The sequence below is a fragment of the Camelina sativa genome, chromosome 1 (genome assembly GCF_000633955.1).
Source record: "Camelina sativa cultivar DH55 chromosome 1, Cs, whole genome shotgun sequence".
Lineage (NCBI taxonomy): Eukaryota > Viridiplantae > Streptophyta > Magnoliopsida > Brassicales > Brassicaceae > Camelina > Camelina sativa.
The window spans coordinates 16,380,571-16,452,659 of NC_025685.1; the positions used below are offsets into that span (position 1 = coordinate 16,380,571).

Genomic DNA, 72,089 nt, shown 5'->3' on the forward strand with positions numbered 1-72,089 from the left:
AAATTTTATTTTATACAAAATTTTTATATATTATATTTTAAAATAAAATTTTAATATGTTGTATTTAATTTATGTATGTGAAGTTATTTCAACAATTAATATTCTACATCATGAATTGAATGTTATTATAAAATTATAAAATTCAACAATAAAACATGGAATTTAATATAAGTATTCAAATTTTGACATGTTACTCAGTAAATTTTTTAATTCAATAGATATTATTTTTAAAGAATAATATTACTAAACATTGAATATTTTATAGATTGAACAATTTATATTTGTTTTTAAACAATTAACTTATGGTATATCAGAAAATAAAACTATTTTCTAATTATAATAAATAATATTGTAATTTATTTGTTTCACAAAGTAGATTCATATATAAAAATGAGAGGTGAAGTATATAATGATAATTAACAAATTAATATGTTAAGTTAGATATCAAAAGATTTTATTTAATTAATAATTTAATAAAAGAAATTAATATGGTAAGTTAGATGATATAAAATGATTCTTTAAAATATTCTCTTTAATATTTTTGGAAACAACGTGATCTAGTAATAAAATCTTTCGAAAATAAATTAAGGTTGTACATACTATTTAACTTTTAACCAATTAATCTATAATCTATTTGTAATCAACTTATTAAAATTATATAGTATACAAAACAATATTGTGTACTTCCGTTTGATTATAATGGGGATAACTACAAAGACGAAAGAGAGAATAACAACTTTTGTTTTTGATAAACTCTATCGTAGGAAAATGTTATAAAGTGGCCTTTCTCTTCGTAAGATCATCAATACTGTCTAGTAATTCGTTTAATCATGGTTCATAAACCATTAAAAGAACTCTAAAATTATAGAAATTAATTATTTATTGGCTGATATATTTTTCAAATTATGACTTATCGAGTTATAGATTTTTTATTTAGATCATACTTATATTTTCAATTATTACAAGACAGAAGCTTATATTTTCATTGAGAAATACTCTCTTTTCCTATTACCTTGAGTATAGATATTATTAAATAAGTTGAAATAAAAAATTTCAAATTTAAACGCTTAAATTATTTCAAGACTCCACATCTTAGTTAAACGAAAAAATTGTGTTAAAAGCAAGAAAACTTATGTATGATTCTGAATCTCCAAAAATGATTATTGTGATTATTATGTTGTAGCCTACTCTTCCAGCTTCATAGTTGTTACTTTTCATATTATTATTTGTTTCAACCACAAGTATTTTTTTTGTTCATTCCATATTAAATTAATTTACTCAATCATATAAGGAAAACTTAATTAGGGTGAACTAAAAAGAAAACTTAATTCAAAGACAAATAATATGAAATAGAATCAATGAATAAAAGGGAACCAGTATTTTAAAATGAATATCTCAATATTTTGCCAATCATAACTAGAATATCTGGTTTTAATAAAATAACTATGGAATGGTTATCACCCAACCTATATCAAATTGTACAAGTATAAATTTATTTTACTTATAGCGGTACCTCCTATAATTAAGGGGAAATTCTATAATAAATGTGAAAAGAAATACTCTAATAGTTTTAACCCTTTCGAAAAACCCTAAAGAAATACTCTATTATACTCTTTTCGCCTTGTTAAAAAAAAAAACCCTCTCGAAAAGGCGATTGCCAAAACCCTTTCCTTCTAAGCCGCCGTTGCCGGTCTCGGCGGCGGCAATCCCCTCGCCTCTAATGACCAAGAAAAACGCTTCCCACGGAAATCCTCCTCATCCACTTCCTCAACACCCGTCCCTCCAAAACCAGCCACCGCTCCTCCCCCTGAAATCGCCCCTTCCCATGCCCCATCGTAGATCCGGTCGCTATTCAGGGGGTCACCCCAGCTTCAACTAAGGATCCCATCCTGGAAGGTCCTCAGTCGGCCAGATCTGTAAGCCCTGCGACCTCAAGTGGTTAGAGAACCCAAAATCCGGACCCTCTGCTCGCTCCAGCCAAGGATACCATCACCAGCCCAGCGTTAGCTAACTGGAAAGCAATGCTCGTTGGATCGTCAAGTAAAATGGAAAGAAAAGGGACCCCTTTCACTTTGGAGACAAGGGAGCTATGTGTTAAGATCCCTAATGAAGTAATCAAGAGGAATCAGAATAGATGGAAGGAATTCATTATTAGGCAGTTCCACGGCAATCTCCCGTCCAAAGGAGCCCTATACGCCATATTAAATGGTATTTGGAGCCGGAAAAAATGGGATATCACGATTTTCAAGCAAGGACCTAAATCAGTTCTTATCCGAATACCGTGTGAAGAAACTCGCCGTAGGGTGCTTTCTCGGAGAGTTTGGCACATTGAGGGGCAGAGTATGTTTGTTGCTGACTGGGAACCTGGTCTCTCTCCTACTATGCCTGAGCTTACTGAAGCTCCTGTCTGGATTGAACTTAGAGGAGTCCCTCCTCAATTCTTCTCCGAAGAAGCTCTCGAACATGTTGCAGGAATGGTGGGCCACCCAGTTTTCTGCCACCCTGCTACGCTCAATCTCACTGACCTGGAAGTTGCTAAGGTATTCACGATAGTGGATATTACTAAGCCACTCCCAGAGGCGGTCAACGTTCAATTTGAGTCAGGAGAAACTTGTAGGATTGAAGTGTCAAGCCCTTGGCTCCCTCCCACTTGTGAATACTGTCTAGAGGTGGGTCATTCCATCAAAAGATGCCCGACAGCACCTATTATGTGTACCCGTTGCAACTCAACTACTCATCCAACTGAAGACTGTCCCCAGAGGAAGAAGATCAATAATCCTTCTGCTGAATCTATAACTCGCCCAAAGCGAAAGAATCCCTCCAGGAGGCGTAAAGAGCAAGCTAAGAAGGAAACGGACGAACTGTCGAGCCGCAAACAGGGACCTAGCTCTCAACAAGGTGGTGTCCTGGAACTGGATATTGGGCGCGACAGCACAAAGAAGAATCCCACAAACAAGAAACGGGCTCCCAAAAGTGTAACCACCTCTTCTGCTCCTTCCTCTTCGGATTATGAACCGTTAGAGGAATCCTCTCCTTTTGATGCCCCGTCGGAAGAAGATGATAATCCGGAAGACAACGCACTTTTCATCAAGGTGATGTCCAAGCAAGAAAAACGCAAAAAGAAAGCTTCCACAAGGAAGGGTCCACCTCTTAAATCATCTCGCTAATGGTAAAAGTAGATATTTTTTGTTGGAACGTTAGAGGTTTTAATCATAGTATAAAGCGGAGAAGTTTTAAAAAATGGCTACGGCAGTATAAGCCGGTTTTTGGTAGTTTACTAGAGATGCGTGTTAGGCAGCACAAGTCTCAGAAGTATTTTCACTCTACTTTTGCTGGTTGGCAGTTTGAGACTAACTATGAGTTTGCAGAGCTTAGCAGAATTTGGGTTGTATGACATCAATCAGTGAGAGTTACTATTCATTCCAAATCTAATCAAATGGTGACCTGTATTGTATCACTCCCTCACGAGGATGCATAAATAGTGGTGTCTTTTGTCTACGCGGTCAACTGTAGATACGGGAGACAACAACTTTGGGAGGAGATGTGTTCCCTCTCTAGGGATACCTTGATTAACACTAGACCTTGGGCAGTTATGGGTGATTTCAACCAAACATTGAGTCCAACAGAACACTCTTCTAGAGGAACTAGAGTTCGAAAAGGTATGGAGGAGTTTTGGGATTGTCTTCATTATGCAAGCTTATGGGATCTTACTATCCGAGGGAACAAGTTCACTTGGTGGAACAATCAAGATCAGAATCCAATAGCAAAAAATTTGGACAGAGTTCTTATAAATGATGAATGGTTGGATAAATTCTCCATCTCCTACGCTCACTTTGCTGAACCGGACTTTTCAGACCACAGTCCTGCAATTATAGATCTTGGAAAAAGGCAGAGGGGTCGAAGGCATTTCATGATCAACCACTACCTGCTGCATCATGCAGATTTTATCCCAAGACTTCTTTCGTTTTGGCATACTCTTCAGATTCAGGGATCAAGACAGTACTCTTTTGCTAAGAAACTGAAGGCCCTGAAAAGAGAATTAAGGGATCTTAATCGTGAGCACTTCTCTGATCTGGAAAAATGACTACTCCCCTCTACTCGATAATATTCGAGCTCGTTTCAACTCTTGGGCCTCCAAAGCCCTCTCCTTTGCTGGTAGACTTCAACTGATAACTGCGGTAATCTACAGTTCAGTGAACTTTTGGTCTGCTGCTTTTACACTGCCTCAAGGATGTTTGAGAGCTATTGAATCGATGTGCAATGCTTATCTTTGGTCTGGCGATGTCCATAAGCGGACCTCAGCTAAAGTTGCTTGGAAAACGGTCTGTCTACCTAAGAAGGAGGGGGGCTCAGGCTTAGAAACTTCAGGATTTGGAATGTCACGCTAAATCTCAAGTTGATCTGGCTTCTTTTCACGAATAGTGGATCCATGTGGGTAGCTTGGATGAAGGCACATATGGTAAAGAGTGGTAACTATTGGACCACAGAGATTGGTCAGGGTGCTTCTTGGATGTGGAAATCTCTTATCTCCTTGAAGCCTCAGGTAAAAGCTCTTCTTGGATGCAAAGTGGGACATGGGACAACAGTAAGCTACTGGTTTGATAACTGGAGTCAGCTAGGTCCTTTGATTGACTTTGTCGGCGAGGATGGACCGAGACTAATGGGTATCCCTAGAGATGCTACTGTAGCTCAAGGTACTGGTTCTTTTGGTTGGAGACTTCCGTCTGCCAGGACCAGACACCATCTGCTTCATACAGTCAGAACTGTTCTCTCTTCGATGGAACCTCCTTCTGCTGCGTCAGGCCCGGACTTATACTCTTGGGGACCAGTAGGAAGCAGCAAGGATTCCTTTAACACGAAGATCACATGGGAAGCTCTTAGTCCCTCGGCTCTAATCAAAGCCTGGTATAAAGCGGTTTGGTTTAAGCGTGGAATACCCAAACACAGCTTCACGTTCTGGGTTGCTAACCTGAACAGGCTCCCTGTTAAATCGCGAATGACCAGGTGGGGAACCAATATTGATCCAGTTTGTAATCTTTGCTCTGATGGAGTAGAGACTCAGACTATCTGTTTCTCCACTGTAGTTATTCTCTACAGGTCTGGCATTTGGTTATGCCCAGACTGGGACTTACGCAGCTCATGTTTGTGGACTGGCAAACGATGATCCACTGGCTCCTCGTTCACTCCAAAGCCCTCCCTTCTACGCTGAAGAAGTTAGTCACCCAAGCTACGGTCTATCTGATTTGGAAAGAAAGAAACTCTCGCTGCCACGGAGGCCCTATCACCTCCCCTGCTGTCTTATTTCGGGTCCTCGACAGAACAATTTGGGACATACTGCTTGCTCACCAGCACTCTAAACATTGCAAGGGACTGCTATCCAAATGGCTCTCCCATGCTTTACCACGAATTTGATCCGGCTAGTAGTTCGATCTAATTATGTAACTTGTAACCTATAGCTTTTTATTTTTTTTGGGCTATAGTTTCTAATTAAACTCTTGTAAACCTCAAGTTCCATTTTGGTAATATAATTAACAGTTATCAAAAAAAAAAAAAAAAGTTTTAAGAAACTAAGGACTAAAATTTAAGAAAATCTAAACCATGCATAAAAGATAGAAGTTAGTTTCTATAACTTTCTAATTTCTATTAAGAAATCAACTATCACACTGTTCAACTAAAGAAATAATCCACTTTATACATAATATAAGGCATGTATTTATGAGGTGGTTTTCTTATTTTACCTTTCCCACTTGGCGATCTTAATAGAAATATCTTTACACAAAAACACAAAAAAATCGAATGTCAAAGCAAACACATGAGATAATATAGTGGTCGTTAACTGAAGTGTTATCGTGTCTGAAGGGGAAACAATGGTTCAACGTCTGACCACAATGAAGATGATGATGCATCGTTGGATTGATACGTTGGAGCAGTAACAGCTAAGGCTACATTGTTCCACGGTTGTACCTCTATATTAACTTGCACGACTTCTTCCTCTTTTTCTTCCTCATTTTCGCTAACATACTCATGTGACTGCATATCTCCAGAAGACGAGCGAATATTCTCTAACTCCATGGACACTTCTCTCATGCTTGGTCGCTTTCTCCCCTTCAGATTCAAACATTTCCTTGCAATTTTTGCAGCTGCAGTCACTTGATTCAACTTGCAGCCATCTCTGATTCGTGGGTCGATGATGTCAAAGAGTGTATTATGTTTCATTGCATGAATGAAATAAGTTGCAAGTGTCCTGTTTTCTTGAGATCGCAGAAACGAAACTGATTTTTCACCCGTAATGAGCTCCACGAGCACCACTCCAAAGCTATAGACATCACTTTTATCTGTGAATTGGCTAGACTGAAAGTACTCTGGATCCATATATCCCACTGTACCTGAAACTACCGTCGTCAAGTGGGTGTGATCCACCGTTACTGATCTTGAAGTTCCAAAATCAGATACCTTGGCTCGATATTTTTCATCCAACATTATGTTTGTAGACTTGACGTCTCTGTGATAGATTGGCGACGATGCAGCCGAGTGCAAGTATGAAAGAGCTCCTGCTATATCTACAGCAATGCGGAGGCGCACTTCCCAAGTAGTCATCGTGTAATCCTCCAATTCATCATGAAGATGTTCAAAAAGGTTACCATTGGGAATAAACTCGTAGACGAGAACAGGGACATCTGTCTCAAGACAACACCCTAAAAGTTTCACAATGTTTCTGTGGTTGATCTGCGAAAGAATGACAACCTCGTTGATGAACTCTTCCAACTTATCTTCGTCCACGACTTTGGACTTCTTCACTGCTACAATTCTACCATCGACAAGCATCCCTTTGTACACAGTACCTTGACCACCCTGTCCAAGTATTCTGTTTAAGCTAAAATTTTCGGTAGCTTTTTCTAACTCTCTTGAGCTGAATACTTTTGTCTTCTCGAGGTTACCTTCTGTTGCAGTCAATTGTTGTTGCAACAATAGACCCCCATTACGCTTGAAGAACTTCTTCTTTTGTTTTAACCTCTTCTGCTTTCTAATAAATTTGTACAACCAGTATATTCCAACAATAAAAAGTAATGAACCAAAACTCGAACCAATCCCTGCAAAACAAAAAAAATGAAAACCAACTTCTGGTACTGTTTGGACGATAGATAATAATATATATGTCGATCATCACTATTGTAGAAAAAAATACTCTAAAATAGTACTAAAACAAGATTTATAAACAATTATATATTCTATAAATTTTCAAAAATAATATTATTTTAATATATTATAATATTTAAAATTAATTTTTAGAATTTTTTTTTTAGGTTTGAATTTTCAATTTTACATTTAGGATTTAGTTTTTTTAATTTAATATTTAGTTTAAAAAAAATAATTTTGAAATATAATGCTATTTTTGAAATTTTATATATGTTGTATTAAATTTGGAACAAAACTTATTTTGGTGCTATTTTTGAGAATGTGTATTGGAGATAGAAATTTGCACCATTACCTACAGCAAGTGGGCGTTGATTTTTGTACACACAGGTATAGTGTCCAGGCAAATTGACACACGTTCCACTCGTACAGTATTTGTAAGTTACATCATCGTTTTTTAGCAGACATTCATTAATATCTGATATTCAATATGTAAATAAATTAGAATCAGACGATGATACAGAGACTTGAATGAAGAAAAAAAAATGAAATAAATGCAATTTCTTACCTTTGCATCCGCCTCCACCTGGAAGGAATGGGTTGCCTTCATAATCTCTATTGCATGAGCATCTTGCATAGCTTAGAGAAGCATTGTTGTAAGCATTGTAGTGGCAAACACAACTTATTGGGTAAGTACTTGCATATGATTGTTCCGATAAATTGTTGTACATTTCAAAACTTTGGCATCCTAAAGAGTCTACATACGAACGATTGGACGTATTGATGAACCATCCTAGCTCAAGTGTTGTTGTTCCATTAGCATGAAGTAGTTTTGGATCAGATCCACTTGACAAAGAATATGCCTCGTCTGTTAAGAAGGCAACTTTGCACCCTCCCGTTGTTGTCGTGGTGCTATCAATTCTCACGCCCACAATTTGTTGTTCATATAGAGCAGGGATGTCTGCCTGGCAGCATAGAAACCCGTTGCAGTTTTTTTCATTGATAATGCTTTCTGCATTACAGATTGAGCCTCCATATTTATTACATCTGCTGAGTGCCGTAAGATAATCTTTTGAGGCTGTACGGTTGGCTGGGACGCAGCTAGACTTGCATCCCACAATGTTTGACTCGATATTTGTCAATGATGCCGTGTTGTTGCAACCAGACGCTATCAATATATTACTGGAGGTAACATAAAAAGGGGTACCCGTCAAATTTAAAGGTGATACAAGCTCTTCTTCGTGGCTTGAACACCCCTTTGAAGTTACTTGGTTTTTTATGCGAACTGACCCTTGTCCAATGGAAATATACGTTGTGTATGTCGGTGGAAGAGAGATATTCACAACTTCCTTGCCAATTATAGAAAGAAAAGGAACGTGCTTCCCTGGAATAGAGGAAGAATTAACACACTCAATTTCGTACCATTTCTCAAGATAGCAACCCACTCCGATTCCAAATGGGTAAGGGATGTTGATTCCTCCACATTCCTTAATACTACAAGAGCTGGAGGCGGTGAGATCTGCAGAATCAAGGATCAATAAAAGTAGCAGAGAGAGGAGAACCAAGAGAGAACGACTACTATTAGAGCTCATTTTTATGATCTGCATGCTCAAGAAATTATTTTCATGTGTTTTTTCTTTGGTAAACGCAAACGGCCAAGGTATATGTAAGGAAACGTTGCGTTTACTTAGAATCAGCAACTTGTCTTCGCCTTTGAACTTTCTTATGTTCCTTCTCTTATATCCTTCTCGGTCATATACTTTTCTAACGTATAAATCTATCGATCCAGCATAATTTTCTTGAGAAACATGTCAGCATCCGTATCTTTGAATTTTCTCTTACAAGAAGGTTCTAACTGCTATCGTCAATTTAACCACAAGAATATTGTATTGATTTAGTTTTTATTTTAAATAGAAATTAGAAATAAAAAATAAATATTTAAAGATTTGTCTATGTATCTATACTATTAATTGGAGAGTACACTTACAGCTTAAAAAAAAGAAAATATAATATATATTCATGTTGCCAAACAGACCCATTTGCCTACAAAATAAAAAAAATAAAAAAGAGTTAAACTTCCCTAAAACAATGGTAACAACTATTAAAGAAATAAATGATTGACTTTTTTTATAATTGGTTATAGATTTCATATATATATTTTGATATGGATATAAATCATAAATAATTAATTTTGAATATATTAAGTTTTCCAAATATTTTTCTAAATTAAATATTAAACTAATGATTTTCTCCTTATATTTAACTAGAACATACCCTCACTATAAAAAAAAATAAAGCCAACAAGATTACAAAATGAAATTTAAATATTATAATAAAAATGAAATTATTTCTATTAATAATTCCTTGAATTTATATAATTATTAAAACTTTATAAAATAATTAGAGATTTCCGCAATTAATAGCATACTAAAAATGTAACTTATTATTTAACAAGATTTCCATAACAGATGAATCTAATTAATTTCGAATAGTATTTATGAAAATAAATTAACTTAAATTTAAATAGATGATTTATTTTAAGAAATCTTGAGATAAAATCAGTAATTATTTACCAAATTTCTAAAATTTAGGGATTACTTCTAAAACTAACCTTATATATTTACTCTCATCGGTTTAATAGGAAAATCTAGACAATTAATTCAAAATCCAAATCTAATTATCCATATAGATTCAAACATATTGTATATGCATTAACTGAAAACTAAATCAGATTTTAAAAGATTTTATATAGATTTTTTAGTTTTAAACGTAAAGATAAAAATGCTTACTCTTTCGAACTTATAAATAGAGTAATCGACCTAACATTCACATATCATATACACAACTCTAGCACTATTTTTGTTTGTATCTCTTTGTTTCTGCAAAAAAAAAAAAAAAGGGTCTCTGTATTAAGTTTATGATTTATGATTTTATGTCCATTTTATAATTTATAATTCTTATGATTTGTTAAATTTATAATTTTCTGTTGTGTATATAAAAATATACAAATCAAGATCTTTTTCCAAAGCATACATTTTTCTACCTAGAGTGTATATAAGGGATGAATGTGGTATGAACGGGTGTTCATCCAATTGACATAGCATCTGCAAAACAAGAATATTACATTTTATTGCTTAAAAAAGTCCACATTTTTTATATGAACCCGGTAAGTCACAAAATACTATATTAGCTTTTGTTTTCTTCAGTTTTTCAATAGATTTATTTAAGAAACCTCTGTAGGAAATTCTTATTAGAGTATGTAGTTGAGCTTTGCATTAACAGTAATTAACGTTTGAAACGAGCAAGGGGTATGTATACATAAACTATATAAGTACAATTAATCTCCCATGACTATATTGTAATCATCTGTATGTATTAAATTATATGATTTTCTTATATTTCCAAATATATGATGTTAACAGTCTTTATTAAATGGAACTATAACTTAGGATGTATATGGAAAAGAAAACAAAAAACACACATGACAGTAAAATTTTATAACATGAGCATCTTGAAATTATTTATAGTCTTTTAAGTCATTGTTACCTTGAATTTCTAACGAAATTTTCAAGGTAACGATGACTCATAGTATAAAAATTTCTAATCCAAATCTTAAAGTACTGATTAACACTCAAACACCCAAATATTCATATACTAAATAAATAATTCTTACTATTTTCAATTGAACTAGCATAAGTTTAAAATAAAATAAAAATAAAAAATACATAAAATATGTTCTGTAACAGTTAAAAATATTAAAAAATAATAATCTATATAAGTGAAACATATATAATATAATAAGAATAAAGAAGTCAATTAATTTTGTAATATTTTTATTAAAACATATGAGATATAGATATACTAAGAATTATATTTATGTTTATTTCATACGGGAGTTTGAGAATTTATGTATTTGTCCGGTCCCCTCCCGTTTCCAATCGGAAATTTGTCTCATATCCGGAATGTCCCATATTGGAAATGCTTTCTGTTATGCAACAAAAATTTGAGAACGGGTGTAGGACATAATGGAACATGATAAAACGAAAAGAGAGTTACGGCCATTCCTAAATATATGTATACGTTTCAAACGGGTTTTCATCGCTGTTAGCGGTTATATATCAAATTTGATAGTTCACAAATTTAATAGAATCTAACCAATCATTTATTTGATTTAGTTTGTTACCAGTCCAACCGTTATATTGTTCCAAATTTTAAGATACTAGTGAAAACATTATTATTTTAAATTTTCAAACATTAATAAACCAAATCAAATATCAAACTAAAATCTCAATTAGTATAAGTTTAATTATATACAAATTAGTTTTGTTTATAAACATAACCCCGCACATACGTGCGGGTCCAAACCTAGTATAAATATTGGCCTATTTATAGAATTATATTTTCTTGCTTATTGTAATTTAGATATTCATATATATATATGTTGATATGTTATTTTATTAACTTTTAATAAATTATTTACGTCCTTCGGAAAAGTCTATTGGAGACTTTTTAGTGCTTATTGGAATCTTACACATTGAAGTTGAAATTCCAAAAAGACTTCCTTCACAAAATAGATTTCCTAACTTTTCAATAAGACAATAGTCGATCTCCAAACTTTTCAAAAACGACTAGTCAATCTCCAAACTTTTCAATAAGATAATAGTCGATCTCTAAACTTTTCAAAAACGAATAGTCAATCTCCAAACTTTTCAGTGAGAGAATAGTCAATCTCCAAAATTTGCAATGAAATAATGATGTACAAGCCTTGAGTAGTATTTTTTTCTGTTTTGAAAATTAATTGGAATTTATATATAAATATCTTTGTTTAAGAAAAAAGAAAATTTGATTTTTTTTCATGAAATAGGATAAGATTATTTTTATAAACTGATTGTTTTTTTTTGTTTTTTGTTTATTTACTTCCCACTTTTTTTTTAAGACGTACTACAATTTGATGATAAAACATGTAACGCTTTAAGAGTATCTCCAATGGTCCTCTATTTTCACCTGTAAACTCTATTATAGAGTAGTTTTGCTCCAATGGATCTCTATTTTCACCTCTATAATAGAGATTGCTATTTTTTTCTCTATTTTTAGAGGAACTCTATTTTTTTCTCTATAAATAGAGGTTAACTATTTTATTTACAAAGTAGTACTCTTAATCTTTAACTTCTTTTATTTATGACCAAAATAAATAAAATAAATATTTTTAAGAACTAATAATACAAATTTAATAAAATAAGTATTTTTAAAAACTAATAATAGAAATTTAACTATAAATATTTAGTCTAAAATATTGAGACTACCATTTGGAAAAGATAATTTATATAAATAATAAAATTTATTTTTCATTCAATCCATAATAATTATTTTAATACAACAAAAACTAATAACTTAATAATCTGGTAAATTACTTTGGGATCCACCAATATCGCTAAAATATTGTCCAAACAAACCAAATGATGTAGACGGAGGAGGAGCTTGTTGGTTTTGTTGTTGATTATTCCGCTTTTGTATAATCCGTGCTTGTTCAGCCTCAAAATATCCACGAACATTTGGATGTAGAGTATCCAAGTCACAAAATAAAATTTTGTTTTCTTCTTTTAGCTCTTTCAAAGCATAATTTTTACTTTGAATGTCCAACTGTTGTTGTCTTTGTTTAAATATAACAATAAATATTTAATTTAAATAAAAATAATAATTTTATGAAAGTGTTACAAATTTAAAGTAAAATGGGTTAGTTTGCAATTTTTATAAATAAAAGGAGTTAATTGTAAAATAAAAAAGAATCTATTTGGAATATTCTTTTTTAGAGGAAAAATAGAGAAAACCATTGGAGCAAAACTCTTCTCTATTATAGAGATCTTCTATTATAGAGGAAAAAATAGGAAAAACCATTGGAGAAGATCTAACCGACACATTTTTTAGTGGGCCTATGTACACTCCCCGTCTATGAACCTACCTATCTTAATGAGCTTCACGTCTACTCATTAGGCCTGTGAGTCCATCCATATCCGATGATCGGTTTGCTACGTCTGGAAGGCTTTAAAGACTTGTTTACCGTCCCTACAAATCACCACATGATCTTTACCTGTGTTTTGTCCTCACTCGCACAATTCCGACAATCACTTTCTGGAAGATTACCCATCCTGAAACTACTCCAGCTCGAGCACGCTTAACTATGGAGTTCTCTCAAGACTCTTTGTGACAACCCGTCCCGCAGACCCCATTAGCCTACCGCTAGCTGCCCCAACGGACCCGTCCGTGGATCCTGCTAGCCCACCGCTAGTCGCCCAAACGGACTTTAAGCTGGCTCTGCAGGGCATCGATAATAACCGATCACTGTGGATATATCAATCCACCAATAGGTTATTGGTGCGCTAGAAACCCTGGTCCCCACCCTTTAACAACCTTATTGGCAGATCCTAATCCTACATGATAAGTTAGCGAGAGGCTAGTAGGATCCACAGAACAAATTGTCACAAAAATATTTGAGGTTAAAACTAAACGTTGTTTGTCAAACTGATTCTAAAATACTTTACGTCATACATTATTACGAAAATGATGTTATTTGGTTTAAGCTGGTCTAGTATCAACATTTATGGTCGATAACAATCAACGTCTACCTACATGTTTTTTGTAGTGGACATAAACAAAAAATTTAATTATATTAACCATATATTTACAATTAATGGTTATGGTTTTTAACAATTTTATATAGTTACAGTCTGGTTAGAGCATTCCCATTCCACATTTTCATTTGAGTGTCACTAAATTTTAATAATATTAAAAATAATATTAATCTAAGTTTACATCCTTACACCTATGTTTTTATATTTTTCTCTCCCATTAGTCATCTCTTAGTGTCTTATTATTTTTATTAAAAATTGTGTTTTAAAAATACACAAGTGCATAAAGGGAGAACAAAGGCAAGAAGCAGATACAAAAAACTTCATACAGATGCTACATATATACATCTATTTAGCATCTACATACAGCTTCTCCGTAGAAGAAAAGATCGTCTGGTGTGTTCTCCACCATCTTTATCTCTATGCTTGGGTTTATAAGCTGTGTTTCATATAAACAAAACGTTAAGGAACGAAAACATGAATCAAATGCAAGATTTATCATATCGTTTAGAGTAAACCGACTCATACCTCCTTAACTGTCTCAGGTAGTTCCACCATTGTAAATTCACATGAGAAACAGAGAGATTTAGACAGAAGCAGTTGCTAAAGTTTGTAAGCAACCTAACATCAAAACAACAAGAGTCAGCAAAATTGAGTAAGCAAAAACTGGAATACAAAACTTATAACTTCTAGAGAAGTACCTCCCATTAGTCATCTAGGCTTGTTTATACAATCGTGACGTCTCTAGCTTATTTCTCACCTACATATCCCAAAAAAAAACAGAACAAACAGTCAGACTCAATCATCAAAAATCTTGGGTTGAAGATTTGCATCGCTAGTGTTGCCAAAGATTCCAAAATCCATCAAACAATGCTCTCAAATCCAATAAATCCAATAAATATCAGAAAGCAAATCCAATGAATCTAAAGATCTCGATAACATCTCAGGAAGAAGAAGACGACGAGGCCAGATCATTGTTTCTGGAAAACGATCAAAGGTTCGATGGTTTTGATTTCGTCGTGTTTCTTCATCCTTTCGATTGTATCGAAAAAGAGAGAGAAGCGAAGGAAAGGAAGAAATGATTAAAAAAAAACAAAAACAAAACGTAACCAATAAACTAATGACACGTGTCGTGTTTCTGAGGATCTAAAATTATATGGGGGAGATCTGTGTCTCAGATATATTAATTAAGATTAAAACTTTATTTTTTTGATTATATTAGTAAACAAATAAAAAAACATTCCCATAGGTTGTGCGATGGGAATGCTCTTACGATTTTGATACGGTCTGGTTATGGTCCAAATACAGTTACGGTTTAATTTTGGTCATATCTAGATGGACGTACTATCACATAAGATTTCAGATCATGCAATATTCTAGAACAGTAAATTCACGAATCATCAAATAAATATATAGTTAAGCGTATGTCGCGCATTTGTCACATGAGAGAGAGAGAGCTGTAATTTGAGGCCACTTTGAGGGTACGTACGCTTTGCCACGTTAGCAAATAACATTCACTTTATACTAATTAGACCATAAGCAATTAAGTAGTGTAGAGTATTAAATCACGTGATTGAATGTTTGATAAATGTTATTGACAAAATCATGTAACTTAAATTCGGGCTACTAGACAAGTTCGGCGAAAAGAGATACGGTAGGGTACCCAAATTGGGAGAGCTCTCTAGTAGAGAAAGTTCTCCTATTAGTTAGGCCCATAAGGAGTGTGGCACATTAAATCATGTATAATTCATATAGACGAACTTATTTTAATGTATCTTACAATTATTGGTTACAATCGACCTACATAAGTTTGGCAAAAGGAGAAACCGTAGCCCGTAGGATACGTACATAAGTTTGGAGGACTCTCGAGTGGACTATTTATAGGTTGAACTTGGCAGATTTTTTTTTTTTGGGTAAAAGATAGGAGACAAAGTCTCCAAATTAAACAGAGAAAAGGAAAAAATTATAACCAGACCGCCCGAGTATGTGTACGACCGACAACGTCCTCTAACTCCACTAAGTGAACACACGTCCTCTAACTCCACTAAGTGAACACACTCCAGGCTAACAGAAAGTGAATGAAAACCTAAAAAAGCTTAAAAGCATACTTTGCTAACCCATAAGCAAGGCAGTTAGCCTCCTTATATGTTTACCAATTCGAACTATCTAGTCTTTCGATAAAAAGCCATAGTACAAACGTACTAGAAAAGAGAGCGGATTCGAATCATTGATCCATGTCGTTAGAAAACCCACCACTAATTAAGGGTCAACCTCCAACTCCAACTGTTTATAACCCTCTCCCATGCTATACATAATCCATAATAAACACCTTAAAGCTCGGCCAACGGTGAAGAACATATACCCATATTTAGAGCAAAGCCTCCCAACCACTTTTCCTCTCCATCTGGCAGCATCCCCCTGTTGTTGCCTTCCCCGGGTTACCACATGAAGCACAATCCGTGTTGAGTTTAACCTAACCCACAACCAGCGGTGTCCAAGCAATCTGGCGGATCCCTCTCGCCACCAAAGTCAGTTCTCCTAAAGCCGCTGAATGTGCATCAAAAAACTCCTTCGCCGAGCTCTTGAGAAAATGTACACGGCCCCTGCACTTTTCCAATCCACCAAAAATGTCAGCACATCTCCACTTCCAGCCCAACACACAACAACCACAAAGAGAGTAGCCCATGAGTAACCATCTCTCTCTCCACTATCACACAAACCATTCCAACAAGGAGGTGCTGAAAAACTAAACAGATTTTTGCCGAGGCACTAGCCGCTTCCAAACCCTAGCCATCGCGGGGAAATCACAGAACACATGGAGGGTTGTTTCATCCCCACCTCTACACACCGTACACAAACCAGAATCACTAGGTGCCGTCAGAAGCGTTCCATATTAGTCATAATTCTCTGAAGAGAGACCAGCCAAAGGAAGCAACACACCCTCTCTATAGCTTTCACTTTCCAAACACAAGTAGAGAAATTTTCCATAAACTATCGTGGCCTATCATTCCTGGTGACTAGAGCGTAGGCCGAGCTAACGGTAACCAACCATCTGCAGCCTCTCCCCATGATAATATATTTGGGGCTCCTGTTACATTATCCAGTACCACCACTCTCAGATTAAGTTGTGTTGTCTCTGAAAGATATGGCATAAGAGAAATCCATTCCCACCCCATACCATGCTGCCAAACATCCCTTACTAGCACATTTTCATAACCTACAGGTAAACCGCCAATCACCACCTCAACCAACAACTTATTCAACAACCATCTATCTTCCCAAAGCCGAATATCATTACCGTTACCAAGAACCCATCTAAGCCCCAAAAATACAACCTCTCTTAACCCCATACCGGCACTATGCCATGTTGATGAACATGTGCTCTTTACTACCAACCATGACTTATCATGAACATCCCCCACAAGATATTTGGGTCGTAGCATTCTTGCCCAAAGACTTTCCTTATCATGCACCAAATGATAACCTACCTTCCCAAGCATAGCCTTATTCATCGCCAGAGAAGAACAAATGCCCAACCCGCCTTCCTGTTTTGGCAAGCAGACTACATCCCACGAGACAAGATGTTGCTTTCGCTTCTCATATGTAATTTTCCATAGGAAAGACCTCGACATTTTATCCAAACTCGGCAGTGTTGATTTCGATAGTGAGATTGTGCTCATCGAGTGAACCGGAATAGATGATAAGACAGCTTTCAGATGATAAGACAGCTTTCGTGAGCGACAATCTTCTTTCAAAGCTCAAAAACCTCCCCTTCTATCCTGAAAATCGAGTAGAGACCTTCTCAAGGACTTCCCAAAAGATTTTTTTTGGTAGATGAGTGTGTTTTTTATAGGTGGTTGTAAACTTTAGGAAATATCCCTTAAATACATGCTGATCCATATATATATATAAATCTCTTGATTAATTTATTGATGAAAAAAATCAATGTTGGTCCTTTATAACATTTTCACAATGTTTTTAAAATCGGATCAGAAGGTGAATCAGAAGTCCTTGGGTCAACCGGTCGAACATATACTTTATAAATAACAATATTTATTTTTAATTTGATTTGAGTTTGAAGTTTGATAAAATTAAAATATTTTAATTTGAGATCGATCCGGAGGTCCGACTGACCGGTTCAACCACCGGTTTACCAGTTTTTAGTGGGTTTTTTCGATTCTTTGCGGGTTTTTATTTATCCGGTTTTAGAGGTAACCTGGACCGGAATGTCTACCGGATCGCGGTTGGACCAGTTCGACCGGGCATTCCGGTCCAGGTTTAAAAACATTGCATTTTCAACTAAATTAACAATAGAAGATCTTGAAAGTAAATATGTAATCACAAAATAAACTTTATGTTTATATTCAAAATCCTAAACGGCTGCCACTAAATCGATAATTTGCATTTTGCTTTGAAAACGTAATGTTGTCGATCGGTAATTCGAAATGATTAATTAATATAATTAAGACCTCCACTGTTAAAACGATAAAAGTCAACAGTGTCGAATTTCATAAATTTAACGCATTTGAGAGAAACGAGAAGCAACAAAATTATTAAATTAACAAATATATTTGTCCTTTTTGAATAAATACCGAGTTGCTTCATGTTTTAAAAATCATCATATTCTCTTTAAAAAAAAAAAAGATTAAACACATAGTAATGACTGACGAATTATAGATGGGCTAATTTTTCTCCAACAATTTTTTACTTATGAACCAATGCATCTTGGAGAATGGAGATCAACCTTATTAAGTTTTGAGAGAATCAAATATCAAGCCTAACCGGGTACTTGGCAACACAATGTTCCCAAGGACTATTAACCGAAGGGTTGACATTGCGTAGGGCCACCCAAACGGCACTGTTACACTTAAACCCTGACCCTAAAGCAATCTGCCAAGCTTTGTTTCCTTTCTTCATCCTACCTTTCGCCTCTGTATAGGCTAACTCATACCAAATAGAGCTCGAAGATGTATTACCAAACCTATGCAAAGTTGACCTTGACGGCTCTACGTCCATTGGCAATAGCCCCAAGTTCTTCTCAAGCTCATCGATCAAAGCTCTCCCACCCGCATGAATACAGAAATGATCAATGGCTCGCTTGAAGTCAGGAACATAATGCTTAATCTTGTCGTCAAAAAATTTCTTGTGGATATAAGTACTGAAAAAGAGAATCTTTTCGCTTACTGGAAGAACCAATGGACCCAAAGTAGCGATGTTTTTGGTAATGCTTCTAGAAGCCACAGATGTTATATCTTTGGTCAGCGAGACTCCGGTTTTGCCCGACTCATCATCTTCTTGCTGTACACATCTAAAAGATTTGTCATCAGCTCCAGTATGTGTCCTGACCGTGTGAAGTAGCTTGTACTTAGAACGTCTTCGGTCTCCTGACTTGTTAGAGAGCAAGATCGCGGCTCCACCAACGCGGAACAAGCAGTTGGTGACAAGCATAGATCTGTTATCACCAATGTACATGTTGCGGCTGAGATTCTCTGTGCTCACCACAAGAGCGTAAGTGTTCTTATGTACTTGCAACAAGTCCTTGGCAAGATCGATAGCTATGACACCCGCACTGCAACCCATACCGCCCAGACTGAAGCTTTTGATGTTGCTCCTAAGCTTGTACTTGTTCACTACCATTGCTGAGAGCGAAGGAGTCGGGTTAAACAGGCTTGAGTTCACAATGATTATACCAATATCGCGTGTGTTGACTTTGGTGTTGGCTAGGAGGTTGTCAATGGCGTCAAAGATTACTTGCTCTGTCTCCTCACGTGCAGCCACCATGGTCTGGAGAGGTGGGACGTTTAAAATCGCATCTGGTAGGTAGGTCTCTTCCCCGAGACCAGAACGTTCTAGAACTCTAAAAAAGAAGTCCAACGAAGAGTCTTCAGCCAGTATAGTCGTAGAAGGACCTAGTTCTCGATTCTTGTTGATATTATCGACGATCTTTTGGACAGTGACCTTTTGATGTTGGGGCGGGAGATGGCAGGAGTAGTCGACGAGGTAAACAGGTCTAGGTCGGGTCACGAAGTACATGGCTGACACGAAAGTGACAACCGCAGAGAAAATGGTTAGGGTTACAATGTTGTGTTGGAGATGGAACCAAATATTTTGGACATCTTCTTGCTTGAGGTTTGATGTTTTGATGGCTACAAATGCCACGAACGGGAAAAAGCAGAGCTTGAAAAGCTGGGTAATGAGGTAATAGTAAATTAGCTTTACGTTAGCCATTGGAGCTAGGAGTATTGAGAAAAAGAAAAAGAAGAAAAGAAGAAAAGAAGAGATACTCTTATCACTTCTTATTCTGCTTTCTGCCTCTACATACACATATTTATAGAGACGTCTTTGAATGATAAGTCAAAGAATCTTGCCATCTCAATTAGTTGCAATTGCATTCACTCTTACAGAAACGTAATCAAGGATGCAGTAGCACATATGATTAACAGATGCACACATGACTTCAAGAAAAATAATATAATATCAATATATTTATATTTTTTTCTTAAGACAGTACACGATTAATCACGTGGTTTTGTTCTTGTACAACGCTACAATAATATTAAAAGTAAAAACCAAAAAAAAAAAAGGAAGCATTATGTTGAGAGTTTAACACCCCATTGCACATGATCCTACGCTGTTTTTTCTTGCATGAAAAGTTCTCCCATAACAATACTCTAGCTTCATAAAAATTGATCTTTAAAAACCTATTTCTATTTTTAATTTTCAAGAAATTTGGATTTAGACACAACCGATTTGGTTTACTACGTACTTCCGTGAAGTTGTGACTTGTGTCTTCATTTTCCGTTTTTTTTTTAATATGTTCCTTTTTCTTTTTCGGTTAATAAGGAACATTCTCAGCTGAGGGAGTTATTGAGAAGAGGAAATGAGTGACAAATAACAAGGAAGGTCAAAACTCGCTAGGCGCAAAACACATGAGATAGTCCCAATTGAGGGACTATCCAATATCTAATGAGCATTTTGAGCTGGAACTGCTAAGGATTGGGGCGGGCTCAAGACTTGACAGTTTAACGTTTCATGGAAACACGTAAAAAATATTTTTCTGAGATCATGTTCTTAATGGAGACGATGAATACAAGAGATACGATTGTAGATATTCAAACTTGGTTGGGTTATGATCATGTATATACGGTGAATCCAGTAGGAAGGTGTGGAGGTCTAGCTTTATTTTGGAAGAAAGGGGTGGAGGTTGAGTTTTTGTTTGTAGATAAGAATGTCATAGACCTTAAGGTAAATATGGGGGGCTCAAAGTTTTTCTATCTTGTGTATATGGGAATCCTAATAGCAGTCTCAGAAATGAAGTGTGGGAAAGACTTACTAGGATCGGTATCCCAAGGCAAGAGGACTGGTGTATGATAGGAGACTATAATGAGATCCTTCATAACGGAGAGAAATTGGGAGGTCCTAAAAGAAATGAAGCGTCTTTTGTGGATTTTGCAGAAATGCTAAAGGCTTGTGGAATGGTGGAACTTGCTAGTACGGGCAATGGTTATACGTGGGGAGGAAGAAGAGGAGATCTCTGGATCTAAAGTAAGTTGGATAGGTGTTTCGGCAACAAGGATTGGTTCAAGTCGTTCCTGGCAGCCAACCAAGCTTTCCTAGAAAAAATGGGATCTGATCATAGACCAGTCTTGGTTTTATTGGTCTCATCTCAGGACTCCTACAGAGGTTCTTTTTGGTTTGATAAGAGACTCCTGAATAAACTGATGGTCAAAGAGTCTATTGGGAAAGCCTGGCTTGCTTCTTCTTCGTTGTATGGTCAAAGAGCTACATAAAGTCTTCGAAAATGCTGGAAGGCTCTTAGTATCTGGAAAAGATAAAATGGTACAAACTCTCAAGTCAAAATAAACAGTATTCAAGCAGATTTCGAAAAGGAACATGCTTCTCATCATCCTTCCTTTTCAAGAATGGCGATTCTGAAGATAGATATGGTATTGGCTCATCGAGAGGAGGAGAGTCATTGGTCTCAGAAATCAAGGGATAAATGGCTTCATTCGGGAGATAAGAATACCAAATATTTTCATAGTTCTGTCAAAACAGATAGGAATAAGAACGCACTGGTGAAACTCATTGATGAAGCTGGGGTGACACATAGATCAGAGGCCTCTAAAGGAGATGTAGCTGCTTCCTATTTTCAGAATTTGTTCTCATCTTCCTATCCATTTGTGGAGGACCACCAATTTTTCCAAGATATGGCTCCAAGGGTAAATGATGAGATGAATGATTATCTCATTATTGAGGTCTCTATAGAGGAAGTCAGCCTTGCAGTCTTTGCTATCAGTCCCTCCAGGGCTCCGGGAGCTGATGGAATGACAAGTCTCTTTTTTCAAAAATATTGGGATATTGTGGGAGATCACATCACAAAGGAGGTTCTCAGTTTTTTCAAGGATGGATCTTTCGATAAAAAATGGAACTACACCCAGTTGTGTCTAATTCCTAAGAAGGTAAATGCCTCTTTTATGTCAGAAATGAGACCGATCAGCCTCTGCTTAGTGATGTACAAGATTATTTCGAAAATAATGGTGGCCAGACTCAAGGACTCATGAGTATACCTCGAAAGAATTCATGGCTGTCAAGACGGACATGTCCAGAGCCTTCGATCGAGGGGAATGGAGTTATCTACAAGCTTTGTTGGTAGCATTGGGGTTTCATCCTCGACGGATCAGTTGGGTTATGTTGTGTGTAACTTCGGTCTCATACTCAGTTTTAGTAAATGGCTAGGCCTTTGGGATGGTGACTCCAGAGAGAGGACTAAGACAGGGGGATCCTCTAAGCCCTTTCTTGTTTGTTCTATGCACAGAAGGATTAACCCATCTTCTGAATAAAACAGAAATTGAAGGAAGAATTTCTGGTCTACAATTCTTTGAGCAAGGTCCTACCATTCATCATTTGCTATTCGCTGATGACAGTCTGTTCGTTTGTAAAGCAGAAGAATCTCAATGTGAAGCCCTCCAAAATATTTTGGATGTTTATGGAAGAGCAACATGACAAACTATAAATCTCGACAAGTCTTCCATAACTTTTGGAGCAAAAGTTGACGAAAGGGTGAAAGAACACATCAAGATCAAGATGAAAATCACCAATGAAGGAGGAGCGGGTTCTTATCTAGGCCTCCCAAAGTGTTTTAGCGGCTCCAAAGCAGATATGCTGGAATAAATTCATGAAAGAATGAAGAATATGTTTTCAGGATGGTTTGCTAGAACTCTCTCCCAAGGAGAAAAAGAAATTCTCATCAAAACAGTTGCAATGGCAATGCCAGTATTCGCAATGTCCTGCTTTAAACTGCCAAAATCTACTTGTACTACTCTTTCAAGTTCAATGTCTGATTTCTGGTGGAGCAATATGGAGAATCATAAGAAAATTCATTGGATCTCTTGGAATAAGTTGTGTCTGACAAAGGATTAGGGAGGACTCGGCTTTAAAGATATAGAAGTGTTCAATCAAGCTCTATTGGCCAAACAAGCTTGGAGATTGCTACACTATCCAAACAGTTTCTTCTCTCTTTATTTGAAAAGTAGATACTTCCCTGACCATCAATTTCTTAATGCGTCTCTCGGAGCCAAGCCTTCATATGCTTGGAGAAGTATCTTACATGGTCGAGAGCTTCTGGTCAAAGGTTTGAGACTATGTATTGGAGATGGTTCGTCCACTAGTGTTTGGACAGGACAGTGGCTTCTGGATGGGAGAATGCAAGCTCCGCTGATGAAGAATCCTTTGATTGATTTGGAACTGAAAGTGAAAGATCTCATTGATCCGGTGACCAATGGTTGGGATTTAAATGCTTTACAGGAACATTTCTTCCTAAGAGATATAGACAACTAGTTTTATCTTCCGAATAAACCGGTTGGGATAAAATAAAGTGTTCGGGAGGGGCTGCTTGGGTTCTCCGAAACTTTGAAGGTAAAGTCTTACTGCATTCTAGAAGATCTTTCATTTTTATAGACTCCAAAAAAGAGATGGAATTGGAATGCTGGTTGTGGGCTCTAGAGAGTCTCAGAAGTCTCAAAATTATAATATTCATTCTCGTTGCGGAGGAAAAAGACCTGATACAAGCTATTTTAAGACCAGAAGCTTGGCCATCTTATAAGTTTCTATATGAGATTTTGCTAGCAGGCTTAAAGCAGATACCCTTTTGGAAACTTTTGAAAGAGGATAGAAGTGCAAACAAGGGATCATTTCTTCTCGCTAAAAGTGTTACTAGGGAGGATCAACTACAATCATATGTTGCAGTGGGGCATCCTATATGGTTGCAAAACTTGTTCAATCAAGAAAGTTTCGTTACTGTTGGGTGACGGCTTTTTGGACTCTCCTTATTTGCTGATGATTGCTATCGATCCTTATCATTTTTTGGAAGTTCTAATTAGATGTTTCAATGCCTTGTAAAATAACTTTGATTTGGTTTATAATTGAATTATTCAGACGGAAAAAAAAAACTAAACAAATTAAATTTGGTTTGGCTATCCATAACAATATCAAATGATTAAACTGATCTTTGCTGCAAAGGTTTATAAAGAATATTATTAAATTTCTTTTATAAATTAATTAATTATAGATTTTGTTATGTTATTTTTTATTTTAGGTATGAGCTCTACCAGAAATATTAGTCTTTGGGCCTAGGAAGCCTTTAGGATCACTTTTGAGTTATCAAAAAAAAAAAAGAAGTATGAGCTCTACCAGAAATATTATAACCATTTCAGTTTATCATAAAGTAATTTGATATTTATCTTTCTTTAAATGAGAAAAACAAAGAAAAATGTGTGAAAATGTTTTACAGTTTATGATAATAAGATAATTAAATTTAATAAATATGAAGGATAGTGTATTTAAATTTGAGATGAATAACACATGTTAAATGAAGAGGCAACATGTCTCAACTTCTTAAAGTTTGTGTGTGTGTGTGTGTTTTTTTTGACAATCAAACCCCATATACTAGCTGATTAGAAATGGCCCTCTTCAAGAGAGAGTCAACTAACCACTGATGAGTTTACATGGAAAAAATAAACACCTCTCGCCCTTGCACATTTCACAAGTTTATGGACATGAATATTTTCTCTATTTTACAAAGAGTATTATTTTCACACATTTCACATATATTAAGAAAACATTGAATTATACATATATGCCCCTTTTTATAAATGGTTAATGGTTTACATAAACTTTAGATTAAAGGTAAAATTAAAAAATTTAGTGTCAGAGAGTGCACTAGAAATGAAAAATGACAGCCTTTTTGAAACAACAATAAAGCTCTAGAATGAGACTCTTTATGAAAGAGAGAGAGTATTATTCCCTTGAGGGATATATGGAATACTAAAATCAACATATCAATCTCTAAAATGCATAAGTTCCTTCAACTCTCATTTAAATATAGGCCAATCATCAATATTTGATGTCATTGGAAGAAGGGCAGAACAATCTCTTAACAAAAAGATCTTTATCCATATCCAAGGCCAACATCCACCCCATTTTCCAAATTAAGGTATCCAACTCAACATGAAATGGAGAGAGGCTTTTACGAGAGCCTTTAAGCCTAAGGTGCATTACCTTGTGACCGATATACACAATCCACCCATGTCTACTTCTTTTATCCTTATTATGTGAGGATTCATCTATAAAGCACACAAGGGGATTGATATGCTCAAGTTAACCCTAGAGCTACTCTCAAATTAATAGATTGTAACGCCCTGATTGTCACCTCTAACTGGGTCCTATATATGTACACTCCAGTCCCATGAGCCTACCTTTTTAGTGGGCCCTACCTCCACTCCTGGCCCATGAGTCCATCCGTATAAGATGGCCAGTTTGGTACAACAAAGAGGTTTTAAAGACTTGTTTACCAATCCTACAGCTACGAATCACCACATGATCTTTCTCGCTATTTTGTTTTCACTCGAACACTTCTGACAATCACTTCTCGGAAGGTTATCCATCCTAAAACTACTCCAGCATAAGCACACTTAACTGTGGAGTCTCTCGGGATGGTTAATCGAAAATATAATTGCATTTTGTTGACATATGTGACCAAATCAATTTTATTAAACCACTTTGCATGCACCACTATATTTTCAGAAATTGGGGTATCACAGAAATCTATTTTATTATTTAGGGGCCGAATTCCACATTGACTCAAGATCATGCAATAGATTATCAAGTATCAGATTAAGCTAAACCATAAAGATTGTATTACAAACAAGAAAGCAAAATAAAACAAGTGTGTATTCAATAGGAGAAAATATAGGCCTAGAAAAATTGTCAGGAAATTCAGAATTCCTGATAAAAAGTTGTTGTGATTTAAGAATCATTATTGAAACATAAATCACAATAATAAAATTAACCAGCCTTCGCTGCGGAAATTATATATGTTTAAATCTAGAATTCCAAGTTACTTTGCTAAATTCAACAATTCAGACAAGCATTAACGATGATGTTTGATAAGTTCACAAAAACACTAAACTAAATTTATTTGCGAATAGGTATTTTGTTCATAAGATTAGTTCATGAAATCAATAACACTTTCGTCTCTACTAATTAACCCAAGATCAGATTATAGGGTGCTGTCGCTACTCTAGAATAATTAATAAGCACAATCTAGATGAAGAATTCTATTGACTCAATCCTAACGATCCAATTGTTCAAAGGAAAAATAAATATACCATGGCATATTTCTTAATTTTACTTCATAAACTATTTTTCTTTAATTTATATAAAATTCCTACTCCAGCTTTTGTTTTATAATATTTTGTTAAAAGGAGAAAAATAAAATTTACCTTGACATAATTCTTTGTTTCATTTTCCTGTCCTCCTAAGTATTGCTCCTTCTTATCGAATCTAACCATGGCAGATTGGTCGCTGCTTCCCAGAGACATGTAGTTGGTCGTTTTGAGATGTATTTCGAGATTGTCCTCTTCCGATCCGTCTGCAGCCCTTGGCGAACCATTGTTCCTTCCCTGCGTGATTCCCCCTGCTTAGGCATCAAAAGTCATATCACTATGTTTGTCCACTATCGCTACAACTATAGGGGAAAACCTCGGTTTGGTAGCGATGATGAGTATTGTACACTAAAAAAGTTCCCAATTTAGCTCGTGAGATTCAAGACTCCATTTGGTGATGATTATTTTTTGGCAGAGATAAATGAAAGGAAGTCCGGGAAACCAATGTTGCTGTCATTGCCATTAGTAAGCTATGGTGGTGTCACACCCAAAAGAACTCTAATGTTGTTTAACTCCCTTACCACTCAAATTGTCCCTTTGTGTCATCACTAACAGGTTAGTTTTGATCTCTATTATTACATCGGTTGCATGAGCTTTTTTTTAATGTTTTGTTGTTTTTCTTTTAATGATGTTTGTGACTAATTTAATTCTTAAACTTATAGAACGTTCGTACCACTTAATACATTAATGTGTTAATTTTAAGGCCAACAGAGAGGTTACTCAAAGTTGGTGATATTTGATTCATCGAACGTCATGATACATTAATGTGTTCAATGTCACCATATAAAATTCTACTATATATGTAATTTAGTTAATGCATGAGTTTGATTTCTCATGTCATTGTCTAACTGTTTTTGTGATAATCTTGCTAAAGTACGTATTTTGGAATTCTAGGTTGTGTTGTTCACATTCAGTAAATGAGCTTGATATATTACTCATCAATAAATGCACAAAAATGTTTTTTTTTTTCTTGCCTTCGATTAAGCTACATGATCTTCAAAGCAGATCAACTTGGAGGTGATGACAGCGTTTTGTTTGTGTTCCGGAGTTAAATGGGCTAGTTCTTCCGAAAGAGTTGAATATCTTGGATTGAATACTGGAGATTGTACAGATTTCAGATTGCTAGCTAGTATAGAAGGCGATTTGATGATATTTAGTAGCCTTGACATGAGATAGACAGAAATGTCGATCTCTCCTAAAAAATGTCGGGATATGTTTTCATTCAAAAAAAAGTTTTATGTGGTTGATACAAGTGAATATGGAAATGTCTTTGTAATCGAACCCTCTCTGCAAGTTTTTGAGATCCCCTCGGTCACAAGGTCGACTCATAAGTCTACGAAAGAGGCTCTAGTGAAGTCGGGAGAAGATTTGTTGCTAGTGCAACGGTTCACACCAGGTCAGTCTCATGAAGAAGATATGTACGCATTGTTCCCACTAGAAGAGTACTCTCATCCTGAAAATATGTATACATGGTTTAGATTTTTTAGGCTGGATGAAGAAGGAGGGAGAAAGAAGTGGGTTCAAGTTGTTGACTTGAACGACCAAGTGATCTTTCTTGGAGCTCGGACAAATCTGTGCTGCTCGGTACAACAACTTCCGGGTGCTAAGGATAATTGCATTGTTTTCATTGATGAGAGAAATGGTATTATTAATGAGAAGGAGTCAATCCTTTTGTTTGACTTAAGAACCAAAAGGACTAGTACTGCCTTTAGTGAATGAGGCTTAATGGGGGCATTCGGTGAAAATCTTGAATCTCTAGTATCTTGTGGAGTTATGACCATGCCAAAACCAACAACAAGCATTTATGATTTATTAAGCGATCCTGAGTGGTCTTACTAAATGTGTAAGTGGGAAGAAAATATTTAGACAGCTGTAATCTTTGTGACATCATTGAGTGTCAGATTAAAGTTTGGTTCAAATAATTTGGTTTGGAGCCGGTTTGATGAATTTTGACTCAGTTTGCGTTTTCAACTCAGAATGGAATGATTTTGAATACCGATTCATTAGTAAAAAAACTGTTTTTCAATTATATAATTTTTAACTATCTATTTTTTTTTCTTTTTTTGACATTGATGTTTAAAATATGTGGTACAGAAGTCTTTTCTAAACATTTTCGATAAAATATATATCACCAATTAATAAAAGATATTCTCATTCGTGTTAAATATAAATTCAATGATGATAATTTTTAAAAGTATAAATATAAAAGACATACTCATTATTGTTAAATATAAATTCAACTTTGATAATTTTTTAAAAACTGTCATAAACGTTAACTTATAGTATTACTATAAAAAATTTCACGCGATGAGAAAAAAAAAATATCATATTTTAAAAAATTTTGAAATTATTTAGAAATATGATTTGATCTTCTGGCATAAAATTTTAAACCAAATATTATGTTTTTTCAGCAAATAAATATTATCATATTTTCATATTTTTCTATCTTGAAATTATTTTCAAATAAAACTACCATAACTAAAATTTTTCTGAGGTTGACAAAAATTTTAAACAACCAAGAAGTTGATATTACCCTGGAGAATATTATACAAGACATTAAAGGATGGGCCAACAAGTTTCATGAAGTCCATTTTATTTTCACAAAGAGATGTTGTAATAATGTTGCTCATTTGAAATTGATTGTAAATTCTTCTAACTTTTACTCTAGCTGTTTTTCACCGCCAACTTGGCTTCAAAACCAAATGTATTGTGACTTTATTCAATCATCAATATAATATAATCACTTTGGACGAAAAAAAAGCTATAATTTTTCTAAAACTATAATATTAATGTTTTATTCTTTAATTATCGGTAAATTATTATTTGAGAAATTATAATTTTATGGTACGTATATAAAATATTGATCAATGGAATATATATATATATATATATATATATATATAATAACTAGAAGGACATTGCTAAAATGTTAAGATATTTTTTCAGGATATTTTTTATGTATATAATCTTGAGAGGAATGAGTGCCACTTGTGAGCTTTTTAAAGTATGAGTTTGAAGAAACCTTAGTTTATTATACAAAAATATAAAAATATACACTAAGATAATGTTTGTTGAATACAAAAAATTCTAGAATTTACAAACTAAGATAATGTTAGTTGAATACAAAAAAATTATAGAATTTACAAACTTATGTGAGATTTGAGATATGAGGGTTATTGAGATGTGTGTCTTTCTTTTTATAGGAAAATTTGGAGTTAGAAGCCTATCATAANAGGACTAGTACTGCCTTTAGTGAATGAGGCTTAATGGGGGCATTCGGTGAAAATCTTGAATCTCTAGTATCTTGTGGAGTTATGACCATGCCAAAACCAACAACAAGCATTTATGATTTATTAAGCGATCCTGAGTGGTCTTACTAAATGTGTAAGTGGGAAGAAAATATTTAGACAGCTGTAATCTTTGTGACATCATTGAGTGTCAGATTAAAGTTTGGTTCAAATAATTTGGTTTGGAGCCGGTTTGATGAATTTTGACTCAGTTTGCGTTTTCAACTCAGAATGGAATGATTTTGAATACCGATTCATTAGTAAAAAAACTGTTTTTCAATTATATAATTTTTAACTATCTATTTTTTTTTCTTTTTTTGACATTGATGTTTAAAATATGTGGTACAGAAGTCTTTTCTAAACATTTTCGATAAAATATATATCACCAATTAATAAAAGATATTCTCATTCGTGTTAAATATAAATTCAATGATGATAATTTTTAAAAGTATAAATATAAAAGACATACTCATTATTGTTAAATATAAATTCAACTTTGATAATTTTTTAAAAACTGTCATAAACGTTAACTTATAGTATTACTATAAAAAATTTCACGCGATGAGAAAAAAAAAATATCATATTTTAAAAAATTTTGAAATTATTTAGAAATATGATTTGATCTTCTGGCATAAAATTTTAAACCAAATATTATGTTTTTTCAGCAAATAAATATTATCATATTTTCATATTTTTCTATCTTGAAATTATTTTCAAATAAAACTACCATAACTAAAATTTTTCTGAGGTTGACAAAAATTTTAAACAACCAAGAAGTTGATATTACCCTGGAGAATATTATACAAGACATTAAAGGATGGGCCAACAAGTTTCATGAAGTCCATTTTATTTTCACAAAGAGATGTTGTAATAATGTTGCTCATTTGAAATTGATTGTAAATTCTTCTAACTTTTACTCTAGCTGTTTTTCACCGCCAACTTGGCTTCAAAACCAAATGTATTGTGACTTTATTCAATCATCAATATAATATAATCACTTTGGACGAAAAAAAAGCTATAATTTTTCTAAAACTATAATATTAATGTTTTATTCTTTAATTATCGGTAAATTATTATTTGAGAAATTATAATTTTATGGTACGTATATAAAATATTGATCAATGGAATATATATATATATATATATATATATATATAATAACTAGAAGGACATTGCTAAAATGTTAAGATATTTTTTCAGGATATTTTTTATGTATATAATCTTGAGAGGAATGAGTGCCACTTGTGAGCTTTTTAAAGTATGAGTTTGAAGAAACCTTAGTTTATTATACAAAAATATAAAAATATACACTAAGATAATGTTTGTTGAATACAAAAAATTCTAGAATTTACAAACTAAGATAATGTTAGTTGAATACAAAAAAATTATAGAATTTACAAACTTATGTGAGATTTGAGATATGAGGGTTATTGAGATGTGTGTCTTTCTTTTTATAGGAAAATTTGGAGTTAGAAGCCTATCATAAATTGATTATTTCATTGGGTAGTTAATGCACTAATCCTTATATTAATTTATATCTATAAGAAGTTACATAAGCTATATTAGAGTTACAAAATGCAATAAATACATATTAATATATTTTAATATTTTATGTAATTATTAGTATTATTAGTCATTCATTACAATACTAATAATATTATGTTTGTACCTTAAAGATGGATATGATTATTAATATGAGAGTTACAAAAGATGTGATAGAATATTAAATTTACTAAAATATGTAAAAAGTTTCACCAAAAATACATTTATTAGTTGTTTTGAGTATTAATTATTTTTGGTTAATATAGCTATAAATACATTATATGATAGGAATTTCAAGCAAAAACAAATTATAATTATATAGATATATTCATTTCTTTCTTTAAAATACATATACTTTAGTTATTTCTCTCTAAATATTTATAATCAAATATATATATATGTATATATATATATATATATATATTTAAATATACTTTAGTTTACTTTAGTTAGATTCAAATTGAAAAATAATGTAATAATTATATCATGTTAATTTTTTCTATTAAAGATAAGAAATAAAAGAGAAAATCATTATTTTGGACAATATGTTACACAAATTAAAAAATGAATTGACATCTTATAATGTATAATATCAAATTATATTTTTTCCTAAATATAAATATAAATAATGTAACCATTACTATCTCTTAAGTTATATATATATATATTTTTTTCCTTCTCATTCAAATAGGGGCATAGCCGGATAATGAAAATGATAGTGGGGATTTTGCATTCAATGTGGCTACCAAATCCAAAGTAGTTGAGAAGCTCTAAATGTATAAGAAAGTAGGATATTTTAAAACTATTAACATCCTCCTCACCTTCTCCACTGTCTTCGGTAGTTTTTTTCGACCTATTATTTGTTTCGAATTCTCTCTGAAGGTTCTTAATTTATAGAAGTCATTGTTTCATCAATTCAATTGAATTATACGAACAATAGGAGAGAGTGTGCTATAACCTATAAGCTGTATATACAACATCCAGTACATAAACTAGGTGAACATGGAATTAAATAAAGGATGACCAGTTAGAGGCACTTGGTGTCGCTCATTAATTGCTTCTTTGAAAAATCGAACATGAGAGATTTGGGACATGAGAACATGCGGAGAAACGCGGTATGAAGAAGAACTTGAAGGTCTCTCAACTATATCTCATAAATGCTATCTCTCTCTCGATCTCTCTCTCTACTTACTATATATAGTGTTACTGCCTAGGTCAAGTGAGCTAAAACAATTGTATACTGATCGAGTAACGAGTAACGATACTACAACACTTATTAAAAGATATGGGGAAAGTATCGTTTGGGTTTGTGGGGTTGATGCTTGTAGTGTTAGTAATTGGGGTTGTGGAGTGTAGGAGATTTGAAAAGGAGACGTTAGGAGGTGGTGGTGGTGGACTTGGCGGTGGCTTTGGTGGTGGGAAAGGTTTTGGCGGAGGAATTGGTGGCGGTGGAGGTGCCGGCGGAGGTTTTGGTGGTGGTATAGGTGGAGGCCATGGTGGCGGTTTAGGAGGTGGCATTGGTGGAGGCCACGGTGGTGGTCTAGGAGGTGGTGCAGGAGGAGGTGCCGGTGGTGGTCTAGGAGGTGGTGCAGGAGGAGGCGCTGGTGGAGGACTCGGAGGAGGCCATGGTGGAGGTATTGGTGGTGGTGCTGGAGGAGGTTCTGGTGGCGGTCTAGGAGGAGGTGCGGGTGGAGGACTCGGAGGAGGCCATGGTGGAGGTATTGGTGGTGGTGCCGGAGGAGGTTCTGGTGGCGGTCTAGGAGGAGGTGCGGGTGGAGGACTCGGAGGAGGCCATGGTGGAGGTATTGGTGGTGGTGCCGGAGGAGGTTCTGGTGGCGGTCTAGGAGGAGGTGCGGGTGGAGGACTCGGAGGAGGCCATGGTGGAGGTATTGGTGGTGGTGCCGGAGGAGGTGCTGGTGGCGGTCTAGGAGGAGGTGCGGGTGGAGGACTCGGAGGAGGCCACGGTGGAGGTTTAGGAGGAGGTGCTGGTGGAGGACTCGGAGGAGGCCACGGTGGAGGTATTGGTAGTGGTGCTGGAGGAGGACTCGGAGGAGGCCATGGTGGAGGTATTGGTGGTGGCACTGGAGGAGGTGCGGGTGGAGGATTCGGAGGTGGTGCTGGTGGGGGTGGTGGTCTTGGAGGAGGACATGGTGGAGGTTTTGGAGGGGGCGCGGGTGGTGGTTCTGGTGGGGGTTTAGGTGGTGGTGCTGGCGGAGGAGCCGGAGGAGGATTCGGTGGAGGAGCTGGCGGTGGTGCAGGTGGAGGATTCGGAGGTGGTGCTGGTGGAGGAGCTGGCGGAGGATTTGGTGGAGGTTCTGGTGGAGGATTTGGTGGGGGAGCTGGTGGAGGATTTGGCGGTGGTGGTGGTGCCGGTGGTGGAGTTGGCGGTGGATTTTAATTGAATATATTCATACAGAATCTATTCCTTGCTTGAATTCATCGAGCTAGGGCTAGTAACTTGTGTACCAAGTCATATGAAAAAAAAGTAAATCATGTTTTCCTTAATTTGTTCTTTATTTTGTATGAGCCATACAATTTTTAAAAAAGAATCTAATTCCAATGAAAAAAGTTGGGGGTTATTGGTTCACCGTTTTGACAAAAAGGTACGTACGACAAAAAAATGCATTTGACATTTATTTTATTGTCTATTTAAAGATTTAGGCTCGGATTGGTAATACGTCTGATGTTTTCTAATGCTTTTATATAAAAGTTTGTCAATCAAGAAAACCTCCATCATCGCATTTGAAAACGTAAAATTGCAGTATTTGCCGTTTCACTTAAAATATATAAGTTAAAAACTTATAATGAAAATAAGTGGATATATATATATATGTTACTTATTTCCATAATCAAGTTTTATTATTTTAAACATACAAAACATGAAGATATATTAGATAGCTGAATTAGTGTCTGTGTGATTCAAGACGTAATACAAGATTGTTGTTGTTTTATGTGCGAGAGAAGTTTCTAGAAGGTTTGAGAAGACAATATTGAAGGACGGTTTAAAGATGAATTGAAGAAGAAAACTACTATTTATTGGGTTGATTAAATTGGAGTTTTGCAAGGAAAAGGAAAATAGCAAAAAGGAAAAAGTCATTTTCTTATGAAATTTGGAAATCTTATTTTATGGTGATTAGAAAGTATTGATGGATATATAAGGAGGTGTTGGGCACGTCCTAGAGAAGCAAGAAAGCTGAGGCATAAAGATTAATCCTAGGGAGCTTTCTGTGTTTATGTGCGGCTTAGTTTCGCGGTTTGGTGCTTGTGTTGTTCAAGCTTCTTTGTTCGTCGGTGTGACGTGTGTGTGAAGGTTGCTCAAGAGAGTTGAAGATCTGAAGCCTAGGCTCAGGGGGAGTTTAGCCCAAGGTTAGGTTATCTTGGTTTGAATCTAGGCTCAGTGTGAGTTTAGTTAACGGTAGAGATTTATCCTTAAGATTTCATGTTATAGAACAGAGCGGTGAATTAAGAGGATTGTGCTTGATTTACGCATTTGCGAATAGGTTGTATTTGCTTTCTTGTTCTAGTGTAATCGAAATCTGGACGTGGTCACGGGGAGTAGGAAAAACCGAACCTCGTTAACAAAGTTCTTGTGTTTTTTACTTTATGTACTTTATTATTGCCTCATCCGCATTTACAAGTGGCATCAGAGCGGGTTCTCGATAGAGATTAAGTCTAGTTTCGGATAGATCAAGGGTGAGGGTAGTTCAGGAAGTAAGGCAGAGCTTTGAATTTGTGATGAATTCATACAGAGAAGGCATGTCTATGTCAAAACCATTGTTGCTTGATTCAACAAATTACGGATATTGGAAGGTTCGTATGCAAGCGTTTATTAGTAACATTGATGAAGATTGCTGGAATTCGATTGAGCTTGGTTGGGAGCCTCCTAAATTTGTGGATGAGAAAGGGGTTGAGAGTCTTAAGCTTAGGGATAAGTGGACTGCTGCAGAGAAAAAGCTATCAATTTGTAATCGACAGCCAAAACAGCGATTTATGATGCTATTGATTCAAGCCACTTCAAGTTAATTTCTCAATGTGTATCAGCTCAGAAAGCATGGAAGTCATTGGAGAATATGTTTGAGGGTACTTCAAGTGTTAAGAGAACAAAGCTGGATGTGTTGGCATCACAATTTGAGAATTTAAGGATGGAAGAAAAAGAAACGGTGGCTGAGTTTAGTGCAAAATTATGTGATATATCTAATGAGACTTTTGCTCTTGGAAAGCAGTACAAAGACAAAAAGCTTGTGAAGAAGCTGAAGCGATCATTGCCAGCAAAATTTGAGTCAAAAATTTCTGCTGTTGAAGAAGCTCATAATTTAGATGAGATGGCTTTTGATGAGTTTGTTGGGATTCTTAAAGCTTTTGAATTAAGCAAAGCATATGAAGCTGAAGGAGTAAAGAAGAAAGATGATGAAGTTAAGGAAGCAATAAAGAAGGAAGTTGACATTGGAGTAGCTCTTAAGGTATCTTCTAATGAAGATTCAATGGCTATGCTATCAAAAGGATTTGCTAAATATCTGAAGCTTAGGAGAAAAGAGAAGAAGAACAGAATGGATGATGAAGTGAGAAGTTCATCAAAGGATATTCAGTGTTTTGAATGCAAAGGGTATGGACATGTACGGTCTGAATGTGCCAATCTACACAAGCATAAGAAGAAGGCTATGAATGTTGTTACTAGTGATTCTGAAACTGATTCAGATGAAGAAGAAGATTTGAAGAATTTTGTGGCGTTTACAACTTTTGAAGATAGTTCTGAATCAGCGTCTGCAACAGTGTCTGCAACTGCTTCTGAACCTGCAGCAAAACCTGCAACTGCATCTGAACATGAATCTGAAAGTGATAGTGATGCAGAAGATATGAGTTATGAAGAACTTGGTAATAGTTATGAGAAGTTGTATGCACATTGGCTTAAGGTAGTTGATGAAAATTCAGTTCTGATTATGGAGAAGCTTGAGTTAGAGGCTAAAGTCGTTGAAGCAGAGAAACATGCATACAGAGAAGCAAGAAGAAGCATTACAAGCTAAAGTGCAGCTTGAAGAAACTCAAAAGAATTTGAGGATGCTCAATAATGGTACAGAGAAGTTGGATCACATTCTGAGTATTGATAAGACTGATAAGTGTGGCCTTGGATATGAAGGAAAAGTTTCAAAATCGGATACGGTGTTTGTTTCAAGTGGAAAAATCACGTCTGCTTCAAAGACAACTTCAAAGACTGCTTCAGAGACTGTTTATGTGAAAGAGCAGAATGCACCTAGAAACGTTTTTCGACCTGTTTGTCATCATTGTGGTGTTGTTGGGCATATTAGGCCAAGATGTTTCAGATTGTTGAGAGAGAGGAGTCGAATGGAGAATGCTTATGATGTAAGGTTTCATGGTCCTACATGTTATCATTCTGGAGTTCAAGGACATATTAAGAGGAATTGTTTCAGATTCATTCAAGGAGTCAATCATGGAGGTCTATGGCCCAACAAGATTTGGGTTAGAAAAGATGAGTTATATGGAGGTGGTGTACTAGGCTATCAACCGCGTATTGCAAGGAAGGGAGAATTTTCCAGTTAGTTTTGACTATGTTGTGACTCATTCAGGGGGAGAATGAAGATGTGTATGGAGATGCTGTTTAGGTGTTTGAACTGATGAGTTCACAAGTATAGTCAAAAAGGGGGAGAATGAAGATGTATTAGATGGCTGAAGTAGTGTTTGTGTGATTCAAGACGTAATACAAGATTGTTGTTGTTTTATGTGCGTGAGAAGTTTTTAGAAGGTTTGAGAAGACAATATTGAAGGATGGTTTGAGGATGAATTGAAGAGGAAAACTACTATTTAATGGGTTGATTAAATTGGAGTTTTACAAGGAAAAAAAATAGCAAAAAGGAAAAAGTTATTTTGTTATGAAATTTGGATGAGGTTGAAGTAGTGTCTGTGTGATTCAAGACGTGATACAAGATTGTTATTTTTTTATGTGCGTGAGAAATTTCTAGAAGGTTTGAGAAAGCAATATTGAAGGACGGTTTGAGGATGAATTGAAGAGGAAAACTACTATTTATTGGGTTGATTAAATTGGAGTTTTACAATGAAAAGGAAAATAGCAAAAAGGAAAAAGTCATTTTCTTATGAAATTTGGAAATCTTCTCCTATGGTGATTAGGAAGTATTGATGGATATATAAGGAGGTGTTGGGCACGTCCTAGAGAAGTAAGAGAGCTGAGGCATAAAGATAAATTCTAGGGAGCTTTCTGTGTTTGTGTGCGGCTTAGTTTCGCGGTTTGGTGCTTGTGTTGTTCAAGCTTCTTTGTTTGTCGGTGTGCCGTGTGTGTGAAGGTTGCTCAAGAGAGTTGAAGATCTGAAGCCTAGGCTCATGGGGTGTTTAGCCCAAGATTAGGTTATCTTGGTTTGAATCTAGGCTCAGTGTGAGTTTAGTTAAGGGTAGAGATTAATCCTTAAGATTTCATGTTATAGAACGAAGCGGTGAATTAAGAGGGTTTTGCTTGATTTACGCGTTTGCGAATAGGTTGTATTTGCTTTCTTGTTCTACTGGAACCGAAATCTGGACGTGGTCCCAAGGAGTAGGAAAAAACGAATCTCGTTAATAAAGTTCTTGTGTTATTTACTTTCTGCACTTTATTATTACCTCATCCGCACTTACAAAACATATTACGGTACAAAAGCTTCTGGGTGCAAAAGTAAACAGCCTTGTGTTCTAGATTCGATGGACGGTAGTATCTTATGTTTGATTTAAGAACAAGGACCAGTAAAGCATTTAATTAGTGAATTTAGAGGCTACGTGGGCGCGTTCGTTGCAAATGGTGAATCTTTGATGTCTTGTGGAGTTGTGCCCTTGCCAAACCCAGCAAAAAGCATGTATGATTTACTAAGTAAACCCGTGACGTGTTATATCTTTAATCTTGTCTTAATATTTCTCTTATATATGAATATTAGTCTTTCTATTGCTATACTCTAATTTTGTCTTTCTAGATAATATAATACTATGGACAGATAAGATTAGTTAAAATTGTATTCTTTCTGACATCCTTGAGTGTCTTAGTTAAGAGCATAAACAAAACACTTATTCTATATCTTCATCTTCTTTGAATCTACACTATTCAAAGTAGTGAATCTAACCATGGCAGTCTGGTCGTTGCTTCCCAAAGACATACTGGAACTAATTTCTGGTCGTTTTGAGACATGTTTTGAGATTATCCACATCCGATCTATCTGCAGCTTGTGGTGGTCTGCTCTGCCTCAACAAAGTTATATCAACCGCTTAGGGAAAAAGCCTTCTTCCCATTTTCAATGACAACCCTCGTTTTGACGGGGATGAGCACTGCATACTAAACAAGTGTTGAATTAAAAGAGTAAGAATTAGTTGCTTGTAAAGGAAACAACACACAAAAATTTGAAAGAGGTTACACACACCACTAACTCGTAATGTTTTTCTTGGTTTATAGATTTTGGCATAAGAAGAACAAGGATCAAAGAGATACAACAACAAGAGTGTGCATCATCTAAACCATCTTGTTCTCCTTTGCTATTTTCGTCTGGCCCAATAAGGCCCAATGTTATGTGTTTGTCAAACCCAATTAACAACAAATTCCAGTTTTCCTCTTGAGATTTGAGACCCTTTTTGGGGATGATTATTTGTTGGCAAGTATAAGGGAGCAAAAATCCGATAAACAAAGGTTGTTGTCGCCGTTTAGAAACTACTCATAGGTATACATAGGGAATAACTCTCAACACTCTTAGTTCCCAAGTCATCTCCTTGGGTCATTACTACAAGGTTGTTTTTCTTTAACTTTTACCTGCTTTTACAACTTTGTTTCTTTTGCCAATTTGATTATAATTTTTTTTGTATATAGGTAGAATTCTATGCTATAACAATGAGATGCTATAGAACACGACGTGAGAGTTATTGCAAGAGAGTTGCATTTCTTCCATTGGATGGTGAAGACGGTAGAGATTTCGCATTTGTAGGCTTGTAGCGGGAGTGTTGGGGGATTTAATGATGTACCGAAACTGTGACAAGAAGTGGACTCTACTCCATGGTCGGTTTAAAGCATATAGAGATATAGTTTCATTCAAAGGCAAGTTTTATGTTGTTGATATGAGTAGACGGGGACATGTCTTTGTTATCGAATCCTCATTCAAAGTTATACGGAGATTAGTTCAGTCACACAGTCTCATGAAACTTTTGATGAGAGATTGGTTGTATCAGGATACGAGCAGCTGTTACTGGTGCAGAGGTTTACGCCAGGAAGGTATTGTGATGCCTATATGCATACATGGTTCAGATTGTTTAGGCTCGTAGAGGAACACCAAAGGAGATGGGTTCGGGTTAGTGACTTAGAGGATCGAGTCGTGTTTCTTGGAAATGACTGGAGTCTCTGCTATTCCTCAAAGGCGCTTCCGGGAATGAAAGGGAATTGCATTGTGTTCATTGAACCAAAAAAACATCTCTGAGAGAAGAATCCTTTTCTTTTGACTTAGGAGCCAGAAAGACCAGTACGGCGGCTACCGAATGCAAGGCTATTTGGGTGCATTCGGCGAAAATGAAGAATCCGCGCAGTCATGTGGAATTGTGACAATACAAAATCCTGTAGTTGGCACCTTATCATATATCAAGTAAATTTGAATGAGGTTCTTAATCGTGTCTTCAACTTTGTTACTCTTTGGTTGTTGAGTGCTTGTATTAGTTCCATGAAACTTTTATTTGGAAAGTTTCAACTCATTTCAGTAACCCATTCATAACATTCTTGATTTAAAAGAACTAAAGAAGCATCACATATCATTTTACCAAACCCGGTTCATGCAACAACAATAGTCACTTCAAGTTTTGGCATTTTCAATTTTGTTCTTTTATCTTCCCTAAATTTTTTTTATGATGTTAACAATTATCTTCAGCAAAATTATTGTGAGCTAACGAGAGAGGTCTCTTATACGTATTTTGTTTCTATTTCTCTATAGCATATGGATGGTGGTGGTCTAAGACTCTAAAAGTCCATGTATCAAACTAGATTGATTCATTGTGAGCTAACGACCTTTTAGCCTCTGCGGTAAGACACAACCTTATATGGGTCATCTCAACTACATTATTATATAACTTTTCCCACTAAAAAAAAATTAGCCTTTTTTTTTGGATTTTTGTTCAAAAATTAGTTTAGCATTGCTTTCTATTTTCTAATAAATAAATAAAAAAGAAGAAGAAGATATTTTAGCATTGCTTTCACAAAAGTAGCTTTAATCTTCAAAAAAATTTTGGAGCCACAAGTTTGTGCTTGATATGCTTGCTTGGTACAAGAGCCCCGGCACTGATGTGTTATTACTTTTTATAATACCAACCATAAAAACCTACTATAATTTAATTCATCCCCTTAATAGTACAAATCTTTTGCGTTTTAAATTTTTGTTTTTGATATGTATCTATAGAGATTTTAATGAATTTCTAAACCCATGGTTTTGGTTTATAAATTGGCATACTTATCTTGTTATTATATATTAGGGAACCTGACGTAGTAATGATGATAATTACCCAAGAGATTTTATGTTTGGTTCGTTATCTGATCATTGTCATAATCGCCAACTAGAAGATAGGGACACTAAAACACACATTTGGATCTCGAGATTGCCAGCAAATAATCGACTGTCCTTTTCTTTTTGGAAATGTGGGTTTACTATTGTAAAGATTTCTTTTGCTTGGACACAAATCAAGTCCTAATAATGTGTTTGAGATCATATCTAGGATTCTAGGTTTGTCAAAGAGCTTTTTACCTTTGCTTTAACTTTGTTACATGATTCTCATAAAGTACCAATCTTTTTTGGTATATATAAAGTTCTACGCAACTGTGTATCGATTCGAAAAGCCATAGAACAAAAGGTGAGGGTAATAGTCAAGAAACATCACATTTAAAGAGTACACAAGAACTGAACCATTTTAAAAACAGGAACAAAGAACAGAGTCTAACCACGTTTATGACAAACTAATGGTTTTGTAACTGAATCAGAAGTCGAGCTTAACCGGATATCGGTCAATGCAGTGTTCCCACGGACTACTAACCGAAGGCTTGACATTATGCAGAGCAACCCAAACCGCACTGTTACACTTAAACCCACTTCCAAAAGCAATCTGCCAAACCCGGTTTCCTTTCTTCATCCTTCCTTTAGCCTCAATGTAAGCCAACTCATACAAATGGAGCTCGAAGAAGTGTTTCCGAATCTGTGCAGTGTCATTCTCGATGCCTCGACATGTGTCTGCGAAAGCTGCAGATTCTTCTCAAGCTCATCAATCACAGCTCTACCACCAGCATGGATACAGAAATGATCAAACGCAAGTTTGAAATCAGGAATGTAAGGCTTCAGCTTAGCATTAAACAACTTCTTCGTAACCAAAGTCATGAAAAACAGAATCTGCTCGCTTATAGGTAGAACCAAAGGACCCAAAGTAGTTATATTCGCCTTAAGCGCTTCCCCAGCTATAGCCATAAGATCTTTCGACAAAGAAACACCAGTCTTCCCATTATCATCTTGTTCTTGGTAAACACAGTTGAAAGCCTTCTCAACAGCTCCTTTATGAGTCCTAACCGTATGAACAAGCTTATACTTAGACCGTCTACGATCTTTACCCTTATTAGACAACAAAATCGCCGAACCACCAACACGAAACAAGCAGTTCGGAATCAACATGGCCTTCTTGTTCCCAAAATACCAATTCTGAGTAATGTTCTCAGTACTAACCACAACAGCATAAGTGTTCCTATGAACTTGCAACATATCTTTAGCTAAATCGATAGAGATAACACCAGCACTACACCCCATCCCACCAAGGTTAAAACTTTTAACATTCCCTCTAAGCTTATACTTGTTAACAATCATAGCTGACAAGGAAGGTGTAGGATTAAACAAGCTACAGTTGACAACCAAGACACCAATATCCCTAGGGTTAATCTCGGTATTCTCGAAAAGCTTATCGAGTGCACCGAACATTACCTGCTCTGCTTCCTCACGCGCCGCCATCATCGTTGGACGTGGAGGGATACAATGCAAAGCCTCAGGGAGATAAGTCTCTTCTCCTAAACCAGAACGTTCAAGAATCTTCCTCTGAAACTCTAAAGAAGACTCATTGAAATCTTCAATCAGCTTAGAGTGATCCATAAACTTCTGATAGTTGACCTGGAGAGTCTCTGGAGGAAGGTAACAAGAGTAATCAACGAGGTAAACGGATCTGGGACGGCTCATGATGTAAACGGTGGAGCCAAAGACAGCTAAAGCAGAGAGGAAGATGAAAGCTACGAGATTGTATTGGAGGTGAAGCCAAATCTGGTAGAGATCTTCAGTTGTTAATCGAGAGATCTCTGTAACCAAAACCGCCATTAAAGGAACCAAACAGAGCTTGAAGAGGTGAGTAATGAGATAATGGTAACCTAGCTTGACGTATTTCATGTTGACGCTTTGTAAGAAATTAGGAAGCTTTGGTCTTTCGTTCTCCGTTCGGATCTGTACGGATCCGCCATTGACGGGCTCGTTAGCAGCTTCCATGGCTTGTGGTGGCTTCCAATAACAAAAAAATGTAACCTTTCTGATTCAGAAGATGTTTGTGTGTATAAACGAGAGATTGAGAGAGAAATGGGTTTGATAGGACTTTTGAATCAGTGAAGTGACGCCATTGATGAACACGTATGAAGAAGAGAACAGTTGATCTGTCGAAAAGTTGTGTTTTTTAGAGAGAGAGAGAACAAAAAGTGTTTTTGGTTTTGTATTATTTGGCCTTTCTTTTAACCTTTTTGTTGTGTGTGTGTGACCCTAAATAAATAGGAGCCAAAAAGGTATAGTATTTTTTGTTATTCACGAGTGACATATATCAATGATATAAGGTAAAATTAAATGTGTGATCTTTAGCTAGCAATTTATTTAGGGTCAATTCCAAGTAAGTAGGAAGTGAGTATAATAAATTTGCCAACTCAATCTTTTTGGGGTATCAACATCCAAAACCAAATTAAACACATATCTGCATTTACTCAAAACTTTAATGTGAGAGATTGGTGGTATAGTCTTTTTTTTTTTTGTTCATATGAATGTGGTGTGCTTTTATTTATTTATTTTTTTTTTGTCAACAAAAAGATCAATTCATGTGAGCCAATTGGGAGGAAAAGAATCTACAAACAAAGCATGAGACGGATATGTACACGCTTGGCTTTAACCGGACACATTCCTCCTGTGTTAAACATGGAAAGCCAATTTGTGACAATCTGGGGACCACTGGTTCGATATCCTCCACCGAGTATAGCCGTTTGTAAAAAAGCAACCGCCAAGTCCTCTAACTCTTGCTTTTCAATAATCCAAGTTCCCTCATTATTCTTGAGCATTTCAATTCTGTTCCTACGCTGTCTTATAATAGTGGAGGCATGAAAATAAGTCGTATTCCTGTCTCCTAAAGCAATCCATTTTTCTCTGAACTTCTGAAACCAAATCAACTCCTCTTCTTCCAAAACTGCTTTGAGTTTTGCCACCATAATCTCCTCCTGCTGCAACAGAACATCCGTCGGATTCCTGTCCAACAAATCTTGAAGTGTAGAGATATCCGCCACCAGTTAGTCCTTCCTCATTTGTACATCACCTGAAACTTCTCTGTTCCATTTTTTGAGCTTCCGTTGCAGCTCACACAAGGCTTCAGGGGTCTGCAGATTCCCATTCCAGGCCCATTAACCGTACTGGGCTTACTCCCACCCACTCGTCTATTAGTCTCGCTGCACTTTGCCCCTACCCCACTACATCCCCAACGAATCCTACCTTCCCAACAATAACTTCCTCACCAATCATGGGAATATTCGACGATATTACATTTTCCTTATTCGCCCCTGGAGAGATCGCGACATCCCGTAATTCTGTGGTAACAAGGTCTGTCTCCAACTGACCAAATCTATTAGAGATAACAATATCTTTACTTGCCTTATTCCCCCGGATCTCACGTAAATTCCTTCCATGTTCGCCTTGTGATCCACCAGCCGAAAAGGTAACCTGATTCGAGTGTGAACCGGTTCTCCGGCCAGGGTTCCTAACCGGCGTAAACCCATCGCCTGATACACTACGCTCTGCTCCCACATCTGGAGCCCTCGGCGGTACCGTCGTACCTCTGCTCACTAGCACCGATCTAGCACCACCCTCAACCACCTTCTGAGGACACGTATGCACTGTATGCCCATACAACCCACAAGTGGAACAGATTTCCGATAAGCCTTCGTAAGATACAAAATACCGCTCACCATTGATCAGTATGGTCCCTTTCAGTGGCTTCCTCAGGTTCACTTCAACACAAACCCTAGCGAAGCGACCTCGTTCAAAGCTAAGTGTGTTCTCATCAACGCGCAATGGGTTACCCAACCCCCCCCCCCTCAACTACTCCCATCAGGATCGCCTTATGATAAAAACTCACCGGTAAGTTAGAGAATCTCACCCACACGGGTGTCGTCACAATTTCATCACGTAGAGGATTAAAATCTGGACTCCAATCCCGCACCATAAGATAACTTCCAAACGCTTTATAAGGACCACCAGTCAAAGCTGCTAAATACTCATCCTCCTTCTCGAAACGAATCATAAAGAACTGATGAGGCAGATCCATAACATACATCGCCCCATTGGGTTTCCATACCTCCTTAAGCTTACGCGTCACCATCGGAAGCGTGACACTCCGCCCTAAGACTTTCACAATCATACACTGTTTCCACAACCCATGCATCGCATCTATCACTTCCTTCGCAATCATCACCACCGGTTCACCGTCCTCACCCTCGGGAAAATCCAGCCGTACTCTCTCTGACACAAAGGAATAATCCAACACCGACTCGGGGTGCAACATCCCCCCACCGTAATTCCCTTCACTTTCTGCACCCACATCCCAACCACATCAGGAGGGTCACCCGTAGGTCTCTCTCGATCAGCAACATCCACCATAGTCGCATCAACTCCACCCCCAGCCGTCGCCCTAGAATCGCTCAGACTCGTCATCTGTCTAGTCTTTTTTGGATATAAAAGAAACTTTTATCGACAAACTTTTGTTTTTGTAAAGTATTGTTCATTTAAAATCATATTTAGTTATACTTAATAAAAATATAATATTCTCGATCTGAAAAAATCTACTTGAACAAGAAAGTTATGAATGGAAAGCGAACAGGAAAGTTACGAATGGAAAGCGAACAGAGGAAGATTTCTCTTTTTCTTGTAAATATGATTTCATCTTAGTGAGGATTTGGATGAAATCCATAGTTTTTTATTATCTTTTGTGATTATATAGCCATCCACTTGAGAACGAGCACGCTCCATATGCTTACTCAAAACGTCAAACCCAAAAATAGAACATGTGAATTTTTTCAAGTTCAATTCTACTTGAAGAAACTAAAATTTAATCAAATTTGACCAATAATTAAACATGCAAAATCGAAACAATTGATATGTAGATGATCACTAGAGTCTTGGGCGCACTAGATATTATTCCTTACGAACATTATAAAACACGTACGAGTACACGATAACCATCGAACATTTTAATTTTTCAATTAACCATTTCTAGTAGATTAACATAATTTCTGCATAAAGGCGCTTAAACCATTCATATTTTAAACGCACAGAACCAGTAACATATTTTTATACTCATGCAGTATCTATTGACGAATGACGATTATCCAAGTTTCAATTTTCAAGCATGATCCAGGCGTGTAAGTTGTAAATGTGTTGTTTGCGAGGTTACAATTAAAAGGAGATAAAGCTGGCAGTTATGGGGGTCAAGTCAAGGTAGGAAGTGGGAAATGTTAATAAATGGTATTAAAACGACTTGAGACAAGAAACTAACACTTTAATGTGACTTCTGGTCGAACAGTCTTTGTAAGGATTGCGGCTATTTAATTGCCAAACAATCATAAATTTGTACTATCTGAATGTATGTAATTCGGGGTTTCTTTCGAAAATTGTAGATAATAATAATAATTATTATTAGGTAGTAACCCGTACTATAACACAGAACAAAATATTTTTATATAAATTTAAAGTTTGTAAAAATAAATTAGAATTTTATTTTAAATACAGAAATTTAGTGTTTATACAATATTGATGTTAAATCCAAATATCAAATTTTAAATTGGTTTTAGTTTAGATTATTGTGCGTATATAATCTTGATGTATTTACTTTGGATCGGGAAACACATCCCGTCCTGTCCCATCCCATATCGTGTCATTTCGTTTCATCCCGTATTCATTATAATTTCATTATCTTTGAAATGATTATTCGTTAGACGATGTTTATTAATAGAGATTAGATAAGAAATTTAGAGGAGATACTCGAATTCCCTATTTAATATTTATTTTTAATTTAGTTAGTTAAAATTATCCAAAAATTTATAATTCTTAAAACTATCTTATTATTTTCAGAAGTACCCAAAATTTTCAAAGTACCTGTTCCAAAGTAGATGATTACATGTCACGTAGTCAACCCTTTATATAAGATATAAATGTGTATAGGCAACATAATATACAACGACTCATTAACCACTGAGACTTATAATGTCTTCGAAGTATTATCTCGGGATACAACACGTTGTGATTTTTTTTTCATGTAAAAATAGTTTAGAATTAAACAATTAATTATATACTATTAGTTTTTTCTATTAAAATTAGTGGCCACTCATTTGGGTGTTTTTTCAAGATTTTGGTGCATATGTAATATCGCAACGTGTGCCAAGGATAATTAAATTTGAAAATATATGATTTTTTTGCAATCAATACATAACAACCAAACACATGCCGTGATTTTGTCACGTGTATGCTAAACTAATCACAATATTTCTCACAGTTTGCTTAACGGTGTGATTCCAAATATCATAATTCAATTTGGATTCAGTTGAATTACTGTACGTATATAACCTAGACGTATCTATTTTGAAATAGGAAACATTTCTTGTACGGCGCCGTCATTAATTTTATGCCCATAACTTTACTCTTTTAATTAATTTCCAATTAGACAATAGTTTTTAAAAAAGTTTGGCTAGGTAGTATCCCGTGCTACAGCACAAGGAGAAAAAAATTTAGTTAGCTGGAAAATTTATGATATTTTGCAATCTACCCATAAAACTCAATTATAACCCTTGTTTGTTGAAATAGTAAGTGACATACCTGTATATTTTTAAAAAATATTTCTCATAATTTGTTTAGGAGTGTTACATCCAAATTTCTTATTTTAATTTAATTTTTGTTTGAATTATTGTACGTGTATAACCTCGACGTATCTATATTGGAACGGAAAAACCTTCTAATCCTGTTCCATCACGTCCCATCCCATCTTGTATAGCATTATAGATTCATGATAAAGGTCAAGTATCTGAGTATTCTTTTTATAGACCCGTCCCATTATCCGACCCATTACTAAATTCATTACTTTATCGGTAGTTATCTGATGAAATAAATGATATAGATGAAATGAACTAGTTTTGTTAGTCGTGGAAGCTGTAGTTTTAGAGGTGATGTCCATGAAGGCTAAGGTGGTAATAGTTACAAGTGTCACAAATGGTGGAAAATCTCAACTAGTGATCTCTAGTGGGATATGATGTAGCGTACGTATACATTTCTCTCGTTTTGGACTGTGTTTGGTTTTTATTATTAGGTTTTTACTGGGAAAAATGTCATTTAATAAATGAACTTTCAAATTTAGGCAAAAAAAACTATGAATTTTGTGGGAGGCCATTTAATACATCACGTTCTGTTGACTAGCCATTTAAAATACCAAATATCGTTGACCAAACCAAAATAGGCATATCGTTAAATGAGATAACTGAACAACTAACGATTGTTACTTTTCCATTTAATGGCATGTTGTTTTTGGTTTAATTAACTATATTTGATGTTTTAAACGGCTACGCAACAAAACTTGATGTATTAAATGGTCTTTCACAAAGTTCATCGTTTTTTTGGCCTAAATTTGAAAGTTCATGAATTAATCCAAAATTATACAATTTAATAATTTTTTGTACTCAGCAAGACGAAAAGAATCTTAATCGAATTATGCGTACATAAAAAAGATAATGCATTTTGAATTTTTTTTGTTCACATTATTCGAAAATCTTTGCTTTATACCTCTAAAATGTAAAATCAAGCTTAAATTGACTATTATACAGTTTATTGTTATTTATACATGTGCAGCAAATATCCTTTGCAATAATATTTTTGGTTATAATTGAATTTTTTATTTATTTACATCAATTGAGTTGAAGATATTTAAAACTTGAGAAATTTTTATGAATATAATTCATGGCATGGATTTATTTAACAGAAAATGTATAATCTACTATTTATGTAATTAAAAAAATACATTCCTATATCTTCTCTATTATTTGAGAGGTGATTTGTTAATATTGTTGATGTATTACTCTTTTATGTTTTTCGAAAACATAAATGATTAAAAATAATATTTACTTTTGTAAAATACTATGAGAACCCATGTGCTAAATTTTATTTGTCTATTAACAAACAAAAATAATATACATGTGATCAAATTACAGAATTACATTTTTATTGACATATACCCCAATTCAATAATGTGTTTATGTGAATTTATCTTTAAAACATAATATTTGCTATATTTTAAATTTAAATTTTTGAAGAGTATAGGATGACTTAAATAACTCACTCAACAATTAGTCATTATTATGTGAATAATAAAAATTAGACTACTCAAGTTAGATAAAATGTAATTAAATACATAAACTTTCAAATTTAGGTAAAAAAAATCATGAATTTTGTAAGAGGCCATTTAATACATCAAGTTTTGTTGAGTAGCCGTTTAAAACATCAAATATCGTTGATAAAGCCAAAAACAACATGCCGTTAAATGGCAATGTAACGGTCGTTAGTTGCTCAGTTATCTCATTTAACGATATGTCTATTTTGGCTTGGTCAACGATATTTGGTGTTTAAAATGGCTAATCAACATAACTTGATGTATTAAATGGCCTCCCACGAAGTTCATGGTTTTTTTGGCCTAAATTTGAAAGTTCATGTATTAAATGACATTTTTACCGCCTTTTATTTCACTTGTCTGTTTATTTATTATTCAAGAGTGGAGGTTTGTTCAACTTACATTTACTTAGGTTTCCTTATTTTAATTCTAAGCATGTTACCCTAGCTATCTAAGGAAGTATAAATAGGATTTTTATGTCTCCTTCAAGAGACGGCTTAGATACAGTAGAACCTCTATAAATTAATAAGGTCGGGACCATGAAATTTTATTAATTTATAGAGGTTTGAATTAACTGATAAATTAATAATTATAAATTAATAAAATATTAATTTATGAAGAGAATTTTTTATCAAAAATTCAGAGTTTAGAAGAAATTGCTACTACTATTTTTCAAGGTGATGATGTAGTTGAAGAAGATATGACGGTACCTTTAGAACCAGTTACATGTAAGGAAGCAATTATCGCGTCAAGAACTCTCTATAACTTTTAGATGCGATTTGAGAATACAACACCAGAAGTTTTCGATGCAGTCAGAAAGATTAGAGATGCTCTCCAACAAGAATGCAAATTCAAGAACAAACAAACAACAATAGATTCATATTTCCCTAGATTTTCTTAGATATATATATATATATATATATATATTAGTTTATTTGATTATTAATTTATGATATTGATGGGACCATATTTTTACGTGGGATTTTCAAAAAAAAATTTAATTTATTATTTTGTCGAATAGTGTCCAAAATTATACTAGTCCCAATTTGGGACCGGAAAAATTTATTAATTTATAGAAATTATTAATTTACCGAGTATTAATTTATTGATGTTCTGCTGTATTATAATAAACTCTCATAAGAATTATTCTTCCTTTTAAGTCTTCGCAGCTGGTTTCTTTTTTCCATAAGTCATCAATTTCTTAGCACGAGCATCTCATCCCTTCATTGAAATGTTTCTTCTCTTTAATTGCACAGCTTGACTACTTGTTACCCTGATATATTCTACTGCACTAGTTCGTATCAGATTCCAATCGATCCACACCATGCCTCCGAAGAAGAGTCTTCAACACCAACATGAAGAGCAACTCGACGTGATGAGAGTAGCGGGTGAAATAAAGAAAACATAAGTCATCAATTAAAATAAGGAAAACCTAAGTAAATGTAAGTTGAACAAACCTCCACTCCGAATAATAAATAAACAGCAGACAAGTGAAATAAAAGCCCATTAATAAAAGCCAAACACAGTCCAAAACGAGAGAAATGTATACCTCTAGCTACCATAGGAAGTATAAATAGGATTTTTATGTCTCCCTCAAGAGACGGCTTTGATATTTTAATAAACTCAGAAGAATTATTCTTCCTGTAAGTCTTCGCAGCTGGTTTCTTTTTCCATAACTCATCAAGTTCTTAATTAGCACGAGCATCTCATCCCTTCATTGAAATGTTTCTTCTCTTTAATTGAACAGCTTGACTACTCGTTTCCCTGATATATTCTACTGCACTAGTTGGTATCAGATTCGAATCCATCCACACCATGCCTCCGAAGAAGAGTCTTCAACACCAACATGAAGAGCAAATCGACGTGATGCGTAACATGTTTGCCGAGTTTCAACAAAATATGCTTGAAGAGTTCTGCAGTTCTATTGGGACAAGGGTTCCCAACGTGCTTGCACAACAACGTCCTCCTGTCTTGTCTCATCGTGCAGAAGCAGTCTTCAAGGAAGATGTCGATGGTGATATCAATCCGTTTAATGACCTGAGCAGCAGAATCTGTATCGTGCAGTTATCGTAGCACCAACTTTTGATAATCGCAGATGGGAAGCTGGTTTCAAACTTGGTCTTCTAGAGTTTTCTAGAAGCGTACAACCCGAAGAATTGTTAGATTGGATAACTACAGAAGAGCTCCTCAATTTTAAGAATGTGCCTAGTGATATGCGTGTTCCCCTTGTTTCTACTCGCTTCTGAGGTTGCGCCTCAGCTTGGTGGCAGCACACCAAAACACAGCGTGAATGTGATGGAAGAAGAGCTTATTGCGTCTTGGGAGCAGCTAAAATCAAAGATGAGAAAGCGTTTCTTCCTTTTAACTACTCAAGAACGATATACTCACGTCTTCGAAATTTAAGGCAGGGGTCTCGCTCTGTTGACGACTATGAATGAAATAGACTTTCTCTCCTTGTTGACAAGAAACAATTTGCTTGAAACAAAGGATAAACTAGTTTCACGCTTCATTGGAGGTGTACGACAACAACTTCAAAATATTTTGCTCCAGTTTAGTCCTTCGTATGTCTCTGAAGTGCATCACAGAGCCTTACTTATTGAGCAGTCCGTGCGTGGGGTTAATTCTTCTTGGTACTCCATGTTTGATGACGGGGGAGTTTCTCAACCTACAAATACACGAGCCTCATCCTCTAAGTGTTTTAATTGCGGGGAACATGGACACCGTTAGTCTAAGTGTCCTAAATCTGGTCGTCGAGGGTTGTATGGAGATGAGGAGCCTATTTATGATGATTAGTTGATTACAGGGATGATACTGAAGCTCCTATATGTGATGAACAAGTGGGTGGAGATACAGGGGTGTCATTGGTGATTCGTCGTAATTTTCTAGCGCCACATGTACTTGATGAATCTTGGCTTCGAATTAACATCTTTCATTCCTCTTGTACCATTCACGGCAAGGTTTGTCGTTTTATTATCGATTCAGGGAGTTGTACGAACGTTTTTTTCATGGCTTCGAAGCTCTTTTATCTCTTGGCATTGTCGTGTAACGTTCTCTGTGGGCACTAGCTACAAAGATTTGGTTTGCTGTGATGTTATTCTGATGGATGATTGTCATCTCTTACTGGGGCGTCCTTGGCTGTATGATCGACGCACTTCTCATGATGGTTTTGCCAATACGTCAACTTTTCTTTATGAGAACAAATGTATTACGTTTCTGCCTACTCAAGACGTGTCAGCTCATAGACTATATGTATCCTGATGTCGTTGAAAATAACATTAGATACAAGTAATTGGAAGATCTCTTCTGCCGTTTTATCACTTGGAAAATTCACACTATTATTATTGTTGTTGGTGTCAAGATATTAGAATGAGATCCACTGATAAGGTTCCAAAACTTTATGTTAACACAAGATTTTTTTTAACATATTAAGTCTGTATAAAGTAATACAAAGAAAGTGGACTCACTGAAAATATGAAAAGTGGAGAAGAAGCTTCGTAAATTATCAGAAGGAAAAAAATTCATAATTAGAAGATAATTAAAATGAAAATGTTGAGTAATTGTTTCATGGCTATGACTTTTGGGTCAAACATTTCGAGAGAGCATTTTAGAGAGATAAGTGATTAAACATACACTTAATCTTAGATGTAGAGAAACAACATAAACTTAAAAGTTAAAAAAAAAAGAACAAGAAAAGATAAAGCGAAATAACTAGCGCAATAGAGATCACTAAATGAGCTTTCCACGACCGCCCGAGCCTCCGCAACCACGACCACCTCGACCTCTACCACCACGACCTCTTCGGCTACTACTTCCCCGAGTAAGAAAAGTATCCCATTTTGTATTTATCATTTCTTTCATCTTCGGAGTTTGTTTCACCGGCCTTTTTCCTAAGCTCCTTTGAAAAGGTGTGTCTATGTCCACAAGTTGCGAAGATTCGGTGTTAAGAGTTTTTACACCCACATCCATTTCATCTTTCTCCTCATTTGGACAAATACTAGATTCACTACATGATGCATATGTAGTAGTTTTTCTGTTGTCCTTACTAGCAAAAAAGAAAAAAAAAACTTAGTAATTAAAAAATGGTATATGTTTTTTCTCCTAAATAATAAAAAATATATAAAGTTTCAATCTAATAAACAGGGTCATTTAAATCATAAGAGATTTTTGAATTACTTCTTATTGCTTTTATGATCATTTTTCTCCACATCCATTTCTGAGGTGGCAGGATATTTCTGGATGATGGTATTGCATTTGGTTATGGTGGTTGCGTCAAGAATTCCATAATCCAATTGCTTAATCATGAATAATCGCCAACACCTTATTAATAAAAAAATTTCCAATAAGCGTACATTTTTTTTAATATATATATATATATATATATATATTGGTGTATTTATAGAATTTTGGAGTGATAATACTTACATATCGAGTTTTAAATTATCGTGCAACTCTTTCTTGTATAATTTTGAAAATTCTTCACATGCCCAAGGAATATGAGCCTCTGCTAGAACCCTGCAACATAATTTATAGTTTTTATTTAGCAAATTTTTTTAACTAAAACCATTAATCAAGACATAACACTCGACGTTATAAGTTCAACGTAAAAATTAATGTTACCTATTCTTTTTAACAAAAGAGTTCCACAGTTGAACGAATATCTCCGTAATTTCATTATCTTTCATAGAATCATCACTTATCTGCAGTTTTTACAAAATTTTAAAGGTCATTAGCAAGTAACGTCATATCTCATTTTGTTGTTGGTTGTTTTATAAACTATGGAATATACTAGATTTGGAGCCTTAGCCTCAGCCTTAGCCTCAGCCTCAGCCTCAGCCTCAACTTCATTTTCGCTATCTCGATCAGAGAGTACTTCATCAAGTGTCATTGGCTTTGTAACAATAAAAAAAAATGCAGATTTTTTTGGTTAGTGACACTAAAATAGAGACAATATGGACACAACTAACCAATATTCAAATTTAAATGGGGCAATTAAGTATATACAAAAGTTCATGAGAAATATCATAACTTGCAAGTCAAAGAATATTCAAAAGAAGTTGGTCAAGGAACTTGAATCACCTGACCACTTTGAGAGTGATAGAATTGACGTCTAGGAAGAGGTAAGTGGCTGCAAAATCATTTTTACCAGGTTAATATATAAAGACAATTCATTAGATGGTAAAATAAATAACAGCATGTATGATTAGAACAAATCCAGTGTTGTGGGTGGACACCTAAGGCAAGATTCAGAAATGGGAACGGTAGATTTATTAGCTTTTGAAAAAATTTCAAAGAAAGAAAAAAATATACAAAAACTAATGATAAATAGATATATGAAATCTGATGATGAAATATTAAAATATAGTATAATAGTGTTATAAGAGGTATAATTTTTTGTTTTTGGGTTTATACCACTATACCAAAAGTAAAAATAAAAGACATTTAGGATTGTGTTATCTATAAAAGCTATGATTATTTAAATACATCAAATCTAATAGCTGTACAGTTTTAAAAATATAAATCAAATGAAGTATGGAAATTTTATATTAAATAAAATAAAAATGAGAATTTTAAAAGAAGAAAAACATTTTTTTTGTTAAAGATTTTTTCAAAACGAAGGAAGAGGACATTCACTAAAAACAATGTTAAAACGAAGGAAGATGAACATATTAGACTAGGCTACCCAAAAAAAAATTTAGAAAATCATTCCTGGAGTCAAAACAAAAGAATAGAGACCCATAATGTACAAAAATTTGAACAATATAGAAGCATATGAAATTGAGGATCTAAAGTTCAGTTTCAAAAGGGGGGGTTTTAACACACCATAATCCCACATCTATATATCAACAAACCTTGTAGTTTTTGATCGCTTAGCAGGGATGGCCTTAGCTTCTGTTGTAACCGTGACGGTAGCAGGGACAACCTGAGTTTCTGTTGTGACCGTAGTGATAGCAGGGACAACCACAACTTCTGTTGTGACCATAACAGTGGCAGGAACGACCTCAACTTCTGTTGTAACCGTAAGAGGATCCATTATAATAGGAAAAGACGTTGGATCTACAAGATAAATATTTTTAATTTATATTATTATGTCTGAAAATGAGAAATCAAGATCTAAGAGGGAAATTAAAATTAAATATAATACTGTATTAGTATGATAAAACATTAAAAAGAAAACAAACAAATAATACTGTATTATATCATGCTATGTACATTAATGTGGAAGCTATATTTCCTAATGTAATATGGAATTTTGGATAGATGTGCGTAAATAAGTTGAACCTGATTTGTAAGAGTAGATGCACTGGAGAACAGAGAGATAATTGTCGGAAGCTAAGGAGGAGGAGGAGTAAAAAAATGCTTTTTTTTTTTGGTTTTTTAGGTTTCTCACCAACTTTTGTTATCTACATCAAAGCATAGCTCACCTTATATATACAAATTTATTTGTATTTTACTGGTCAATAACCTAATATATATATATATATATATATTATATAAGGTAGTCAAATATTCAAAAATAAAAAGTAATCTATATATATATATATATATATTTTTTTTTGGTCAAAATAAGTAATCTATATAAGTTAAAAATCTTTTGTATATATGACTAATAATATTTTTTTTGGTAAATATACAATTTAGATTTGTTGAACCAATGAGTCAGATGTGTTGGATAAGATAAATTAAAAGAGAGCAATTCAACTGTTAAGGAGCGTACAGAGCTTTTCCATCTGTAAACTAAAAGGTTGTCTCTTTAAATAGTATGCTACCAGAAAAAAAAAAAAATGAAGCATACAAAAAAACCACTATCACTTGATAGGGAGGCATCCTTATTGGGGGGGCCAAGTGNGGGGGGGGAAGTGAGGTCTAAAACAACTACATTTTTTAAAAACAGAAACGAGACTTAGCTTTGTTTTCCTGAACGTTATTTGTTGGTCAAGTCATAATGAAAATAAACCCACGCGATTAGTCAAATTAATAATATAATGCTCGAGAAAGAGTGTCTAGTACTTATGCAGATTAAAATCAATGTTTGAGTAAACAAAGTAGAGTTTAAGGCGTAGATATATTGAAATTTTTTTGAAAAGCATGTATGGCTGGATAAACATGAGCCATACCAAAAATAATGGTCAGATGAATGATGAACGAAATAAGAATCTAGTTAAACATTGTTGGGCATGTATGGCCGTGTGGGGGAGACACAAATGTATGTAACATAAAAAAAAGTATCGTCCTCCCCTTTTCTAGATCCATCAAACGGATATTTACAGTAAATACTTCATGGAAGTTTTTATATTATAGTATCGAGGACTGTTGGATAGCCGGATCAATTTGTCCAAGCTAGTTATTGGATCCTGATAAAATGACTATATTATGCTTTTGGAGTATGAGAGATGATTTGTAACTCTCGCATTGCTTGCCGCTTATGTAACAAGTCACATACTCACAATCTCTCACATCTCTCAAGATATAGCGTAGTTAGTACTTGTGACCTAAAGCATATACATGTTAACTACAATGTAAAATCTTTTTGTACCACTGTTTTGGTTAGTTCCACGTAAAGCATATACATGTCAATTAACAACTATTTTCAACGATAAAGAAACACATTCTTATTATTGTACTAATAAGTGTTTTCAATGATAATGTGACAACTCGTCCCGCAGATCCCACTAACCCACCACTAACTGTCCCAACGGATCGTCCATGGACCCCTTTAGCCCACCGCTAGCCGCCCAAACAGACTTCAAGCTGGCCCTGCAGGGCATCGATCCTAACCCATCACTGTGGATCCCAATCCACCAATAGCTTATTGGTGCGTCAGACGTTCCTAGAACCCTGGTCCACACCCTTTAACAACTTTCCCACAGGACAAGTTGCCACCAATTGATCTGCAGGTCATTTGGGAAGGTTGTCCTGTGGGAAGGTTGTTAAAAGGTTGGGACTAGGGTTCGAGGAACGCCTGACACACCAATAACCTACTGGTGGATTGGTATATCCACAGTGATGGGTTAGGATCGATGCCCTGCAGGGCCAGCTTGGAGTCCGTTAGGGCGGCTAGCGGTGGGCTAGTGGGGTCCGTGGGACGGGTTGTCATTGAAACGACCTGACCCGTTTTTTTTAATTAATAAATAATAAATAATAATAATAATAAATACACTACAACTGGTGGTCACATACCCACTAGCCACCCAACCACAAACACAACAACAAGCGGAAATAACAAATACCAATAACCAATAAATAATCCAATCATAATCCAATAACCGATATTAATTCCAAATCATAAACTAATGATCCAAACAGCATAAACCAGAGAACCAGCAATCCTAAACAACATTCTAGGACTCAATTCTAGCAACCTAACAGAAGCCAAACAACCAAGCGAACCACTAGAACATCCTCCTCTTCATTGTCTTGATTCCACGATCACACTTTGCCTTTACCTGCACCACAAACGCAAATTGCAATGCATGAGTATTTTATAAACACTCAGTAAGGCAATCCTCCCATCTACTGGGTTATACACACAAGCAATAGAGTCATCGCTAACCATCAATAAACAATCAACAATCAACAATAACAAACCAGGACTCAGCATCGGCCGACACCAACATGCATCGACCGACACCAGTTGGAGGTTGCGTCGATCGACGCATGCTCGACATAGCACGAAAACCCTAGATTTTACGCGCCGTCCTCGCATCTGCATCGACCGATGCAATGCCGAGCATCGTTTTCCTCCGAAGCTTCTCGCTGGATTTTTGTTCCTGTAACCACAAAACACAATCCCAAGCCACAAGAAAGCTTCCAATCGTCCCAATTACCAATTTAACAAGCCTAACAACACAAAACAAGCAAATCAGAGATTTCTCCAGCTTAGATAAGCCATGGTCATGCACTTACCTTTGCCAAGAAGATTTTGAACCTTAAACACGCAGGAAAACACTTCTAGAAGCCTCCTACAACGTCCTAAACCTCAGATCTCACCAGGAAAGCCACCAATCCACATAAAATCTCCAAGAACACTCTTTCTCTCTTTTCTCTCTCTCAAAAGCGGCCAAAACAACTAATGAGACAAAAGAAACGACTTAAGGGTTTTTGCCCCTTTTCTTTGCCCAAAACGCAGCGTTTCACTTAAACTCGTCCGCAGAAAACAACCTTGCATCTGGGATTTCGGTTTGCGGATGTTACATATAATATTAGAAAGAAAGAAATAAATTAAACTATTTTATTATTTTTAAATAATTCAAAATATTACAAGAGAAGAAACTAAAATCTATTTCACTTAGGGCATCAGTTTCCATATTGGCTGCTTTTGAGATAAAATGATTATGTTTAATTAAAGTCGATTTCGCTAGGGCAACAACCAAACATGTTATTTATGATTAGTTGAACTTTTTTAAAAATAATAATTTCTTAATCTGCGTGTTTTTACTTAAAACATTTTATACTTAAAAACGAATGGAATATTTTTTTAAAACAAAATTTCCTTGTTAAGTGTACATTATTTAATGGTTTCAAATGAATCTAAAAAGCTGTGAGACTAGTTATAAAAAATGAGAGGCGGTACAAACAGTGATAATATATTATTTCTGATTTAAATTAATTGTCGTTAAAGCCTTTTACAAACATATTAAGAAAACAAACAAATTTTATGGTTTACCCTTTATTAATATATATCCTTTACAAAATTTCTCAACGCTACATTAAAACTTTTTTTTTAATCAAAAACTGTTAATGCTTATTATAAAATAAAATTTAAGTCCTCAAATAACATGTAATTTAAAATATATATTTATTTGTTACAATAGAAATAATCTTATTTATTTTCCAACCATTGCTCTACACAGTTTCTATTTAGACCCTACATAATATAATTTTGTTGTCATTCTAGCATTTCTTATATTTTATCACAATATTAAAACCTCATTTGCAAAATAAAAAGGCCATTTAAAGGTTTTTCTTTCTGTTGACTTAAAAATAGATTGTTATTTAGGCAAAATGGATTTGAATATTTTATTCTATTTCATGAACATTGACCAAAATGGTAATCCAATATTTCTGTAAATATATATTCCCCTCAGATTTTTTTCTAAATGTAAATAATTGACCAACCTAAAGATTTATGGTGTATTATATTATTATCACATGATTTTTAGTTGATCATGAAATTTTGTGGCTTAGAAAAATATTTTTTTCTCTTTTTTTTTTTTCCTTTTTCCTTAACTATTTGCCCAATTCCTAAAATTTGTAATTCTCGTGCTACACTCACACCGTGGCTAATTCAGTTTTATTTTTAATCTCTGCATACATATCATCTTACTAATATTAAAAGATTACACATTATAAAAAAAGTTACATAAGACTTTTATTATGTATAAAAAATATCCAAAAAAATTATTATGAGTATAAATGACTAAAAATTAGATATATTATTTTTACTATCAAATATTGTCTTCAAGTTTCATCTTACTATTAGTGTAACGAAATAATTTAACAGTAGTTTATTGGCTTCAAACATATATACTTATTATAAAAATCTTTATAAAAACTATTTCAGTATTTTCTTCAAATTTTGTTTATAGAATTCAAAACATTATTTTTTTTTTTTTGTCAACCACAAGTTGATTAAAATAAACCTTCATGGTTGGTTTCCCAGACAGGAGGAAAAGATTCTACCAAATTCAAAACGAATCTAAAAGTGAAAAAATGGAATTAAAATATTTCTCGCTGATCCACATATTTATGCTTAATAAAACACCAGAAATCATAAATATAAAAATTTAGAAATGTTTTTACAAATAATCAATCTTTTATCTAAATATGAAATAAGAAAATACAAAAGATTAGTACATTTTTGGTATTGTAAAATTAAATGTATAACATCAATTACTATTCAATAAATAGTAGTCTAAAAATACAATTTAATAGAAAATTATACATATACATATTAATATAGGCCTCATCTTGCTGAAATTTTAAGATTTTGTTTCAGTTTTTAAATTTTATCGACAAAATCATTCAATAAAAAGTTGTTTTGTTTTGTCCCCAAATTTAACAGGGCCTTGAATACAATGTGTGATGTGATCATGGATGGAGCTAGGGAGGAGGAGCTTTTAGCTGAGCTTGAACTCGAGGAACTTGTAACTGAGCTTGAACCCGAGGAGCTTGTAGCGGAGGAATCATTGCTTGTACCTGAAGGACCAATGACTAGAGAAAAAGCTAAGAGGCTAAGAAATGCACTAAATGGGCTTATTCAAGAGCTTATGGCCAAAGAGAGCATGGGAAGAACTATTGGGGATGATACCTATCAAGTTCAGCCCACTTTGAGCCTAATTCAAGTCCAAGAAAGCCCAAAATAATCACTTTGTTTTGTGGTCAAAGAGGAGTGGCGAAAATTGAGTTCAACTCACCTTGGGAAGACAAAGTTCAAGAGTTGAATCTTCATTAAACTATCTATCTTTATTGTGTTTTAGTTTCAAGAATAATACTTGGCTTTGTGACCAAATTTTCTATCTCTATATAAACTCATGTAATCTCATTGAGAATCATCAACCAATTTTCCTTTTCATTTTAGAGTCTATCTCTTTGTTCTTTGTCTAGAACATTTCTTTGTTTCTTGGTGTGTAATATCCAAGAAACAGCCTCCTTTTGCCGGACTAGTGTGTCATATCTAGCAGTGATTGGAGTTGGGAATATCAGCAGCCTTCCGCAACTGCTGTGCGACCCCTCAATCCATCAAATCTCCCTTGTTGCACCTTGCACCTTGGCGAGTTTCTATCCTTTTTAGTCCGGCTGAGTGATCCTCGAATTTTGGGCGTATCAAGTGGTATCAGAGCCACTCAACCGGTATTTGTCTGTTCATCTTCTCATCTTCCATTTCTAAATACTTCTTCTTCTTTCTATCTTAAATCTGGATCACCTCCTTACCTAGGCCATTAAAAAAAATCCAAAAAAAAAACAAAAACAAAAGAAAAGCAAAAAAAAAAATCTAAAAAAAAAAAAAAAAAAAAAANAAAAAAGATTTGCATTTGGCTAGGTGGTGGAAGAGAAATCCTGCTGGTTGAGGAGAAATCCAGCCTTGGAGTGGTTAAAACAGATTTCACAAAAATCTTCTTGTCTTTCTATCTTCCTTCTTTCCTTGTTGCTTGGGAATTCCATTGGGTTGCTTGGATTTGTTCTCTTAGAACTTAGGGAGAAAGCTCTTGAGTGACCTACCAAAAAAATTGAGAGAAACACTTTTTTTGTGAGGATTTTTTATCTGCTAACTTTTGGTGTTTAAGTTTTCAGGAAACCATGGAAAGTGATGGAGAACAAGATCGGCCAGGGAATTCTGTCGCCGGGCTATCTAACTTGCAAATAAGAGCATTGAATGACACTATTACTAACTTTATGAATACAGGTCTAGAAGAACTACACCAGAGGCTCGACGAGATTCAGACCTGTAACGCCCGCTAACCAAAACTCTGCGTTTTGGGGGTGGGTGTCGATCGACACTCATGTGGTGTCGGTCGACACCACTTATTTCTGGTTCGACCAGATTTATTTAATTATCGATTTGGACTGGTTTGGTTTAGGAAAAACCATTGAATCGAGATATTTAAGTGGGAAAACGACCTAGGTCGTGTTTTATTTTTGTCTTGGTCGCCGTTTGTTGTTTTTGAGAGAGAAAGAGGAGAAAACAGTTTCTAAGAGTTCTTGTGAGAGTTTGTGAGATTTGAAGGCATTTTTGGAGAGATCTTGCTGTGAGAGTGAAGATCCAAGGCTAGGAACGTGGTGGAAAGGTTTCTGTGGTTGTAGCTTCGTCCTTTGGGCTTAGATTTCTTTGTTGGCTAAGGTGAGTGCATGACCATGGCTTATCTAAGTTAAGATCTCTGTTTCTGTGATATTGTGTGTCGTTTGATTGTTTGTTTTTGGTTGTTTATGAGTTTTTCGTAGCTCCTGAGGCTTGTATTCGTTCATGGGATTGTGTGGGACGAAGAGGAGAAGTTTGGAGGCGAGATTCAGAGGTTCTGTTCGAAGGAAATTACTGCTCGACAGTGGTGTCGGTCGACACTAACGCGAGGACGGCTTGGGAACTTAGAGAGTGTCGGTCGACACCGTTAGGGTTTCGGGGGTGTCGAGCAGGTGTCTGTCGACACCCAAGTGGTGTTGGTCGACACCAGATGTCCAGTGCCGGTCGACACCTTCTGGTATCGGTCGACACCATTCTTATAGTAACTGGATCGTGTAGGGTCACTTGTTCATGTTCTTGGTTTGTTTTATTGTTGTTGTTTGTGGCATGAGAGATCTTATTGCTTGTGTGTATAGCCCAGTAGATGGGAGGATTTCCTCACTGAGTATTTATCAAATACTCATGCATCTCAATTTGTGTTTGTGGTCCAGGTAAAGGCAAAGTGTGATAGTGGAATCAAGGCAATGAAGAGGAAGATGTTCTGGGACTCGATTGGATGTTGTCTGGCATTGCTAGGTTGCTAGAGTTGGGTCTTTAGAACTTATTAGGTTGCCGGTTCCTTGGTTTCCTGTTGTTTGACATTGAAATGGTTAGGATTGGTTGTTGGTTATTCTATTATGGATTAATATTGGATTATTGGTTCAGTTGATTATTTAATTGGTATTGTTATTCCGCTGTTGTTTGTGATTGTGGTTAGGTGGCTAGTGGATATGGGCCACTAGTCATAGTTATTTATATTATTATTATTTATTATTAAAAAAAAAAAACGGGTCAGGTCGTTTCAGTTTGGTATCAGAGCCCTTACGGTTCTAGGTTTGGGTTCACTAGGTTTCTGTTGTGTTGTCAGGGATTGCATGTCTTGATTGATTATGTGAGTTAGTCAATTGTGTGTGGCTTGGAGTCCTAGAACATCTTCTTCGAGCCTACATTGTGATTCCACGGTGAGTTTTTGTTTTTGTGTTCTGTTTATTGTGTGCTTAGCCTTCTGCTCATGGTAGTGCAGATGGTTAGAGAGGATGTTGTTGCTGGTCGTGGTCGTGGACGCGGACGTGGTCGTGGACGAGTACGTGGTCATGGTAGGGGCAGATTCCCAGTGGTTAGTGAGACTGCGGAGGGTGTCGGCGAGTCGCAGGGTGTCCAGGGGGATTCCATGAGTGTGGCCGAAGGGGGCAGTGTTGATGCCCCAATAGCCGGTGATGTTAGGGACCCAGGTGCGGATTTCCCAGTGGGTGGAGTCCCGGGTGTCGACCTTGCGGGTTTGCTGGCACAGTTGTTGGAGCGGTTGCCACCTCTGGCACCGGCTCAGGCTCAGGTAGTGCCACCAGTGGTGGTGGAGGAGCGGCAACCAGTGGCTGCAGATGTGGGGGTCCATTCTCGTTATAAAAGCATGCTGACAGAGATGGGCCGTATTGGTACCGCGGTTTTCGGGAGGTACAGATCCTACAGCTGCGGATGCGTGGAGGAGGAGTGTAGAACGTAACTTCCATACTCTGAGGTGTCCTGAGGAATTTTGGGTGGACATTGGGGTCCACTATTTGACTGGTGATGCTCAGTTGTGGTGGAGTTCTGTGGCAGCTAGGAGAGTGCAGAGGGAGATGTCTTGGGCTGACTTTGTTTTGGAGTTCAACCACAAGTATTTCCCTAGGGAGGCACTGGATAGGTTGGAGGTGCAGTTCCTTCAGCTAGCTCAGGGGACTCGGTCAGTGCGGGAGCTTGACTTGGAGTTCAATCGATTTCTGAGGTATGGGGGTCGAGATATGGAGTCTGAGGAGGCTCAGATCAGGAGGTTCTTGAGGGCCCTACGTGATGACTTGAGGGTTCACTGTAGGGGGTGGAGTTATTCTTCGCGTGCAGAGCTGGTTGAGACTACAACAGGGATTGAAGAGGATATCCGGACACAGTCAGTGGCGGCTAGCCCAGCAGTCCAGCCTAGTAGGGCTCATCATCAAGGAGGTTCTAGCAAGGGCGGTAAGCCTGCGCAGGGAACCAAGAGGAATTGGGAGGCTAGGGAGACGTCGAGTGGTGCGAGTTGCTTTAGGTGTGGGAGCAAGGATCACAAGATTGCTATATGTCCCAAGAGGAGTGCCCCGTCGACATCAGATCATGTGTGCTACTATTGTAGGGAGCCAGGGCACATCAAGCCCTATTGTCCCAAGTTGCAACCGGTAGCAGTGGCGGCGTTGCAGAAGGTGCAGCCAGGAGGGCAGTCGGTGGCACGGATTCAGCAGGCACCACGGGTTTACACGACTGTGGAGACTGGGGGGACCAGTGCCGGGGCGATCACAGGTAGAATCTCTGATACTTTGTCTTTGTGAATTCTTAGTAAGTTCAGATTTTATGTTGTCCTGTGATAAAATGTAGGTTCTCAACACATGAGGTTTATGTATGGACCTTGTTGGTGGGCGGGTTTAAGTCCCACGTTATGTTTGATTCTAGAGCTACTCATAGCTTCATTAACCCGGAGTGTGCAGAAAGTGCGGGTATCGTGGGAGATCCCGGAGAGCGTACAGGAGTTGTTTGAGTTGCTGGAGGCAAGTCTCTGAGGGTCATTGGTCGAGCGAGGGGTATCGAAATTCAGATCGCAGGAGAGTCTTAGCCTGCGAATTTGCTTATCAGCCCAGTGGAGTTGTATGACGTTATCTTGGGGATGGACTGGTTGCATCGGCATATGGTTCATCTGGATTGTCATCGTGGTAGAGTGGAGTTTGAACGTTTAGGAGGGAAGTTGGTTTATCAGGGGATTAGACCGACTTCAGGGAGTCTCGTGATCTCGGCCATTCAGGATGGGAAGATGATCGAGAAGGGCCGTGAGGCTTATTTGGTTACTATATCTATGTCAGATTCAGTGGGGAAGTCTACGGTAAGCGGTATTCAGGTTGTAGAGGAGTTTGAGGACGTGTTCCAGTCGTTGCAGGGATTACCACCTTTTCGGTCTGATCCTTTTACGATTGAATTGGAACCAGGAACGACATTGTTATCCAAGGCTCCTTACAGGATGGCTCCAACATAGATGGCAAAGCTGAAGAAGCAGCTAGAGGAATTGTTGAGCAAGAGATTCATCCGTCCTAGTGTATCACCGTGGGGAGCGCCGGTGTTATTCGTTAAGAAGAAGGATGGGAGTTTCCGCTTGTGCATTAATTACAGAGGTCTCAACCGGGTCACTATGAAGAACAAGTACCCTCTTCCGAGGATCGATGAGTTGTTGGATCAGTTGAGAGGTGCTACTTGGTTCTCCAAGATAGATCTGGCGTCGGGTTATCATCTGATCCCGATAGATGAGGCAGATGTGAGGAAGACTGCTTTCAGGACGAGGTATGGGAATTATGAGTTTGTGGTGATGCCGTTTGGGTTGACTAACGCACCAACTGCGTCTAGGAAATTGATGAACAGTGTGTTCCAGGAGTTTCTGGAAGTGTCTGTCATCATTTTCATCGACGACATCCTGGTTTATTCTAAGAGTCCTGAAAAGCATGCAGTGCATTTGAGGGCAGTTCTGGAGAAGCTGCGGGAACAGAATTTGTTTGCTAAGTTGAGCAAGTGTAGTTTCTGGCTGCGTGAGATGGGTTTTTTGGGTCACATTGTGTCTGCAGATGGGGTTTCTGTAGATCCGGAGAAGATTCAGGCTATCTGGGATTGGCCTAGACCGCAAAATGCCACAGAGATCAGGAGTTTTCTCGGGTTGACAGGGTATTACAGGAGATTTGTGCAGGGGTTTGCGAGCAGAGCACGACCTATGACTAAGTTGACAGGGAAGGATGTTCCTTTTGTTTGGTCACATGAGTGTGAGGAGGGCTTTGCAAGCCTGAAGGAGATGTTGACTATTGCCCAGGTGTTGGCTTTGCCTGAGCAGGGAGAACCCTATGTGGTTTATACAGATGCATCCAGAGTGGGTTTGAGATGTGTGTTGATGCAGCATGAGAAGGTGATTGCCTATGCTTCGCGGCAGTTGCGGAAGCATGAGGACAACTATCCTACACATGATTTGGAGATGGGTGTTGTTGTCTTTGCCCTGAAGATTTGGAGATCTTATCTTTATGGTGCAAAGGTGCAGGTATTTACAGATCATAAGAGCCTAAAGTATATATTCACTCAGTCAGAGCTGAATTTGAGGCTTAGGTGGTGGATGGACCTGGTGGCGGATTATGATTTGGAGGTAGCCTACCACCCTTGTAAGGCTAACTTGGTTGCAGATGCTTTGAGTCGGAAGCGGGCGGCTTCGGCTCAGGAGCAGGATATGGATTCTCTGGTAGGAGAGATCAGTGCGTTGAGCTTGTGTGCGGTTTCTCATGAGCAGGATATGGTTGCAGCTGATAGAGCAGATCTGTTGAGCAGAGTGCGGTTGGCGATTTGGGGATGGTGAATTCCTCAAAGGATGTTGACTCAGAGTATCAGGTTTCGGCTAATGGTACTATNCTGGCTGCGTGAGATGGGTTTTTTGGGTCACATTGTGTCTGCAGATGGGGTTTCTGTAGATCCGGAGAAGATTCAGGCTATCTGGGATTGGCCTAGACCGCAAAATGCCACAGAGATCAGGAGTTTTCTCGGGTTGACAGGGTATTACAGGAGATTTGTGCAGGGGTTTGCGAGCAGAGCACGACCTATGACTAAGTTGACAGGGAAGGATGTTCCTTTTGTTTGGTCACATGAGTGTGAGGAGGGCTTTGCAAGCCTGAAGGAGATGTTGACTATTGCCCAGGTGTTGGCTTTGCCTGAGCAGGGAGAACCCTATGTGGTTTATACAGATGCATCCAGAGTGGGTTTGAGATGTGTGTTGATGCAGCATGAGAAGGTGATTGCCTATGCTTCGCGGCAGTTGCGGAAGCATGAGGACAACTATCCTACACATGATTTGGAGATGGGTGTTGTTGTCTTTGCCCTGAAGATTTGGAGATCTTATCTTTATGGTGCAAAGGTGCAGGTATTTACAGATCATAAGAGCCTAAAGTATATATTCACTCAGTCAGAGCTGAATTTGAGGCTTAGGTGGTGGATGGACCTGGTGGCGGATTATGATTTGGAGGTAGCCTACCACCCTTGTAAGGCTAACTTGGTTGCAGATGCTTTGAGTCGGAAGCGGGCGGCTTCGGCTCAGGAGCAGGATATGGATTCTCTGGTAGGAGAGATCAGTGCGTTGAGCTTGTGTGCGGTTTCTCATGAGCAGGATATGGTTGCAGCTGATAGAGCAGATCTGTTGAGCAGAGTGCGGTTGGCGATTTGGGGATGGTGAATTCCTCAAAGGATGTTGACTCAGAGTATCAGGTTTCGGCTAATGGTACTATTCTGGTGCATGGGCGGATCTGTGTGCCCAAGGATGAGGAGTTGAGGCAGGAGATTCTGAGAGAGGCTCATGCGACCATGTTCTCTATTCATCCAGGAGCGACTAAGCTGTACCGTGATCTCAAGAGGTACTATCACTGGGTGGGGATGAAGAAGGACGTGGCTAGTTGGGTTGCGAGGTGCGATGTGTGTNAAAATGCCACAGAGATCAGGAGTTTTCTCGGGTTGACAGGGTATTACAGGAGATTTGTGCAGGGGTTTGCGAGCAGAGCACGACCTATGACTAAGTTGACAGGGAAGGATGTTCCTTTTGTTTGGTCACATGAGTGTGAGGAGGGCTTTGCAAGCCTGAAGGAGATGTTGACTATTGCCCAGGTGTTGGCTTTGCCTGAGCAGGGAGAACCCTATGTGGTTTATACAGATGCATCCAGAGTGGGTTTGAGATGTGTGTTGATGCAGCATGAGAAGGTGATTGCCTATGCTTCGCGGCAGTTGCGGAAGCATGAGGACAACTATCCTACACATGATTTGGAGATGGGTGTTGTTGTCTTTGCCCTGAAGATTTGGAGATCTTATCTTTATGGTGCAAAGGTGCAGGTATTTACAGATCATAAGAGCCTAAAGTATATATTCACTCAGTCAGAGCTGAATTTGAGGCTTAGGTGGTGGATGGACCTGGTGGCGGATTATGATTTGGAGGTAGCCTACCACCCTTGTAAGGCTAACTTGGTTGCAGATGCTTTGAGTCGGAAGCGGGCGGCTTCGGCTCAGGAGCAGGATATGGATTCTCTGGTAGGAGAGATCAGTGCGTTGAGCTTGTGTGCGGTTTCTCATGAGCAGGATATGGTTGCAGCTGATAGAGCAGATCTGTTGAGCAGAGTGCGGTTGGCGATTTGGGGATGGTGAATTCCTCAAAGGATGTTGACTCAGAGTATCAGGTTTCGGCTAATGGTACTATTCTGGTGCATGGGCGGATCTGTGTGCCCAAGGATGAGGAGTTGAGGCAGGAGATTCTGAGAGAGGCTCATGCGACCATGTTCTCTATTCATCCAGGAGCGACTAAGCTGTACCGTGATCTCAAGAGGTACTATCACTGGGTGGGGATGAAGAAGGACGTGGCTAGTTGGGTTGCGAGGTGCGATGTGTGTAAGCTAGTGAAGACTAAACATCAGGTACCAGGTGGAATACTGAAGAGTCTTCCCATTCCAGAGTGGAAGTGGGATATGATTACTATGGACTTCGTNTTGCCCAGGTGTTGGCTTTGCCTGAGCAGGGAGAACCCTATGTGGTTTATACAGATGCATCCAGAGTGGGTTTGAGATGTGTGTTGATGCAGCATGAGAAGGTGATTGCCTATGCTTCGCGGCAGTTGCGGAAGCATGAGGACAACTATCCTACACATGATTTGGAGATGGGTGTTGTTGTCTTTGCCCTGAAGATTTGGAGATCTTATCTTTATGGTGCAAAGGTGCAGGTATTTACAGATCATAAGAGCCTAAAGTATATATTCACTCAGTCAGAGCTGAATTTGAGGCTTAGGTGGTGGATGGACCTGGTGGCGGATTATGATTTGGAGGTAGCCTACCACCCTTGTAAGGCTAACTTGGTTGCAGATGCTTTGAGTCGGAAGCGGGCGGCTTCGGCTCAGGAGCAGGATATGGATTCTCTGGTAGGAGAGATCAGTGCGTTGAGCTTGTGTGCGGTTTCTCATGAGCAGGATATGGTTGCAGCTGATAGAGCAGATCTGTTGAGCAGAGTGCGGTTGGCGATTTGGGGATGGTGAATTCCTCAAAGGATGTTGACTCAGAGTATCAGGTTTCGGCTAATGGTACTATTCTGGTGCATGGGCGGATCTGTGTGCCCAAGGATGAGGAGTTGAGGCAGGAGATTCTGAGAGAGGCTCATGCGACCATGTTCTCTATTCATCCAGGAGCGACTAAGCTGTACCGTGATCTCAAGAGGTACTATCACTGGGTGGGGATGAAGAAGGACGTGGCTAGTTGGGTTGCGAGGTGCGATGTGTGTAAGCTAGTGAAGACTAAACATCAGGTACCAGGTGGAATACTGAAGAGTCTTCCCATTCCAGAGTGGAAGTGGGATATGATTACTATGGACTTCGTGGTGGGTTTGCCAGTGTCTAGGACGTTTGATGCTATTTGGGTCATTGTGGACCGGTTGACTAAGTCGGCACATTTTCTGGCCATTAAGAAGACTAATGGAGTAGCAGTCTTGGCTAAGAAGTATGTGAAGGAGATAGTAAGGTTGCATGGGGTGCCAGCGAGTATTGTGTCTGATAGGGATTCCAAGTTCACTTCAGTGNACATGATTTGGAGATGGGTGTTGTTGTCTTTGCCCTGAAGATTTGGAGATCTTATCTTTATGGTGCAAAGGTGCAGGTATTTACAGATCATAAGAGCCTAAAGTATATATTCACTCAGCCTGAGCTGAATTTGAGGCTTAGGTGGTGGATGGACCTGGTGGCGGATTATGATTTGGAGGTAGCCTACCACCCTTGTAAGGCTAACTTGGTTGCAGATGCTTTGAGTCGGAAGCGGGCGGCTTCGGCTCAGGAGCAGGATATGGATTCTCTGGTAGGAGAGATCAGTGCGTTGAGCTTGTGTGCGGTTTCTCATGAGCAGGATATGGTTGCAGCTGATAGAGCAGATCTGTTGAGCAGAGTGCGGTTGGCGATTTGGGGATGGTGAATTCCTCAAAGGATGTTGACTCAGAGTATCAGGTTTCGGCTAATGGTACTATTCTGGTGCATGGGCGGATCTGTGTGCCCAAGGATGAGGAGTTGAGGCAGGAGATTCTGAGAGAGGCTCATGCGACCATGTTCTCTATTCATCCAGGAGCGACTAAGCTGTACCGTGATCTCAAGAGGTACTATCACTGGGTGGGGATGAAGAAGGACGTGGCTAGTTGGGTTGCGAGGTGCGATGTGTGTAAGCTAGTGAAGACTAAACATCAGGTACCAGGTGGAATACTGAAGAGTCTTCCCATTCCAGAGTGGAAGTGGGATATGATTACTATGGACTTCGTGGTGGGTTTGCCAGTGTCTAGGACGTTTGATGCTATTTGGGTCATTGTGGACCGGTTGACTAAGTCGGCACATTTTCTGGCCATTAAGAAGACTAATGGAGTAGCAGTCTTGGCTAAGAAGTATGTGAAGGAGATAGTAAGGTTGCATGGGGTGCCAGCGAGTATTGTGTCTGATAGGGATTCCAAGTTCACTTCAGTGTTCTAGAGGGCATTTTGGGCAGAGATGGGCACTAAGGTGCATATGAGTACAGCTTATCATCCCTAGACAGATGGACAGTCAGAGAGGACGATCCAGACGTTGGAGGATTTGCTGAGGATGTGTGTGTTGGATTGGGGTTGCCATTGGGCAGATCACTTGAGCTTGGTAGAGTTTGCTTATAACAACAATTACCAGGCGAGTATTAGCATGGCTCCTTATGAGGCTTTGTATGGGAGGATGTGTCGTACACCGTTATGCTGGACTCAGGTGGGGGAGAGGAGCATGTACGGGGCAGATTTTGTTCAGGAGACCTCGGAGAAGATTCGGGTTTTCAAGCTGAACATGAAGGAAGCTCAGGATCGGCAGAGGAGTTATGCCGATAGGAGGAGGAGAGATCTTGAGTTTCATGTTGGAGATAGAGTGTACCTCAAGATGGCCATGTTGCGGGGTCCGAACAGGTCATTGACTGATACTAAGTTGAGTCTGAGGTATATGGGTCCGTTCAGAGTGATTGAGTGAGTTGGACCAGTGACATATAGGCTGGAGTTACTTGAGGTTATGCGTGCATTCCATAAGGTTTTCCATGTGTCTATGTTGCGGAAGTGTCTCCGTGAGGATGACCAGTTGTTGGCTAAGATCCCTGAGGATCTTCAGCCCAATATGACTTTGGAGGCGAGACCAGAGAGGGTTCTCGAGAGGAGGATCAAAGAACTTCTGAAGAAGAAGATTCCTTTGATGAGAGTCCTGTGGGACTGTGATGGTGTGGAGGAGTAGAATTGGGAGCCTGAGGCGAGGATGAAGACAAGGTTTAAGAAATGGTATGAGAAGCAAGCCATGACTTGAGGTTGCCTAGTCTGGCCCCATCTGTAGTCCGTGGCTGGAGCGGGAATGGAGTATTCCAGCCCATCTCTCTTGTTACTCGGTCGCTTGGGGTGGTTGGTTGTGCGACTCAGTAACAAGATGAGGTGGTTTTTGGGGTACAAAATTTCCGCAAGGCAGTGTTTTGGAGGAAAGTTTCCTGAATTAGAAGTTTCTATAAGTGGATAGTTTCCATATGTGGTAAGTGCTAAAAAATGGAATGTTTTATGTGAGTTAGAATTTGTCCATTTTTGGTGGCGGAGAGCCTAGGAGAGGGCTTGTGTGGCCTTTGTGGCGGGATGTTTAGCCGTTGTGTGGCCTTCATGGCGGGCTGTTTAGCCGTTGTGTGGCCTTCGTGGCGGGCTGTTTAGCCATTGTGTGGCCTTTGTGGCGGGCTGTTTAGCCATTGTGTGGCCTTTGTGGCGGGCTGTTTAGCCATTGTGTGGCCTTCGTGGCGGGCTGTTTAGCCATTGTGTGGCCTTTGTGGCGGGCTGTTTAGCCATTGTGTGGCCTTTGTGGCGGGCTATCTAGCCATTGTGTGGCCTTCGTGGTGGGCTGTTTAGCCATTGTGTGACCTTTGTGGCGGGCTGTTTAGCCAGAGTGCCTGTTGAGGTGGTCCTTCGGGATAGATGATATTCGTGACGGTCCTATGGGACGAGTGGTCTTGGTGGCGGTCCTGTTGAGGACATTTGTTTGGCCTTTGTGGCGGTCCTGTTTAGGACATTTGTTTGGCCTTGGTGG

At 37.1% G+C, this 72,089-nt stretch overlaps 4 protein-coding genes, 1 long non-coding RNA gene and 1 pseudogene across 6 annotated transcripts; 2 read left to right on the plus strand and 4 right to left on the minus strand.

The window, feature by feature from the left end:
• LOC104792389 (wall-associated receptor kinase-like 10) lies at positions 5,666-8,826 on the minus strand. Its single transcript, XM_010518527.1, has 3 exons — positions 7,703-8,826; positions 7,490-7,612; positions 5,666-7,091 (listed from the first exon to the last, which is right to left on the minus strand). The coding sequence occupies exons 1-3, from the start codon at positions 8,739-8,741 to the stop codon at positions 5,845-5,847; spliced, it is 2,409 nt and encodes an 802-aa protein (XP_010516829.1). The 5' UTR covers positions 8,742-8,826; the 3' UTR covers positions 5,666-5,844.
• LOC104792398 lies at positions 14,148-14,804 on the minus strand. Its single transcript, XR_769065.2, has 3 exons — positions 14,462-14,804; positions 14,289-14,381; positions 14,148-14,199 (listed from the first exon to the last, which is right to left on the minus strand). It is a non-coding gene; the product is annotated as an uncharacterized LOC104792398 (long non-coding RNA).
• LOC104792406 (3-ketoacyl-CoA synthase 18-like) lies at positions 18,435-20,032 on the minus strand. The gene has a single exon (XM_010518545.1). It carries the CDS (start codon positions 19,986-19,988, stop codon positions 18,525-18,527), a length of 1,464 nt encoding a protein of 487 aa, XP_010516847.1. The 5' UTR covers positions 19,989-20,032; the 3' UTR covers positions 18,435-18,524.
• On the plus strand, positions 27,503-28,321 carry LOC104708798 (annotated as a pseudogene).
• Positions 32,202-33,898, plus strand: LOC104792414 (glycine-rich cell wall structural protein-like). Of its 2 annotated transcripts, none has more exons than XM_010518564.2 (2): positions 32,202-32,939; positions 33,024-33,898. In XM_010518564.2, the coding sequence occupies exons 1-2, from the start codon at positions 32,597-32,599 to the stop codon at positions 33,707-33,709; spliced, it is 1,029 nt and encodes a 342-aa protein (XP_010516866.1). In that variant the 5' UTR covers positions 32,202-32,596; the 3' UTR covers positions 33,710-33,898. The 2 variants fall into 2 exon arrangements, with proteins under 2 accessions (XP_010516866.1, XP_010516858.1); XM_010518556.2 differs by having other exon boundaries at positions 32,202-32,446; positions 32,526-33,898.
• LOC104792429 (3-ketoacyl-CoA synthase 9-like) lies at positions 41,149-43,075 on the minus strand. The gene is given in 2 exon segments (XM_010518575.2): positions 41,149-41,486; positions 41,489-43,075. Coding segments are annotated over 2 exon segments (1,533 nt in total). The 5' UTR covers positions 42,834-43,075; the 3' UTR covers positions 41,149-41,298.

Bases quoted from the DNA above. Each gene is read 5' to 3' on its own strand.
- LOC104792389 (XM_010518527.1), bottom strand. From the start codon at position 8,741: ATGCAGATCATAAAAATGAGCTCTAATAGTAGTCGTTCTCTCTTGGTT. The intron at 7,613-7,702 runs GTAAGAAATTGC...ATTGAATATCAG, and splicing joins AGGTGGAGGCGGATGCAAAG to ATATTAATGAATGTCTGCTA. The intron at 7,092-7,489 runs GTAATGGTGCAA...TTTGTTTTGCAG, and splicing joins TCAACGCCCACTTGCTGTAG to GGATTGGTTCGAGTTTTGGT.
- LOC104792414 (XM_010518556.2), top strand. From the start codon at position 32,597: ATGGGGAAAGTATCGTTTGGGTTTGTGGGGTTGATGCTTGTAGTGTTA.
- LOC104792406 (XM_010518545.1), bottom strand. From the start codon at position 19,988: ATGGCTAACGTAAAGCTAATTTACTATTACCTCATTACCCAGCTTTTC.